Source organism: Borostomias antarcticus (assembly GCF_949987555.1).
Source record: "Borostomias antarcticus genome assembly, chromosome: 20".
Classification (NCBI taxonomy): Eukaryota; Metazoa; Chordata; class Actinopteri; order Stomiiformes; family Stomiidae; genus Borostomias; species Borostomias antarcticus.
The window spans coordinates 2,054,000-2,123,641 of record NC_140253.1 but is presented as its reverse complement, the minus strand read 5'-3'; the positions used below and the strand labels follow the sequence as shown (position 1 = coordinate 2,123,641).

The 69,642-nt window shown below is 43.7% G+C and overlaps 1 protein-coding gene and 1 pseudogene across 2 annotated transcripts; both read left to right on the top strand.

Moving 5' to 3' along the window:
- Positions 1 to 19,052: 19,052 nt before the first annotated feature.
- On the top strand, positions 19,053 to 24,680 carry LOC311322364 (annotated as a pseudogene). Its single transcript has 5 exons — positions 19,053 to 19,083; positions 19,344 to 19,430; positions 19,639 to 19,962; positions 20,060 to 20,196; positions 24,663 to 24,680. The product of its transcript is annotated as an uncharacterized misc_RNA (transcript).
- A 4,813-nt stretch (positions 24,681 to 29,493) lies between these two features.
- Positions 29,494 to 47,215, top strand: LOC311322363 (uncharacterized protein; the record flags this gene model as incomplete). Its single annotated transcript, XM_084454430.1, has 4 exons — positions 29,494 to 29,502; positions 30,155 to 30,881; positions 31,453 to 31,589; positions 47,111 to 47,215. 4 exons carry the CDS (start codon positions 29,494 to 29,496, stop codon positions 47,213 to 47,215), a joined length of 978 nt encoding a protein of 325 aa, XP_084310556.1.
- Between the last annotated feature and the right edge of the window lie 22,427 nt (positions 47,216 to 69,642).

Sequence of the window (69,642 nt, the reverse complement as noted above, 5' to 3'; positions counted from 1 at the left end):
TGGGATCATAGGCCTGGGACTCCACTGTGTGCATCCCTTCTAAAATATTTGTGTAATAATATATAGCCTTTTTTTATCAGATATATTTGTTGTAGATATATACGCTTTGTAGCAGGTAGTCGGTGAGACACGAGTCTCGTTCACCCGGTGCAGAAAACTGTTCCTGTTCGAGGGCCTCGTCGTGGAGAACCTAGACGTGGACGGACTCGCTGGCACACCCTTCATGGAGGCGAACGACGTCACTGCTCGTCCCGCTAAGCGAGAGGTGATCCTTGGGGACGGTAGGGCCTACGGGTACGGAAGGGACGTCCGGTTTGGACTGCGGTGTGTGGAGGGAGAGCCCAGAGTTCAACCCAACAGCCCTCCCTCGTCGGCTGCGACCCGAGGGGGGCGCCACAGAGCTGTCCAAACACGTCCGCCCATTCACCTCCATTCATTTTCTGGACGTAGGCTCAGGGCCGCGTATTTCTCCAGGGTCAAATTAAGCGGGGGAACACTGGCCGTTTATTTCCCCACAGGATTACCCGACCTGAGGGGGGCGCCACAGAGCTGCTCATTCACCTCCATTTCACAGTCTCTGGGAGTCGTCCAGAGCAGCTACAGTGTGTCTGTCTATTGTCAGATTAAAGAACGGGAATGGCTCAGTTTTTTATTTACAGTGTGTCTGCTTATGTGATTAACTAATATGATTATGGAATAGAAATGTTTAAGTTATTTATGCCACATATTAGAATCCTGTCATGTCACAGCTCAGATTAGTGAAATACAGTAAGACATAGCAGGCTGGGACTGAGGGAGGGTGTAAATACACTGAACATTTAAGACCCAGGTTATCAGATGCATGTCTAAATATGGAGATATACTGAGAGATCACGTTGGCTTGACTGTGGGTGTATCTATATCTATGTGGTTTCACACTGCTGACACGATTGGTGACGTTGAGGAAGACGGTGATAAAAAGAACAAGAGACAGAAAGAACTAAAGAAGAAAAGAAGGAGGTGTCACCGTTCCACACTGTCTTTAAGAGCTGGTATCTATTCTACAGTAACCAGTAGAGCTGGTATCTATTCTACAGTAGCCAGTAGTGCTGGTAGGGATGGCGGTGTTTAGAGGTCATGGAGAGATGGAGGTGGAGGATATAAACCTCTCTGATGATCCAACCAAGGATGTTCAAACCAGGACCCCAGAGGAGACCCCACAGTCAGGTAGGACAGATCATACAAGCTGCTTTGGCCACCTCCAATCATTACGCCAAGAGAAAAAAGTAATTCAAATAAAATAATGTGTGTATGTGTGTGTGTGTGTGTGTTTGTCCTACAGGATTTAGACTCTTCAGGCTGGTTGTTTTGAGCTTTGGGCTGCTGTGTGTCCTACAAGCCACTCTGAACATCTCCCTCCGTCTCGTCCTCAGTGAGTCTAGTGATTTCTAATCATTATGATCCCAGACAGAAGGATGATGTGTAACAGCCAGGGTTGGGCTCAACAGAGTTTCAATTCAGGAAGGAAGTTCAAATCAAACTATGGAAAATGCAAAAACGTTTTGTGGCTGTGTGCATGGCCAAATTGAATGGGTTCTAAATTGTCCCATTCTTCACCCCTCCACTTAGTTTCATGAAAAGCAGTCTGGTAGTTTTTGTGTGATCCTAGTCCAAAAAATGAGTTGAATGGCGGCCGGGCCGTGGATGGGCGGCTTGTGGACCTGCCCCGTGATTCGGATCCACCTCAGAGTTGAATGTGTTGTTAGTTGACCCACGCTACACCCTACATCAGTCTGGTAGATTAAGCGCAAACCTGTTCTAAATAATGAATGGAGGTGAATGGCAGGGCGTGTTTGGGCGGCTCATGGACCCGCCCCGTGATTCGGAACTGCTCCAAAATTGAATGGGTTCTAAGTTGAACCATGATACACCCGTCCACCCTTCAGTTTCGTGAAAATACATGTAGTAGTTTTTGCGTAATCCTGCTAACAGACACACACACACACACACCACAGAAAACATTAACTCTCGCCCTGCGAGAACAAACGAGAACAGCTCTGGTCGGCAGGGCACATCGGAAAACAAACGCAGCAAACAAACCACAGAGAAAAGTGGGGCAGTAGAACAAACTGGGAGGGGGGGGTGAGGACAGAGAAGCCATAGTAGCAAAGACATCAAATGAGCAGTAGAGAGAAGCAGGATGCGTCGACGCTCCAAAATACCACGAAAAGAGAGTTCACCAACTCACCAATCAGGTCAGGACGGCGAAATGTAGCAGCAGAACAAACTGGTCGGCAGAGTATATCGAAAAAGCAGCAAACAAATTTGAACTGAAAAACTGGAAATACGTACGTGTCGATACGTTATTCAAAAGCAGAGAGACCCAGTCCCAATGTCCCCCCTTCCAGTCTCACAGACATTGAGGAGTGTTCAAGCTAAGTGTGTGAGGGCTTAGCGCCGTCTCATTGTCAAAGTCAAGTGCATGAGGGCTCTCTGGCAGACATGTTGACCCCTTTATGCCCCCTCACCGTAAGTCTGCACTTCTGCAGACTTTGCCTAAGAGAACACCCATAGTTCATATCGTTGTGATGTGAAACACGGGGTTACCTGAAGAACGGCAAATAAACAACCACGGACAGATCAACCAACCCACTGTTCAAGTTACAAAAAACATGTTTTCAGTTAGACTTGCGTATCTGCACAAGTAGCCTCATAATTATTTTGGTTTTACATATTTATTTTTACGTATAGGTTATCAACCCTATGGGTTTGTATAATTTGATTTGTTTGAAAATGTGTAGATTATGATTATAAATTACATAGTTTTCTGTTGCCATAAATATGATTCCCCAGTTAAAAGCTGCATAACATTAATCATCCATCTCAGTGCGGTGTTCTTTGAATTGAGATTTCCAGCATGAATATGAAAGACTTGTGAGGTGCAGAAATGTGTGTTGTCGCAAGTGCTGTCCCATTCCATTTGATCAAATCAAACTTCATTTGTGTAGCACATTTCATACACAGAGGCAACACAATGTTGGGGCGAATTCACTAAAGGATTGCGCAGCTTTTCCTGACGCAAAGCCTGTGCAAATAAGTCAAAAATTATGTTTGCTATTCACAAAGCCCTCGCAAAGGGTGAAATACGGTGTTAACTGCGTTGCGTTCGTCATTGCGTTGCTCTGCGCCGGTGTTATTAGCTCATATTTAAATTAGGTAATATGGGCGGAGAATGTTCCCCTTTCTATGCAAATGAACATTATTGCAAAACCCGCCCAATTCACAAACATCGGCGCAAATTGCCTCACGCAGTTAAAGTGAAATTAATACCGTTTTCAGAAACGTGGTGGTATTGAAGCGCAAGGGGTGTGTCGCGGCCAGCCTGTCCGCTGATCATGGCAGCAGTGATTGTTGCGAGGCGAAGGCATCGCAATGCCAGGCATGTTGTTCGTGAGAGAATATTTAGAAGAAGGTCACTTTTTGATTTAACACTAGAACCACCGCGGTAGCTGTTTGGACACCAGAGCGCGCAGCTCTTCAGCCAACTGGAGGATGAAGTCGCGTCTGGGGAGGCTCAGTTGACTATGCGTCTCTCCACCCGTCCCCAGCGAGTCCAAGCTCCCCCAATGAATATAATAGCCTACATAGCACGAAACTGTGCGTATAATAGTCTATACGCGAAACTGCGCATTCCCTATAGCTGTTCATTGAACGGCTGGGGGCCGATATAGGTATAAATAAATAAATAAAAACATAGCCTACACAATATTTGTTTTATTTGAATGGTCTTGAAAATATTTTGCTTTTGTATCATAGGTGACGGCAGGTATCATCTTCAGCCATGGATGATGACTCCCGTGCGTAATCCTTCCAACGTTGGAGAGGCGGCGTACAACTGGGCTCACATCAGGACGCGCGGTGTGATTGAGTGCACATTTGGAATCCTGAAAAGCCGTTTAGATGCCTAGATCGTACCGGTGGGGCAATGTTATACACTCCCCCAAAAGTATGCCAGATCATCGTGCTGCAACTTGCATAACATAAAATGACAATTTTTCCTTTGTTCGTCTTTTTAAATCATTCCACCTCCGTTTGCAGTCTTCCGCGTTTACACACACAAATGGCACTGACTGATTGGGAAATTAAACCCCAAATATGATTTTTTGCTGCAGTCGTGATATTTTTTTGCCGAAAGCTGTGAGACATGTTTTTGAACCTCGTCCGTGAGGCCTTCAAGTTCGCTGTCTGAAAATCGTATCTTTCTTTTTCTGTCTGCCATCGTCCAATGATATGCATACGAGTTGTATGTGCTGTATGCGCAGTATTTATAGGCTAGTAATTTCCTATATCAGCAGCAAATTGCACTCAGCCGCAAACACCGAATGGGCGTGTTTGCGCTGGGATATTATTAGCGCAATGTCTTTAGTGAATAGGTTTTTAAAACGGAGCACATAGCGGGCGCAACTGACGCGCAATATTATGGTGCAATTAGCGGGCGCAATTTGCTTTAGTGAATTCGCCCCAATGTGCTTTACAGAGAGCAATGGGGGGATGGACATAGGTCCTACCACTACATATTCCAGAGGGAAGCAAAAAACAGTTCGTCCAAGGGCCGAAAAAGTGAACTGTAAAAATTCTTCCCTGACCTCTCTCAACAAGACGATCGAGGAAGTTCCTGGAAAATGGTTATAAACATGGGCCAAATACTTCATAGGAGAGACATGACGATAGATACCCCTGTGTCTGCTGTGGATGTCGTAGCATTTAGTTAACACACACACACACACACACACACACACACACACACACACACACACACACACACACACACACACACACGTACACACAGACATACACCAGCCCACTTCCGGCTTTAGGCCTGGGCCATAGCAAACACACACCAGTATCTGCCATGTATCTCCTATGATGCTTTTTTAGCCTCTCTTACTCTGAAATGTAATTTAATGTAATGTATTGCTTTATAATAATATATAACTATATGTTCTTAGCCGGTAGACAAACATACTCCTGGAGCTTGCTCGATCGCCTTGTTGAGAGGGGTCAGGGAAGAATTTTTACAGCTCACTTAAAAGTTGATAAGTAGAATGTTCTAATAAACTTTATTCACTCCTCAACAGACACCAGAGTAAATGAAGATAAAACCAGAATGACTGTGGAGAGAGACAGACTACTGACCCAGTATGATGACCTGACCAGAGAGAGAGACCAGCTAGAGCACCAGTAACCAGAACCTGGGGGTAGTGCAAGGGCAGTCACTGGGAGGGGAGGTGCTCAGGGTCCGGGAGCACAGGAGCTCAGGGTCAGGGATCCAGGCCGGGAGCAGGGGGTGAGCAGGGTGAACCAGGGGTCCGGGGCAGGGGCGAGGGTCTGGACTGGGAGCAGGGGGTGAGCAGGGTGAACCAGGGGTCCGGGGCAGGGGCGAGGGTCTGGACTGGGAGCAGGGGGTGAGCAGGGTGAACCAGGGGTCCGGGGCCGGGGCGAGGGTCTGGACTGGGAGCAGGGGGTGAGCAGGGTGAACCAGGGGTCCGGGGCAGGGGCGAGGGTCTGGACTGGGAGCAGGGGGTGAGCAGGGTGAACCAGGGGTCCGGGGCAGGGGCGAGGGTCTGGACTGGGAGCAGGGGGTGAGCAGGGTGAACCAGGGGTCCGGGGCAGGGGCGAGGGTCTGGACTGGGAGCAGGGGGTGAGCCGGGGCGGACCCGGCCCGAACCATAACAATAATATTAGGATTATGGAATATTATGATAATATAATATTATGACCTGATTATATATGATACTATACTATAATATCATGACCTGATTATGGATAATATGATTTAATATTATGACCTGATTATGGAATAGCTCAACAATGAATAAGGCGTTTTAATAACGGGAGATTGAGCGCCTTGGAGTTTTTGAGCATGTCTGCTCTTCTTGGGATCATAAGGACACGACCCCCGACCTCGCAATGAGCTCCTCTCCTTCTGAAACATTCCTGGAGCCAAGGCAGCGTTCTTTTTTCTCTTTACTTCATGTTGACGCATTTCTTCAAGTTCAATTTCATGACAATAATGTTTGATCAAATATAAATTAAATTACATTGTTTCATGTTGTCAGACTGAGAAGGTTTACTGTTACGGCGGCACCTCTGCGCGCATTCCCCTCCGCTCCTCCGAGCTTGCCGGTGGCCCGACGCAACGTGCGTCGGTCCGGCTCTACCCCGCGGCGTTCGGGGTCTCCCGAATTCCCGCCTCCTGACTCCGGAGACGGGGCGCATTCGCGCTCCTCATCCCCGGAGAGTAATCCTGAGACGCCCAGCACCTCAGCACGCGCACGGCGCGCGCTCCAACGCCACAGGTGAAGGCAATCGTGGTGATCAGTGAACGCGCTTACGGCTGAGTGCTGCGCACCGGGTCCCAATCATCATCATCGCCTGCCTACAAGAACCCTGGTTTTCTCCATGCTCATCGCCAGATCTTCCCATAGAATACCTGTGACCCAGTGTGCAGTGCTCGGCTTGCCTGCTATCACCACCCCTGGACTGAAACATGGATTCCCTGACCCCCCTTCTGGATATGGACTTTGATTACGGATTACGGATATTGGACATTGTTTGTTGATCGCCTGACCCCTGCCTGTTTATCGTTTTTGACCTTGCCTGCTGGACTTATTAATTTATTATTAAACCGCCCTTTGGGCTTTGCATTTTTTCTCTGCCTCCGGTGTCGTGTGTTTGGGTCCAAATCCAACCCAGTCATAACAGTTTACTTTCACATCCTGAGACCCTCCAACCACATCCTCTACTCTGCAAAAATAACCCCGACTTCCCTTTTGTTTCAGTTGAGGACCTGACCAGAGAGAGAGACCAGCTAGAGACCAGTAACAAGAACCTGACCAGAGAGAGAGACCAGCTAGAGACCAGTTACAACACCCTGATGAAAGAGAGAGATGCCCTTCAGAAGAGACGTTGTGGTAGGTTCAATCCTTCATTCTGATCTCCAGTCTCATTTCATGTGTGTATTTGGTGCTGTGAGGAAGATAGGTACGCAAGGCAGCCAGAGAAGAGGGACAGAAACCAAAAGGTCACTGGTTCATATCCCAGTGTGCTGAGGGACAGATGGTGGGTTGTGTTCTGGCTGCTACACAGTCAACCAGATGTGCCCTGCTGTGTATGTAAAATATATATTATACAACGGTTAGTTCTGGTTCTTGATTCTGATTGGCTGGAAGCCGTGTTAAAATACTTTGTAACACACACCTGGGACCGCATATCATTCCATTTTTAGTATTAATGCGCCTCCCATTTGATCCAATGCATTGTAGTTGTTGTTGTTGCTTGGCAACCCATTTGTTAGGGGAACAATTTTGCTCGGCGGAATTGAGGGAATGATGCTTCTTTTTGAATAAATGTTAATATTTTACATTGCTGTGTGTCTATTTTACACTAATAGCTGTAGTAACCGTTGTATAAAAGCAATAAACCACTCTAGGCCGTGTGTTAAAGTGATTTTGTTATAGTGACGCTTCGCGTCGTGCCTAACAATTCTGTGTGTGTGAGTGTGGGGAGGCGGGCGGGGGTGATCACATGCCTGTAGTTAATTATGAACACACAGGGGTATTATGATATGTTTGATTGTTGTTCCAAAATAAAAAAGGTTCTCAGTCAACTAGGCTCGTAACATATGAAGATTTCAGTTACGATTGGCTAAAGCTGTTACTACGTCACATATAATAACAACAGAGATGTAAAATGGAAAACTGTTCTGTAAAAAGTGAAAAGTGACCTATGTTGTAAAAAAAAAAGAAAGAAAAAAAAGGAAGCTCGCTGTAGAGACGGATGGAAGAGGTTTGGCTGCAGCTGTTACTACGTCTAATAATAACTACTCACCTGTGACTCTGTGATGTGTTGTTTCCTGTTGTAGAGAGTATCGAAGGATGGAAGAGGTTTGGCTGCAGTCATTATTACGTCTCTACTGAGATGAAAACCTGGGAGGAGAGCAGACAGGACTGTATAAGCAGAGGAGCTGACCTGGTGATCATAAACAGCAGAGAGGAACAGGTGAGAGATGGAGAGAGAGAGAGAGAGAGAGAGAGAGAGGACAAACCTGAGTCTATAACTATTCTCTATATAGCAAAACACAACTTTTTTTTCTTCCTCCTTGGCAGGTATTTCTCGTTACCTTCAACAAGGTAGTGTGGATCGGTCTGACTGACATAGATGTAGAGGGGATCTGGACCTGGGTGGACGGAACACCACTGACCACAGCGTAAGAGAAATCTACTCCTTCTTCAGGCCTAACTCTTCATATTCATGGCTACATAGGAACCACCTGTTGTTGTCATGATCCCACCTCCCTCAGTGTGTGACTGTCTGGTTGTGTGTTGTTGTTTAACCCTGTAGGTACTGGTACCTCCCTCAGTGTGTGACTGTCTGGTTGTGTGTTGTTGTTTAACCCTGTAGGTACTGGGGCAGCCGTGAGCCTAATGGTGGAACATCAGAGAACTGTGCTCAGATCTACTACTATACAAATCCTGTTAGTAGTTGGATAGACAGGAGTTGTGACACTTCTCTCTACTGGATCTGTGAGAGAGGGATCTGATGTTAATGGAGGCAGATGATACAGTTCTGTGATCTTTGTTTTAAGTACAGCGCTCTCTCTCTCTCTCTCTCTCTTTCTCTCTCTCTCTCTCTCTTTCTCTCTCCCTCTCTCTCTCTCTCAGGCAGTAGATGTATTGGTGTGACTTGCTGGGTGTGATGGGGTTGATTTCCATGTCTCTGCTTTTGATATCTCACCCCCTGATCATTATTATTATCACCAGGGTTAATGGTACTGAGAACTGTATGTGCACAGCCTGCACATGATTTTATGAGATATCTGTGTTTTATATACATTTGTAAGTCTGTATCATTTTTATGTTCCACTCACAATGTTTGTTATGAAGATATATGATGAAGACTATTCTGGTATGTTTGTAAATGGCCTGTACATGTTTTTTTTAATAGTTTTCTGTTGCTTTGTGTGAACTGTATTAACATATTTCAATAAAATATCAAGTTACAGTACCATAGCTTCATATCAAATATGGGAAATATAAGCTTAGTGGTGCGTCTCTGTCCTTCCATTCAAAGACACTTTTTGGGGGTGATTTAGGAGACCTGTTTTGACTGGAGAGCTTCCCCAGAGGCAAACTCTTCCACAGAGCTACAATCTTATTATCTATTGTGTATTCTCTCTCTCTCTCCCTGTCTGTCTCTCTCTCTCTCACACACACACACACACACACACACACACACACACACACACACACACACACACACACACACGTGTATCACCTGTCACTTTACAATGGAGTTTTATATAGTTATTTACAGTCTTGTAATTGTTATTTTTTAAAGCTTCAGCTATTTTACTATTTTTCCTGTTTTAGTATTTCACTATTATTGTTGTATTGTATGCACTACCTATTTATTATGTTGTTTTTTTATTCTTGTATAAAAACAAGTATATGTATTCTTGATCTATTAAAGGTTATCATCTATCACATGTTGAGAAATGACAAACGATGGTGAGAAAGAAAAAGACGTTCAGCTCAACCCCAAACTCTAGCACGGTGTTCTCAACCCCAAACTCTAGCACGGTGTTCTCAACCCCAAACTCTAGCACAGTGTTCTCAACCTCCATGTGGTTAAGAGCCTTAGAGATCACTGAGATGACCGGAAACAATACCAACACACACACACACACACACACACACACACACACACACACACACACACACACACACACACACACACAGGCACATACACAAACACACATTTTTGCACAGTCATGCACATTACACATGCGTACTACACATGCATATGCATGCAAAACAAGTGTAAATACACACACAAACACACATGACTCTTACATGCACAGTTATGCTATGTTATGTACAGCTTTACATGATACACATGCATATTTATGCAAAAACAAGAGTGCTCACCTAGGTCTAGCTACTGCAGCTGGACCAAGACCAGTCATCTGGTGCCATTTGATTAAACTCACTCGCAGTTGTCGGTGGCTAAAGCCGGTCACGTGTGTTTGAGAGGCGGTCACGTGTGTTTGAGAGGCGGTCACGTGTGTTTGAGAGGCGGTCACGTGTGTTTGAGAGGCGGTCACGTGTGTTTGAGAGGCGGTCACGTGTGTTTGAGAGGCGGTCACGTGTGTTTGAGAGGCGGTCACGTGTGTTTGAGAGGCGGTCACGTGTGTTTGAGAGGCGGTCACGTGTGTTTGAGAGGCGGTCACGTGTGTTTGAGAGACGGTCACGTGTGTTTGAGAGGCGGTCACGTGTGTTTGAGAGGCGGTCACGTGTGTTTGAGAGGCGGTCACGTGTGTTTGAGAGACGGTCACGTGTGTTTGAGAGGCGGTCACGTGTGTTTGAGAGGCGGTCACGTGTGTTTGAGAGACGGTCACGTGTGTTTGAAAGGCGGTCACGTGTGTTTGAGAGACGGTCACGTGTGTTTGAGAGGCGGTCACGTGTGTTTGAGAGGCGGTCACGTGTGTTTGAGAGGCGGTCACGTGTGTTTGAGAGGCGGTCACGTGTGTTTGAGAGGCGGTCACGTGTGTTTGAGAGGCGGTCACGTGTGTTTGAGAGGCGGTCACGTGTGTTTGAGAGGCGGTCACGTGTGTTTGAGAGGCGGTCACGTGTGTTTGAGAGGCGGTCACGTGTGTTTGAGAGGCGGTCACGTGTGTTTGAGAGTCAGAGGACCTGAGTTCGAACACAGAGTGAGAAAAGTGAGGGTGGAAGCTACGCTGCAACACTGTGACACCTGTTACACATGGGTGTGCACGTGGGTGTGCACGTGTGTGTGCATGTGTGTGTGCACGTGGGTGTGCCAGCATTCATTTCTGCATGTGTATACTGTACATCAGCGTACGGGGGCTTGAAGTGAGATTAGAGATTCCCCTAAGTGGTTTAGTACCAGGAATGAGAAGTTTGTTGAACCTGGGAGGTACAAAGTGCATTTATCCATGGATGGACAGACGGACCACCCTGGTCATGATGGACAGACGGATGGACATGGTCATGATGGACAGATGGACCACCCTGGTCATGATGGACAGATGGACCACCCTGGTCATGATGGACAGATGGACCACCCTGGTCATGATGGACAGATGGACCACCCTGGTCATGATGGACAGACGGACCACCCTCACAAAGACACTCTCACAGCTCAGGTTCAGAGTCACTTCCTGTTCTAGCTTCCTGTCCACAGGTTATATATATATATTAGTTCATAGGTGGAACCATGCCCTCCTCCACACAGCTGTTATCAGTCCTGTCATATCAGATCATGGTCATGATATGATGGTTTTAGACGGAAAGGAAGAAGAAAAGTTGGTGACTGTGAGAGGACATAGCCTTGGTCAGGAGGACAGGCCTGACCCCCCACTGTTTCCTGTGGTCTGGTGACAGGCAGCTACACACAGTGGTTGTGACATTCAGCCAGAGGGAAGATGGCGCATTGCAATGGAAAAACAACTATGATGTACACATACGGACGCACACACGCACGCACACACACTCATACACACAGTCTCTAGATTTTCTCAACCCGCCCACCAGACATGAGGACATTACACACTTCCTGCTCCACTGACAACATGTTGTCCACCATTCTGGGAAGCTTAAGAATATCCTCTCCGTTTTGAGTTTTCAACCTGATCCACTTTGCTTGCCTCTCTCTCATCTGGGCTGATTCTATCTCTCATTAGTGTTCCCATGGTTATCAGGCGCTAATATTTTCCTATTGAACAGATTATCAACCGTTTACATCACAGCTTTCAACCCATCCGATCAGGGCGGATCAGATCACTCTCTTCCCACTGAGGTGGTTACATGAGGCATTATTATTCAGATTATCAGTGGAATATTAGGGTCCATGTAAATGCAGCTAATGTGTCTGTTGTAATCCACAATGTCAGATTAATGTCTGATTTCACCTAGAGGGATATGCATTTCTAAAGAGCCAAATCACTCAGGGATTATGACATGTTGCTTATCCAGAATATTAGTCACGTCACTTCTGAGAAGACGTGACGAAAATAAACAGCTTTCTTCCTCTATTTGTGGTCGGTCTGTGGCTTCAGCTGTATGCTGGACATGACTAACTTAGCACCAATGAGAGGTTGAATGTCTTTTGATTGCCAGTCTAACAGGTGTTACTGCGTTGTTTGTCAGTATTGCTTCCAACATCACTTGACCCTCAGTTCAATCTAGGGTCCTCTGACTCAAGTGACCACATGTCCTACATGCCAGGAATGCCACGGAAAGCTGGCAATTTGATTTCAACCCAGTGCATCCGATTCACAAGCGGGAGAGAATGGGTTCAAATCCCACCCTGGGAGAGCCCTTAACATGGGTTACACTGGTACCTCCCTCAGTGTGTGACTGTCTGGTTGTGTGTTGTTGTTTAACCCTGTAGGTACTGGTACCTCCCTCAGTGTGTGACTGTCTGGTTGTGTGTTGTTTTTTCACCCTGTAGGTACTGGTACCTCCCTCAGTGTGTGACTGTCTGGTTGTGTGTTGTTGTTTAACCCTGTAGGTACTGGTACCTCCCTCAGTGTGTGACTGTCTGGTTGTGTGTTGTTTTTTAACCCTGTAGGTACTGGTACCTCCCTCAGTGTGTGACTGTCTGGTTGTGTGTTGTTGTTTAACCCTGTAGGTACTGGGCCAGTGGTGAGCCTAATGGTGGAACACCAGAGAGGGAGGACTGTGCTGAGATAATTGGTGTATATACAGATTCTGTGAATAACTGGAATGACAATAGCTGTAATAGCCATCAGTATTGGATCTGTGAGAGACAGGTCTGATGTGAATACAGTCAGATGATTCAGTACTCTGATCTGAGCCCAGGTTCAAAACCAACATGGCTAAGTGTTCTATTATGTTTTGTGGAGCTGTGAACTGGATGTTACCATGGCATTTCAGAAGCATAGATATAAAAAATAATAATAATTTAAACCTGGCTTATGGATATAGAGTAATATAGAAACATAGGAATGTCAGCCTATAAGTAACATAACGCCAGTCCCAGTAATGTTGTGGTTGTTGTTTAGATTTTTGCTCTGGCTGTGCTGTGTTATTGTTAAGGATGTCTTGTTTTATGATTTCTAGCTATAGTAGTTTGTTTCTTGTTGGATGCTGCCTAGCCATTTGTTCTTTCGCCATCTTTACTGTCGACACATGAAGATTCACAATGGAAATACTTCTGAGAATTCATTGAGTCATCTTTGACAATCACAAAGCTGTGATGTAATCATCTATTGTCTTAATTCTCTACTGTCAAATAAACTAAACTGTTTTAAGAACACCTCTGTCTCAGGCAGTAATGCTGAACCTATTTGATGTTTCCTGCTATTAATGATATATGTGATGGAGACTAATAATACAAAACAACAACGATCTTAGCTGGCAGTCCAACACTTGCACTATTGTTAAAAAGGCCCAGCAACGGCTTTACTTTCTCAGGAAACTGAGAGACTGTACCCATAACAGACAGGTCTTACTCCGGCTAACCAACCCCGGCCCTTTCCAAGATGGCAGCATCTCTATTGTCTCTGTTCAGTGTTTGTTCATGTTTCGTTTGTAACTTGTCTTTTTTATTCGTTTTTTAACCCTTTTTGCATTCTTTAGTAACAAGTAGTTCATTCATCTTGACATTCCTTCCGAATCCGGGTAAGGATTTTGTTTGGTGGATTTGTGGACTGTTTGGGGCATCTGCACTGCTATGGACTTCTTTCTTTGCTTCTGAGGAACTGCTACACAACGTGAGCCTCAGAGCTCCAGTGCTGCAGTGACTCGCTTTTAGCCCGGAACTGCAGCAGCAAAACCACAGTAGGCCTGTTGTGGTTTTTCATATGCCTCTGTAATATGATCTTTAGAAACTCTTTAGAAACGAAATAGCTTCCCCACTTGCTCCAGCACGCATGCGCACAGCGCGCAAGCGTTGCTCCAGCACGCTGTGCGCATGCGTGCTGGAGCAAGTGAGGAAGCTATTTCGTTTCTAAAGACGTTTTTAAAGATCATATTACAGAGGCATGTGAAAAACCACAACAGGCCTACGCTCTATGTAAGCACAACTAGCGATTCATAAAGACAGATTGATGAAAACAACCGTTTCGCGGCAGAAAATAGATTTTTTAGAAGCTGCATTCTCAGTGCCCCGTCCGCCGCCATAACATGGATATACTTGGCTCGTGCTGGATTTTAAATTTCTTCTACAGGCCTCCGAATTACACCAAAGTTATCTCGGTGAATCAAACGTCTTATAATATGCCGCAAATAAGGTCCAGGTTGTCAAAAACGAGCATTGTCCTTTAAGTACAATGACACATGTGACACATGGTCGGCGCCATGGGGTTCAGGCACCCAAGGATAGAAGGCAAATGGATACACAGTTTGACATTCAGTGATGCTGATGTCCATACAGCCACACAGCCATATAGCCTACAACACAACCAAGCCACATAATCTATCTACAACAACAAACTACAAGTGTCCAAGCAATGTGTAGTCATGACCTAAATACAACCAAGCAGACACGACGGTCTACAGCACAAGCAGCAACAAACAAAGCTGTTTTAGCCAGCAGCATCTAGGCGAAGACGAGCCTATGTCATCAGAAATAATAAATATGACACTACTTACCAGTGATGCTTCCATCCAGCGGCTGTCAGTTCGAATCCAATCCAGCAAAATGAGATGGAGTCCAATCCATTGTAGCCTACATGAAATGTACCATGTCCAAAAATACCAACGTTTGAACACAAACCCTCTAACTACAGCTGTCTACATTTATCTCATCCACCATCACCATCACCATCAGGATCTGTGTTTCATTCTGACCTGCACTCCCCATCATATCATCTATCTATTAGTGCTTATGTTGAAGAACAGTAGACCAACATAGCTATAGTACTGTATCAGCTGTACTCTCTATCATATCATCTATCTATTAGTGCTTATGTTGAAGAACAGTAGACCAACATAGCTATAGTACTGTATCAGCTGTACTCTCTATCATATCATCTATCTATTAGTGGTCACCTCGAAGAACAGTAGACCAACATAGCTACAACACTTGTAACAGCTGTACTCTCTATCATATCATCCCAACATAGCTACAGAACTGTAACAGCTGTCAAAGCTTTGTGCTGGAACAACCTTGTTATTGCAGCGGTAGAGATAAATGGTAAGTGGGAAATTTACCATTAGAGTTAAGGTTGTTATTGTAGTGGTAGAGTTAAGGTTGTTATTGTAGTGGTAGAGTTAAGGTTGTTATTGCAGTGGTAGAGTTAAGGTTGTTATTGTAGTGGTAGAGTTAAGGTTGTTATTGTAGTGGTAGAGTTAAGGTTGTTATTGCAGTGGTAGAGTTAAGGTTGTTATTGTAGTGGTAGAGTTGAGGTTGTTATTGTAGTGGTAGAGTTAAGGTTGTTATTGTAGTGGTAGAGTTAAGGTTGTTATTGTAGTGGTAGAGTTAAGGTTGTTATTGTAGTGGTAGAGTTAAGGTTGTTATTGTAGTGGTAAAGTTAAGGTTGTTATTGTAGTGGTAGAGTTAAGGTGGTTATTGTAGTGGTAGAGTTAAGGTTGTTTTTGTAGTGGTAGAGTTAAGGTTGTTATTGTAGTGGTAGAGTTAAGGTTGTTATTGTAGTGGTAGAGTTAAGGTTGTTATTGTAGTGGTAGAGTTAAGGTTGTTATTGTAGTGGTAGAGTTAAGGTTGTTATTGTAGTGGTAGAGTTAAGGTTGTTATTGCAGTGGTAGAGTTAAGGTTGTTATTGTAGTGGTAGAGTTAAGGTTGTTATTGTAGTGGTAGAGTTAAGGTGGTTATTGTAGTGGTAGAGTTAAGGTTGTTATTGTAGTGGTAGAGTTAAGGTTGTTATTGTAGTGGTAGAGTTAAGGTTGTTATTGTAGTGGTAGAGTTGAGGTTGTAATTGTAGTGGTAGAGTTAAGGTTGTTACTGTAGTGGTAGAGTTAAGGTTGTTACTGTAGTGGTAGAGTTAAGGTTGTTACTGTAGTGGTAGAGTTAAGGTTGTTATTGTAGTGGTAGAGTTGAGGTTGTTATTGTAGTGGTAGAGTTAAGGTTGTTATTGCAGTGGTAGAGTTAAGGTTGTTATTGTAGTGGTAGAGTTAAGGTTGTTATTGTAGTGGTAGAGTTAAGGTTGTTATTGTAGTGGTAGAGTTAAGGTTGTTATTGCAGTGGTAGAGTTAAGGTTGTTATTGTAGTGGTAGAGTTAAGGTTGTTATTGTAGTGGTAGAGTTAAGGTTGTTATTGTAGTGGTAGAGTTAAGGTTGTTATTGCAGTGGTAGAGTTAAGGTTGTTATTGCAGTGGTAGAGTTAAGGTTGTTATTGTAGTGGTAGAGTTAAGGTTGTTATTGTAGTGGTAGAGTTAAGGTTGTTATTGTAGTGGTAGAGTTAAGGTTGTTATTGTAGTGGTAGAGTTAAGGTTGTTATTGCAGTGGTAGAGTTAAGGTTGTTATTGTAGTGGTAGAGTTAAGGTTGTTATTGTAGTGGTAGAGTTAAGGTTGTTATTGTAGTGGTAGAGTTAAGGTTGTTATTGCAGTGGTAGAGTTAAGGTTGTTATTGCAGTGGTAGAGTTAAGGTTGTTATTGTAGTGGTAGAGTTAAGGTTGTTATTGTAGTGGTAGAGTTAAGGTTGTGGCGGTCATTTGAATTCCTTGTCATTTGGCGTTTTCACCAAACCCAGACTCATCACGAAAAACATCGTTTTTTTGTTTTCAATTAGAGTTGAAATCTGTGTGATCACCGTGTCACTGACCCTCACATTAAGATACTTGATCATTTCCATCTAAAGACAACAAGCAACTGAGCAGTTTCCCTCAAACATGTGACCGGGACTTAAATACTAAGAGCTCCACTGAACCCCAGGATTTGACCTCTGAACTACTTTGTCTCAACATGACTTCTGGCCGCACACAGAAACTCCAGATCCGGGTGCCGGTGAAGGTGTCATGGAATAGAACTGCTCAGCTCTGTACATGTTCTAGTGTGTAAAAACAGCACTGAAAAATGAACATAGTGTTCAGAGGAAACTAGGACTCAAGGGATCAGGAACCGAGGTGAGGACTGGAATAGGGACTGGGCTAGGACTAGAGTGGGAACAGAACTAAGGGCTGGGAACTAGAGCAGGGAACAGAATGGGACTCTAATCGGGGAGAGAGGGGCTAGAGAGGACCAGAGGAGCTACAGTAGAGGAGAATAGAGACTAGAAAGACTAGAGAGACTAGAGACTAGAGAGACTAGAGGGACTAGAGACTAGAGGGACTAGAGACTAGAGACTAAAAACACTTGAGAGACTTGAGACTAGAGAGACTAGAGGGACTAGAGACTGGAGAGACTAGAGGGACTAGAGAGGACCAGAGGATGAACAGTAGAGGAGACTAGAGACTAGAAAGACTAGAGACTAGAGGGACTAGAGAGACTAGAGAGACTAGAGAGACTAGAGACGAGAGTCTAGAGGGACTAGAGAGACTAGAGAGACTAGAGAGACTAGAGGGACTAGAGAGGACCAGAGGAGCTACAGTAGAGGATACTATAGACACTAGAGACTAGAGAGACTAGAGGGACTAGAGGGACTAGAGAGACTAGATGGACTAGAGAGACTAGAGGGACTAGAGAGACTAGAGGGACTAGAGACTAGAGGGACTAGAGAGACTAGATGGACTAGAGAGACTAGAGGGACTAGAGAGACTAGAGGGACTAGAGACTAGAGGGACTAGAGAGACTAGAGGGACTAGAGAGACTAGGGGACTAGAGGGACTAGAGTGACTAGAGAGACTAGAGGGACTAGAGAGACTAGATGGACTAGAGAGACTAGAGGGACTAGAGAGACTAGAGGGACTAGAGACTAGAGGGACTAGAGAGACTAGAGGGACTAGAGAGACTAGAGGGACTAGGAGTAGGGGCTCTAGAATTGGATCACAGGAGTAGGGGGTCTAGAGCTGGGAGCACCAGGACTAGGACAGGGACTAGAGTGGGACTAGGACAGGAACTAGGACAGGGACTGGAGTGGGACTAGGACAGGAACTAGGACAGGGACTGGAGTGGGACTAGGACAGGGACTAGAGTGGGACTAGGACAGGAACTAGGACAGGGACTAGAGTGGGACTAGGACAGGAACTAGGACAGGGACTAGAGTGGGACTAGGACAGTGACTAGAGTGGGACTAGGACAGGGACTGGAGTGGGACTAGGACATGGACTAGAGTGGGACTAGGACAGGAACTGGAGTGGGACTAGGACAGGAACTAGGACAGGGACTGGAGTGGGACTAGGACAGGGACTAGAGTGGGACTAGGACAGGGACTAGAGTGGGACTAGGGGGGAACTAGTGGCTACAGAGCTGGGGCTGGGAGACAAACTAAACACAGGGAAAACAGGACAACGAACACACGACCACACACACAAGGAGACAAAGCATTACATGACCACACACACAAGGAGACAAAGCATTACATGACCACACACACAGGGAGACAACGCATTACATGACCACACACACAAGGAGACAAAGCATTACATGACCACACACACAGGGAGACAAAGCATTACATGGCGCCAAGGTGCCCAAAAGCCTCAGGGGGAGTGACAGGAAGTGCAGGGTAGGAGGGCTGCAGCAGGCAGTCACGTCTCTGTGGGTTCAAAGGTCAGGTGTGTGGTGGAGCCGTGCTGGGAGCTCTTCACTGTAGCCTCTCGTGGTGCGGGGGCACACAGAGGTGCTGGAGCAGAGAGTCACTGGGAGGAGAGGCAGGGGTGAGAGGGGGGCAACAGGGCCAGAGAGTCCAGGCCGGGAGCAGGGGGCGAGCAGGGCGGAAAGGACCAGGACCAGAACCATTGTTTTATCATCTTCCTCTTGTGTAGCTTCCTGACATGATAACGTGAGGGGTGACTTCTTTCACATTATTAAAGATCCAGAGAGAGAGAGAGAGAGAGAGAGAGAGAGAAAGAGAGAGAGAGAGAGAGAGAGAGAGAGAGAGAGGTCCGACTCAGAGCCGACTCAGTCAACATGGAGATGTCTGGATACAACCAGATCAGCAGTGAGGGAAGAATGGATCAGGAGGAGGGTATCAATAGTTATGATGAAGTTGATTATTCTCCTGAACAAGGAAACAATGAAGAAGACATGACCTCAAATAGCAGACCAGGAGGTGGACCAGGTAACTCACACACACACACACACACACACACACACACACACACACACACACACACACACACACACACACACACACACACACACACACACACACACACACACAGTAAGAGTGATCTCTGTGGTCAGGTGCTGGGAGTCCAGAGTGGAGCCTCTCCAGTGTTGCTGCAGTGTGTCTGGGGCTGCTGTGTGTTCTCCTACTGGCTGGGATCATAGGCCTGGGAGTCAGCTGTGAGTATCTCTCATATAATACGATATATACTTTCAGATCTAATGTTTTCTGTAAATGAAGAACTTAATGACCTGTTAATGACCTTGTTTTACATTGTATGTAGAAATAATGTTCTAGTACCTGTTTCCTCAACAGATACCAGAATTAAAACAGATGAAGGTGTGGTGAGAAATGGACCACTGACCCAGTATGATTACTTGGTCAGAGAGAGAGACCAGCTACAGTCCAGTAACCAGAACTTGACCAGAGAGAGAGACCAGCTACAGACCAGTTACAACAACCTGACCAGAGAGAGAGACCAGCTACAGTCCAGTAACCAGAACTTGACCAGAGAGAGAGACCAGCTACAGACCAGTTACAACAACCTGACCAGAGAGAGAGACCAGCTACAGTCCAGTTACAACAACCTGACCAGAGAGAGAGACCAGCTACAGTCCAGTTACAACAACCTGACCATAGAGAGAGACCAGCTACAGTCCAGTTACAACAACCTGACCAGAGAGAGAGATAACCTTCAGAGGAGACTTTGTGGTACGTTATCTGAAGAAAGAAAACCCACTGTGAAGACTGGAAGAAGTTTGTCATTATAAATTAATCACAGGTGTGTCTGTGTCCTGTTGTATTGTAGAGAGCATCGCTGGATGGAAGAGGTTTGGCTGCAGCTGGTACTACGTCTCTACTGAGGGGAAAACCTGGGAGGAGAGCAGACAGGACTGTATAAGCAGAGGAGCACACCTGGTGATCATAAACAGCAGAGAGGAACAGGTGAGAGATGGAGAGAGAGAGAGAGAGAGAGAGAGAAAGAGAGAGAGACAGGAACAGAGGGATGTAGAGATGTCGAGAATGGAACAGAGGAAGAGAGAGAGAGGGAGAGAGCGAGAGAGAGAAAGGGAGGGGCCAAACCTTGAAGCTATAACCATGCATTGTATTACAAACAATAATCTTTTTTTTCTTTAAAAAAAAATCTTTGTCTGTGACACAGAGAGAGAAATTACTGTATTGATCTGAAATTACTGTATTGACCTGAATATAAGAGCAGCGGCTCTACTCAGAGTCTCTCCCGGATGACTGAACTTCTCACCCGATCTCTCAGGGAGACCCCAGCCACCCTCCGGAGAAAACTCATTTTGGCCGCTTGTATCCGTGATCTTGTTCTTTCGGTCATGACCTATCCTTCATGACCATAGGTGAGGGTGGGAACGAAGTAGTAGATCGAGAGCTTTGCCTTTTAGCTCAGCTCTCTTTTCGTCACAACAGAGCGGTAAAGCGACTGCAGAACCGCACCAGGTGCTCCGATTCTCCGGCCAAGCTCCCTCTCCATGGTTCCCTCACTTGTGAACAAGACCCCCAGATACCTGAACTCCTTCACTTGGGTAAGGACTAATTTCCTACTCGGAGCGGACAGGCCACCGGTTTCCTGCTGAGAACCATGGCCTCAGACTTAGAAGTGCTGATTCTCATCCCAGCCGCTTCACACTCAGTTGCGAACCTATCCAGAGAGAGCTGGAGGTCGCAGGCAGATAATGCCATCAGGACCACATCATCTGCAAATAGCAGCGACGTGATCCCCAGCTCACCGAACTGCAAACCCACCTCCGCACGACTACGCCTCGATATCCTGTCCATGAAAATCACAAACAGGATTGGTGACAAAGCGCAGCCCTGGCGGAGACCAACCCCCACCGGAAAGGAAGACGACTTACTGCCGAGGACACGGACACAGCTCTCGCTCTGGGTATACAGGGATTGGATGGCCCTAAGTAGGGATCCCCTCACCCCATACTCCCGCATAACCCTTCACAAGACCTCTCGAGGGACCCGGTCGTAAGCCTTCTCCAAGTCCACAAAACACATGTAGACAGGTTGGGCAAACTCCCAAGCCCCCTCCAAGATCCTTGCGAGAGTGAAGAGCTGGTCAGTGGTTCCACGACCAGGACGAAATCCGCATTGTTCCTCTTCGATCTGAGGTTCAACTATCGGCCGGACCCTCCTTTCCAGCATCTTGGAGTACACTTTCCCTGGGAGGCTGAGTAATGTGATGCCTCTAATTGGCACACACTCTCTGGTCCCCTTTTTTAATATTGGGACCACCACCCCAGTCTGCCACTCCTTTGTCACTGACCCAGACTTCCACGCAATGTTACAGAGGCGTGTCAACAAAGACAGCCCCTCAACGCCCAGCGCCTTCAGCATTTCTGGACGGATCTCATCAGTCCCTGGGGCTTTGCCACTGTGGAGTTGTTTGACTACCTCAGTGACCTCCTCCAGGAAAATTGACGATGACCCCCCATCATCTTCCGGTTCTGCCTCGATCGTAGAGAGTGGATTAGTCGGGTTCAGGAGTTCCTCAAAGTGCTCCTTCCAACGCTCAACAACCTCCTCAGTTGAGGTCAGTAGTGTCCCTTCCTTGCTGTATACAGCTTGGATGGTCCCCCGCTTTCCCTTCCTGAGGTGTCGGATGGTTAGATAACGGTTTTCTTGTGTCATACAAACTGTGAATCCCTATTAATATCTTTGCAACTCAGCGCTCAGTTAGAGCAGACCGTTAAGTGGTTTTAATAACCGCTCAGCGCTCACAGTGAGCATTCTAAGAGTGAGCGCTCAGCTACTTAACGCACCCATTACTGAAAGAAAAGGTAACGGACACTTTCCATTTCACTAACGGTTTAAAACCCATGTTACCTATTGGATGTCATCGCTGTTCCTCCAGGAAATATGATATACAATTTGTAATTCTATAACAACGTGATTTAGTACTATGGGACTATAATCGAAGTCAGCAGTAAGCAGAGCAGAAGTTATATATTTCTTTATATTTTAATGTAGAAAATATGAGTAAATGGCACATCATTTTTGTCTTTGGCAAGTGGCCATGGTATAAGCGGGATAATACACTTCGAGGTGTGCAGTTATCGAAAAATAATGCACGACGTGGAGGCTAATTACTCCACGAGGCGAAGCAAACTTTTCCCAGCCTCAGTCCACACAGCAGGTACCTGGGACCGTATCCAGGCACTGGATCTGAGGTTGTAAGAGTCACAAACTGGTACAAAACTGGAACATATATACAGAGGTAACTTGCCTAAAATGGCCTTATACAATAATATTATATAATACAATAATATAAACCAGTGCTGCACAGTAAGTGAGGGCCACCCAGTTAGGCTATACAGTGTGCAATGATGAGTCCTATAAGGTGCGTTTGATATATATATCTCAGTGCAGCATGGTAGAGTGGTCTCAAGTTTGGCCAAAACAGTGGGACAGGCAAATCTATAGATAGTATCGCCGTAGTTAAGCTGGGACAGGAATAAGCCAGAGACCAACCTTTTACGCGAAGAGGTTGAAAAACAAGCTTTAAGTCTGTAAAGGAAGCCAAGAGTAAATGTCAGGTTCTTAGTTAGGGATCAATATGATGTTTAAAGTTTAGATTTCTGTCCAGCCAAAAGCCCAGATATTTGTATGTGTCAACAAACTCAACAGAGACACCGTCAAGGGTGTCAATGGAGAGGCAGGAGGACACAGACTTAGGAGAAAAGAGCATCGCTTTGGTTTTCATACCGTTCAGAAGCAGCTTGGAATCAAGAAGCAAGTCGTGAGTGTTTGCCTCCTCGTCGTGTATTATCCCTTACAAATTTTTTAATCTTTCTCCATGACAGGAATTTCTCGTTACCTTCAACAAGGTAGTGTGGATCGGTCTGACTGACAGAGATGTAGAGGGGACCTGGACCTGGGTGGACGGAACACCACTGACCACAGAGTAAGAGAAAACTACTCCTTCTTCAGGCTCTATAACAAAACTAGAAATGGTGCTTGGAGAGCACAGACCTCTGCCCATGAATGCATTTCATGGCTCTGTGCACGTGCGTGCGAGAAGGAGATGATGTTTGGTATTGCTGTATTCATTAGGTCAAGAGCTTTATGCAAGTCCAAACCCTGTGTCTCTGTGACCTTCCCATGTTGAGATATTGACATTTCTATTACCCACATTGACAATGAACGTGGGGACATTTTTTACTCCTGAGTCCAATAAATGAATGGAGGTGAATGGCTAGCCATGTTTGGGCGGCTTGTGGACCCGCCCCGTGATTTAGATCTGTTCCAAAATTTAATGAGTTACAAGTTGGCCCATGCTATACCCTTCCACCAAGTTTCATGAAAAGCGGTCTGGTAGTTTTTGCGTAATCTTGGTCCAAAAAATAAATGTCAAATGTCAAAAAGGTGAATGGACAAATCAAGAAACGGCTCGTGGACCAGCACTGTGATTCAGATCCTCTCCAAAATTTAACGGGTTCTCAGTTGGCCTATGCTACACCTCTACACTGAGTTTCACTCTAAACAGTCTGGTAATATTTGGCCGTGTTTGGGCGGCTCATCAACTGTGTTTCGGATCCGCTCTGAGTTCTAAGTTGACCGATGTTACACGTCTCCCACAAGTTACGTGAAAATCGATCTGGTAGTTTTTATGTAATTGTGCTAAATACACAGTAAATGAATACACCAACACACGCTACCGAAAACATAACCTCTCGCCCTGTGCTTTCGCTGGGGTGGGGGTAACAACAGGCTGTAGAAACCAGAGCTGTATGGCTTCCAGTGCTTTCATTGACAGAACTCTTCATGTTCATGGCTATGCTAGGAACCACCTGCAGTTGTCATGATCCAACCTCCCTCAGTGTGTGACTGTCTGGTTGTGTGTTGTTGTTTAACCCTGTAGGTACTGGTACCTCCCTCAGTGTGTGACTGTCTGGTTGTGTGTTGTTGTTTAACCCTGTAGGTACTGGTACCTCCCTCAGTGTGTGACTGTCTGGTTGTGTGTTGTTGTTTAACCCTGTAGGTACTGGTACCTCCCTCAGTGTGTGACTGTCTGGTTGTGTGTTGTTGTTTAACCCTGTAGGTACTGGTACCTCCCTCAGTGTGTGACTGTCTGGTTGTGTGTTGTTGTTTAACCCTGTAGGTACTGGTACCTCCCTCAGTGTGTGACTGTCTGGTTGTGTGTTGTTGTTTAACCCCGTAGGTACTGGTACCTCCCTCAGTGTGTGACTGTCTGGTTGTGTGTTGTTATTTAACCCTGTAGGTACTGGTACCTCCCTCAGTGTGTGACTGTCTGGTTGTGTGTTGTTGTTTAACTCTGTAGGTACTGGTACCTCCCTCAGTGTGTGACTGACTGGTTGTGTATTACAATCTCTTGTTGTTGATCTCTTACGATCTCTTGTTGTTTAACTTTGTAGGTACTGGGCAAGTGGTGAGCCTAATAATGGTGGTTCGACAAGAGAAGAGGACTGTGTTCGGACGGTGAATAGTTGGAATGACTATTATTGTGATCAACGTTCCAACTGGATCTGTGAGAGAGGGGTCTGATGGAGGTGGAAGCAGATGATAAAGTACTGTGATCTTTGTGTTAAGTACAGTACACCTCTCTCTCAGGCATACTAAATGTATTTGATGTTTTTATTCCTTTAACGATATAAAGATTTATGATGTAGTATGATGAAGACTTTGGGGAATTTTGTTTATGAAGATATATAATGAGGACTATGTTGGGAATGTTTGTGAAATAACGTACAGTTTGTAGTTCCATGGGGAGACTGACTGATTTAATAGATTATAGGTTAGAGAGAGAGAGAGGGATCAGATTCAGATATCCTTTATTCGCCATTATGTTACAGTAACATAAGAATTTATATTCACATTTAAAGTGCATACAGTAATTCCTTTTTCACAAATAGAGACAAGTGCAAAACAGGACAGAACAGTGAAACAACGGGACAACAAAGTGCAATGGCTGGTGGTCAGGGTGGTGTAGGTAGTGCAAGTTCGGGGGGGGGGGGGGGGGGGACACCTGACTCATTTATGAGGCGTGCTGCTGAGGGGAAAAAGAGACGAGATGATAGATAGAGAGATAGATGATAGATAGAGAGATAGATGATAGATAGAGAGATAGATGATAGACAGAGAGACGTATGATAGATAGAGGAACACTGTACCAGACATTACTGTATGTAAGGGATAATAGAGGTGTGCTGTTATCGAACAATAATGCACGTGGGGACTTATCACATAGAGTTAAGTGCATTATTTTTCGATAGCAGCACACCTCTGAATGCATTATCCCGCGTATACCATGGCCACTTGCCAAAGACAAAAATATGCGCCATTTACTCATATTTTCTGCATTAAAATATATATTTAAAAATGTTATTTATGCTTTTCTCACTGCTGACTTTCATGATAGCAATGTTTCCTACAATGCATACAGTAGCCTACATTATAGCAATGTTTCCTACCCCTGGATATGACCTACAGTAGCAGACCACACAACGAGTCGTAGCAACCCAAACCAAAGCCATAAAATAGGCCTACCTGATATCGCTAGCTAGCCATGAATGAAGTGTAGGCTACTGCTATAGTAGACTACTTGTGCAGCATATCAATTGCCCAGTTGCCAAAACTATGCATGGTATCTATATTATTGTCAGTCGTAGCCTTAAGTACATTCATTGTGATTTGAGGACAGGATGTGCCATGGTAAGTGAAGGGAAACAAGGGATGTAGCCTACATGTTAATTTAATTGACGTTACCGGTAGCTAACACTAGCTAGCTACAGGTAACCACAAAGCAAAAAGAGAGGCCAGGCTGAGAGTTTGTTAACTCAAATGAAATTATCTAACAGTATTCATAATAGCATCAATATTGATACACAGTACAATGCAGCATTTCACTTATTTGAAGAGTGCAGGACTCAAGTCTAGCTGGCTTGAGATAGCCAATGTTTTATCTAGTGTATGTAAACAGCTAGCTACAGTAGCTAACCCCAAAGCAAAAGAGAGGTCAGGCTGATTGGGCTGCAGATGTGCCTATCCTTTTCTCAAATGCACAGATTTAACCAGACTAGTTGCAAACCTAGTAGGCTACATGCTGAACTGGACCAATAATGTGTAGACTAGTAGGTAATATGATTGCTAGTTTGATGGGCAATGGATGTGTTCTAAAATATGACTTTAAATTGGAAAGATGCGAAAATTACCAAATTACATGTTAATTAGTATTTTCTCACTATAGTAGCACAACCATTTTCCATGACCTGCTTTCATAATAACTGCATACTTGAATTCAATTAATTTGAAATTATCTTCAAGCAACATAGTGGGATGTAATGATGAATAAGGTATGATCGGTCTCCCTTATTTCTCCTCCCACAGACTAGTCAGACAGTAGAGAAGAAGTTGCCCAAAATATTGTGGCAGAATACACTAGACTTGTTTTGTTTTTATTTTAAAAAGTGACCATGAGGACACAGAGGAGAACATGGAGCAAGACAGACTGAAGAGCAGAGGAGAACAGACATGACAGAGAGGAGAACAGACAGAAGAACAGAGAGGAGAACAGACAGAAGAACAGAGAGGAGAACAGACATGACAGAGAGGAGAACAGACATGACAGAGAGGAGAACAGACAGAAGAACAGAGAGGAGAACAGACAGAAGAACAGAGAGGAGAACAGACATGACAGAGAGGAGAACAGACAGAAGAACAGAGAGGAGAACAGACAGAAGAACAGAGAGGAGAACAGACAGAAGGACAGAGAGGAGAACAGACAGAAGAACAGAGAGGAGAACATGGAGCAAGACAGACTGAAGAGCAGAGGAGAACAGACAGAAGAACAGAGAGGAGAACAGACATGACAGAGAGGAGAACAGACATGACAGAGAGGAGAACAGACAGAAGAACAGAGAGGAGAACAGACAGAAGAACAGAGAGGAGAACAGACAGAAGAACAGAGAGGAGAACAGACAGAAGAACAGAGAGGAGAACAGACATGACAGAGAGGAGAACAGACAGAAGAACAGAGAGGAGAACAGACAGAAGAACAGAGAGGAGAACAGACAGAAGAACAGAGAGGGGAGAACAGACAGAAGAACAGAGAGGAGAACAGACATGACAGAGAGGAGAACAGACATGACAGAGAGGAGAACAACGAGCAGGACAGACTGAAGAGCAGAGAGGAGAACAGGTTTGACAGAGGAGAACAGACATGACAGAGAGGTAAGAGTATTTTTATCAACAGGTGCCTCTGGATTTAATTATAGATATTCAATTTTTAATGAATAGCTTGGGCTACTAGGCGTCATTTTTTTGGTATGAATTTTGCTCATTCAAAAATCATGTGGTAGCCAAATTATACGGAAAAAAATCTGGACCTCACTAATTTCTAAACCCTTGTCACTACGTCTCTACTGAGAAGAAAACCTGGGAGGAGAGCAGACAGGACTGTATAAGGAGAGGAGCACACCTGGTGATCATAAACAGCAGAGAGGAACAGGTGAGAGATGGAGAGAGAGAGAGAGGGAGGGAGGAAGAGGGAGGAAGAGGTTACGCTTATATTGCTTATAGCAGCGGCCGGCCCTGGAAAGATATGACCTTGGTCGACAGGATTTTTATAGATATCTCCAACTCCAACATTATTTTGATAAGAATGTGAAAGGATCTTTGCCAAAATTATCAAGAAAGAGTACGGTGAATTCTACAGGTATATACTGTAGTTGAGCTACGAGGCCACACAACAGATTATTTTTAAATTCTACTGGTATATAGTTGAGCTACACAACATATTGTCAAGGTAAAATGGGAAACAGAAGATTCATATGTTCCAACACACAACTTACCACTACGGCCTCACAACAGCGGAGAGATTTCTCTTGGAAAAACTGTATTAGGATCTTAAAAACGCCAAAATAAACTTCCAAACAGACGGGGCTACTGTCCTTAAACCCTTTTGGGACAATCTTCACAGCATCATCAGACAAGTCCTGGGTTATGATATTGAATTCACTTGTGTATCCTTTTACCTGGGAAACATACACACAGATACCTTTTGAAAGCCGTCATGGCGTCGGGTAAAAAGGCCATGACAAGACGAATGTTGCGTGAGCAACCTCGAACTATCAGGGAATGGTATCCATAGTTAACCACCTCCGAAAGGACAAAGGGAATGACTTCTGGGGAAAGTGGGAGTCAGACCTTACACAGAGAGGTGACAGGCTATCTGAAAATATCTAGATGAATGAAAGGTTAATACTGTAAGTCTTTAACAACTTACTACTGTACTCATGTCCCCTGTTTCTTTGTTCATCAATGTTTATTATATTGTGTGTTTTGAGTCGGTTTTGTTAGGGGCGGCTGTAGCTCAGTTGGTAGAGCGGGTCGTTCAATGATCGAAGGGTCAGTGGTTCGAATCCCAGCTCCGACTGTCCACATGTCGAAGTAGTCCTTGAGCTAGACGCCTAACTCCAAATTGCTCCCAATGAGCAGGTTAGCACCTTGCATGGCAGCTACCGCCATTGGTGTGTGAATGTGTATGTGAATGGGTGAATGAGAGGCCATTGTAAAGTGCTTTGAGTGCCGCTAAGGTGGAAAAGCGCTATATAAGTGCAGTCCATTTACCATTTGATTCAGTTGTTTCACTGCTCACTACAATGTCTGTTAAAATTTGAAAAAAAAAGTACAAAGAAAAGCTACCGATTACTAAACACTGGAAGTCAAGGAGCATTAACTTTGTTGTAAACTGTATGCGTCTTGCACAAGCTTAACAGCTGTCTTTAGCCTCAATCACACAGCTCAATACACTCTGCTGACTTGCCCTGAATGGATCAGCTAGGGTTGCATACTCCTGACTTTTTCAAGTTTTTGATTGATTTTGGTAGGCTACTATCAGCCCTCTTGCTGGATCATAACAAATATACCACTCAAGATACACACACGAGAGATCTGTAGCCAGTCACAGACTGACACATCACTGACCACTCAGTTGGGTCAGAGGAACTTCAACCTCTGACCCTGATAACCAAGGAAGAGACGGGGACTCTTACATCAGATCAAGCACCAGACAGCAGTCACCAGACTCAGTCACCATGGAGATGGAAGAAGACAGGGTCGAACTCAATGAAATAGTTCCATTAGAGACCAGCAGACTTGGAGGAATGGACCAGAAGAAATATATCAATGTTCAAAATAATTTAGTTTATAATTATGCAGGAGAAGACATAAAAAACAGACCAGGAGATGGACAAGGTAACACACACACACACACACACACACACACACACACACAAACACACACAAACAGTAAGAGTGAATGATGAATGATCTCTGTGGTCAGCTTCTCAGAGTCCAGAGTGGAGCCTCTCCAGAGTTGCTGCAGTGTGTCTGGGGCTGCTGTGTGTTCTCCTACTGGCTGGGATCATAGGTCTGGGAGTCCAATGTGAGTATCTCTCAGAAAACACGTTTGTAATAATGTATAGACTTTTTATGAGATATATTTATTGTAGATATATATGTTAATATAGTATGTAGAATGTTGTAGTGACTTCTGTCACCTCTCAACAAACACTATGAACAGAGACTACAGACCCAGAATCATAATCTGACCAGAGAGAGAGACCAGTTTACACGCTCTAAAGGATTTGGGCATGTATTTCACAATGTAACCTCATGTCATTTGTATGCAGCTTGGATGAGAGTGGGCAGCCTGACCAGAGAGAGAGATCAGCTAGAGACCAGTCACAACAGCCTGACCAGAGAGAGAGACCAGCTACAGAACAGCAAAGAGGACCTGACCAGAGAGAGAGACCAGCTACAGATAAGTAACAAGGACCTGACCAGAGAGAGAGACCAGCTACAGAACAGTAAAGATGACCTGACCAGAGAGAGTGACCAGCTACAGACAAGTTACAAGGACTTGACCAGAGAGAGAGACCAGCTAGAGAACAGCAAAGAGGACCTGACCAGAGAGAGAGACCAGCTTCAGAACAGCAAAGAGGACCTGACCAGAGAGAGAGACCAGCTACAGACAAGTTACAAGGACCTGACCAGAGAGAGAGACCAGCTACAGAACAGCAAAGAGGACCTGACCAGAGCGAGAGACCAGCTAGAGAACAGTAAAGAGGTCCTCACCAGAGAGAGAGACCAGCTACAGAACAGCAAAGAGGACCTGACCAGAGCGAGAGACCAGCTACAGACCGGTAACAAGGACCTGACCAGAGAGAGAGACCAGCTAGAGAACAGTAACAAGGATCTGACCAGAGAGAAAGACCAGCTAGAGAACAGTAAAGAGGTCCTGACCAGAGAGAGAGACCAGCTACAGACCGGTAACAAGGACCTGACCAGAGAGAGAGACCAGCTAGAGAACAGTAAAGAGGTCCTGACCAGAGAGAGAGACCAGCTGAAGACCAGTAACGAGGACCTGACCAGAGAGAGAGACCAGCTACAAAACAGTTACAAGGACTTGGCCAGAGAGAGAGACCAGCTACAGAACAGTTACAAGGACTTGGCCAGAGAGAGAGACCAGCTACAGACCAGTTACAACAACCTGACCAGAGAGAGAGACCAGCTAGAGACCAGTAACAACACCCTGATGAAAGAGAGAGATGCCCTTCAGAAGAGACTTTGTGGTAGGTTCAATTCTTCATTCTGATCTCCAGTCTCATGTCATGTGTGTATTTGGTGCTGTGAGGAAGATAGGTACGCAAGGCAGCCAGAGAAGAGGGACAGAAACCAAAAGGTCACTGGTTCATATCCCAGTTTGCTGAGGGACAGATGGTGGGTTGTGTTCTGGCTGCTTCACAGTCAACCAGCTGTGCCCAGCTGGGTATGTATGTACAGCATATATTCTGTGTGTGTGTGTGTGTGCCTGGGGGGGGGTCATTTAAAAAGGGAAAGTGCACATACACTCTAGGTGAATGTGCCAGATTTAGCCATAAAAAGCTCATTTTCATCTGCAGTCGCTGGGCACGTTGATGGTAATGGGGCATGAGGTTGTAGCAGGTGTGGAGGGTATGTGTGGTGTCTATTTGTGAGGCCTTCTTTACTGTCTGTTTCTTATGGATGCTGCTGAGTGGCTCCTGTTCCCGAGCGATGATCTAACTGTTGATAGATGGATGGAAGAGGTTTGGCTCCAGGTATTACTACCTCTAATAATAACTAATAAGCTGTATCTCTGTGTTGTGTTGTTTCCTGTTGTAGAGAGTATCGATGGATGGAAGAGGTTTGGCTCCAGCTGTTACTACGTCTCTACTGAGGAGAAAACCTGGAATGAGAGCAGACAGGACTGTATAAAGAGAGGAGCAGACCTAGTGATCATAAACAGCAGAGAGGAACAGGTGAGAGATGGAGAGAGAGAGAGAGAGAGCGAGAGAGAGAGAGAGAGAGAGAGAGAGATTCTCTGTAATGCAAAAAAAAAAAAGAAGGTATACATTGTTTTAATCGCTTTCCATTACAGGTACTGATCATTACCTTAAACAAACAAGTGTGGATCGGTCTGACTGACAGAGATGTAGAGGGGAACTGGACCTGGGTGGACGGAACACCACTGACCACAGCGTAAGAGAAAACTACTCCTTCTTCAGGCTCTAGATTCATAACAAAACAACAAGCTGTAGAAACCAGAGCTGTATGCTGGACATGACAAACTTAGCAACAATGAGAAGTTACAGTAAATGTTTTTTAATTGTCCAGCAATGTTACCTTTTGGGACATGCTATTATAAATATTTACATTAAATTATAGTCATTTAGCTGACACTTTTATCCAAAAGCAAATTAAAATAACTGCATTTAGTGTAGAATACGCCAATGTATTACTACTGCCCAGAACTCACAAGTGACCTTATAAATATGTTACCTTTTGGGACATGCTATTATAATTATGTGATTGTCAAGTGCTTTCATTGACACAACTCTTCATGTTCATGGCAATACTAAGAGCCACCTCTTGTTGTCTTGACCTCCCTCAGTGTGCGACTGTCTGGTTGTGTGTTGTTGTTTAACCCTGTAGGTACTGGTACCTCCCTCAGTGTGTGACTGTCTGGTTGTGTGTTGTTGTTTAACCCTGTAGGTACTGGTACCTCCCTCAGTGTGTGACTGTCTGGTTGTGTGTTGTTGTTTAACCCTGTAGGTACTGGTACCTCCCTCAGTGTGTGACTGTCTGGTTGTGTGTTGTTGTTTAACCCTGTAGGTACTGGTACCTCCCTCAGTGTGTGACTGTCTGGTTGTGTGTTGTTATTCAACCCTGTAGGTACTGGTACCTCCCTCAGTGTGTGACTGTCTGGTTGTGTGTTGTTGTTTAACCCTGTAGGTACTGGTACCTCCCTCAGTGTGTGACTTGTCTGGTTGTGTTGTTATTCAACCCTGTAGGTACTGGTACAGCGGTACAGTCTGGTCCGGGTCTCAGCCTGATAATGGCCATGGTGGGAATGAGGACTGTGTTTTGATCTCCACTCAGTATCCAGTTCCTGTGAATAGATGGCATGACTGGGGATGTGATGACCGTCGCTACTGGATTTGTGAGAGAGAGATCTGATATTAATGGAGGCAGATGATACAGTTCTGTGATCTTTGTTTTAAGTATACCTTTCTCTCAGGCAGTCATACTAGATGTATTTGACATTTTTACCCCCTTAATGATATGAAGATGTATGTTGTAGTTTGATGAAGATGAAGATGATGTTGGAGATGTTTGTGTATGAAGATAATATAATGACTATGTTGGTATATGACAATGTATAATGGAGACTATGTTGGCAATATTTGTAAAAGTTTGAGGTTCCATGGTGACCCACTGTTTTTGTGTTTGGCTGTAAGCCAGCGCACCATAGATAGCATTTGTCGGGTTGTCTATCCCTCCGTCCTGTTGTTGACCTGCATTTCTATGTTGCCACCACAAGAGGCAGTGGTCCCAGCACACCAAAATAAAAACACTATGACATCCTGCACTTTCAAGTCTCTCAGTAGTGTAGTGGATAAAGTGCCCGACTCCCACGCGGAAGATCATGGGTTCGATTCCCAGTTGAGCAAGAGCCTGTTTGTTTTTTAACTTAATCCACAACCTTTTTCCTCTTCTCCCTGCCCCCTTTTTTCAGACGGACGGGAGAGATCCCATGAGAACAAAATGTTTTTATTTTATTTTTAAGGAAATGTACAGACTGTTTTGCATATTAACTGTGTCAAACTGAGCGTGCCACCACAAGAGGCAGTAGTCCCAGCACACCAAAATAAAAACACTATAACATCCCCACTTTCAAGTCTCTCAGTAGTGTAGTGGATAAAGTGCCTGACTCCCATGTGGAAGATCATGGGTTTGATTCCCAGTTGAGCACAACCCTGTTTGATTTTTAGCTTTCGCCACGACCCTCCTCTCTGCGCCCTTTTTTCAGACGGACGGGAGAGATCCCATGGGAACAAAACATTATTTTTTATTTTTAAGGAAATGTACAGTCTGTTTTGCAGATTAATTAACGGTGTCAAACTGATTGCAGAAACTGGGTGACTTGTGACCAATTACAAGTCCCATTGATATACTAGACTTGTGCTTACTGTTATGTTTCTCTGTGAATGCAACTCTATGTTTTGTTTTCTCCTCCTGTTCTCGGTCCCACTCCCAGATTCCAGATTGGATCCAGTTATAATTAATATAATTCAAAGCATTTTAATAAATATGAGCATAGTGATTTGTCATTTGTGTTTGTCACTTAATGTTATAGAAGCTATGTAAACATGTGGTTACCTGGTGGTGTCAGTTATTGAATTTATGTGCAGAAATAAATCCACACTTTATCAGAAGTTTTATACTCGTGAACCACATCACAACATGGTGTCCGAGAAGGTCAAATAGTGTAGAGGCCAAAGTACAGTTCATAGTGATTTACAGTTAACATGATTGGAATGTGTTAAAAAGATAAATAATTTGATTTAAAACGTTCATATGATAGTTAAAAAGCATACTAGAATGTATGTGTTTATTTTATTTGGTACATAATGGTAAAATAGTTTACTGTGTCTTTAAGAACAAGCCAACGCATTCTATACTCTGTTTGATGTTGATAATGTGTGGGCAGATCTTGAGAACTATGGAAGCAAACGTCTGTCGTCAATAGTAGTTAGTTACAAGTGTATTATTAGCCAGCCCACATTCATTTTGTAAGTCAGTGGATTTATTTACCTTGAAACTGCGTAATAAAATGAAGAATTTTTATTTTTTACAACGTTTCTGAAGTGGACTTTTGTTGAACTGCGTTGCTGGGCTAGGTATAGGTATAGGTATAGGCAGGGCCGTTGCTAGGAATTTTGGGCCCCCTTAAAGAATATTAGTGTGGGTCCCTACCCCTCCGACTTTTCGTCACCACTTTTTAAGACCCCCCTTTTTTTCTTTCTTTTTTTTTTTAATTATGTAACATTTTGTATTTATTTTTCTGTTTCTCTATGTTCTTTTTCCAATTAACCTCTCCATTGACATTTACTTGTGTACTTCCTGTGCTTGGACTGTCTCTGTCTGTAGCAGTTTCATGACTGGAACTACTATGAGCCTCTTCACTCCCTTCACTCTCTGTTTCTAACTGGCTAGGACCTGGCTCTGTAGATAGTAAGAACAGAACAGTGTCTTCTTAAGACTTGGGAATAAATCTATGTAGCACTGTAGAGTTTACAGGAAGCTGGCTAGGCGGCTGTTGATTGCCTAATAAACGCCTCTCTTATTTCAAGAGCATTCATATGTAGGCTATCTTAACCTGGATCTACATGTTGCTATTCAGTACAGTAGTTCAGTAATAAGTTTAACTAGCCAACCAATGTCTACCTCACTCACTCACCATCTAAAGCATCTTCTGGGGGCTGGGGGTGGGTGTCTAGGTCAGACGAGGCCACAGCTGATTCTGTGAGTAGCAGGACATAAATGTTTTAAAAAGAAATCAACTCTATATGGATTTCTATTAATGAACTTAACACTATGTATTTATTCATTAACCATGAATTTCATGTAATGTAACTGTTTCATATGTAGGATATCTTAACCTGGGTTAACTTACATCTAGCCTACATTTTGCTATTCATAGCAGTACAGTAGTTTAGTAATAAGTTTAATAGACAACCAGTGTCTACCAGTCACTCACTCACCGTCTAAAGCATCTTCTGGGGGCTGGGAGTGGGTGTCTAGATCAGAGGGGCCACAGCTGATTCTGTGAGTAGCAGCACATGAAGGTTTTAAAAAGACATGTCAACAGGACCGGCTAGCTAGCATAGTACATTATAATTTAAGCATTCATGAGAATGGAAACATGTGTCCTGGCTGCTGCTACTGGATTTGTATGTATTTATTTGGACAGGAAGTATTTGCAAGTGTGCCAGCTGGCAAGCTAGCTAACAGTAGCCACCTCACTAGAACAGTGCAGTGGTTGAGGCTGGCTAGCGAAAGCTAGCTTACTAGAACTGTAGTAGCTGTCTAACTAGATGGTAGCTAGCGTTATATATCAGCTAGCTAACCAGATCGAGTTGTTACCAGAGCATAAGCTTACTAGCTAACGTTAGCTACCTAGCTTAGCACTTTCTAACACACTAGGCTAACGGCTCTCGTTGTCATGGTTAATGCGAGACCGCGGGCAACTGACCGACCGTCTTAACACAGCTACTCTCAGCTTTCTAACATATATATATATATATATATATATAATATAATACCGTCTGAACACAGCTACTCTCAGCTTTCTAACATATATATATATATATATAATATAATACCGTCTGAACACAGCTACTCTCAGCTTTCTAACATATATATATATATATATAATATAATACCGTCTGAACACAGCTACTCTCACCTTTCTAACATATATATATATATAATAATATAATACCGTCTGAACACAGCTACTCTCAGCTTTCTAACATATATATATATATAATAATATAATACCGTCTTAACACAGCTACTCTCACCTTTCTAACATATATATATATATATAATAATATAATACCGTCTTAACACAGCTACTCTCACCTTTCTAACATATATATATATATATATAATAATATAATACCGTCTTAACATAGCTACTCTCAGCTTTCTGGTGGGAAAAAAAAATGCTTATTGGCTCCCAGTCTGCTGCCCTTTCTCCTGGCCTCTCTCTCCACTCTTTTCTCCTGGCCTCTCTCTCCACTCTTTTCTCCTGGCCTCTCTCTCCACTCTTTTCTCCTGGCCTCTCTCTCCACTCTTTTCTCCTGGCCTCTCTCTCCACTCTTTTCTCCTGGCCTCTCTCTCCACTCTTTTCTCCTGGCCTCTCTCTCCACTCTTTTCTGGTGTGTATTTATGTTTGGGCTTGATGTTTATGATTGAACGTTAGGCTATTAGTGCTAGTATTTGACAGCCAGAAGGTATAGTGACGTTAATGTCAAAAGAGGTGAGACTTGCCAGCGTGAATCATGGCATGGACCAAACCATTTAAGAAGGGGGGTATTGCTCAGGAAATTAAAACTTTTTTCATCTGTATTGCATTATTTGTGGCTTAATTTGAATTCTAACGCAGCATTAGTGTGACTGATCTACATGCAGAATAAGTTCGTCATAGAAAGAGGGACCTCTTGTTTTTTTTGTGGGCCCTGCTTGCTTGTGGGCCCTTATAATCATCATCCCCTTTCACCGCTAAACAACGGCGCTGGGTGGAAGAGAGAGATGGCAATACAATGTCAGTTGAATGCATTTTGCATCCCTCCCTTCCTCTCTCTCTCTCTCTCTCTCTCTCTCTCTCTCTCTCTCTCTCTCTCTCTCTCATCACTCCAGTTACCTTGGTGACATACTCATGCTTAAATACAGTAAAAAGGAACGAGCTCTGGTTTCACCCTACGGCTATAGGAATCAGAGTGATGACAGAGGAACTAAACAGAGACATTGAGAACTTCCTCAAACTACAAACTCAGACTAGCGCTGCTTAAACACCAAGTCAGACAGAGTGGTAGAACAACAGATACATTGAGAGAGAGAATATCAGCCAGGATGAGAAGGAGGCAAGCACAGAGGAACAAGATGAAAATATCAACGGGAACTTCAGCATTCTCTCTTTCGACATATTCCAACTCTTTCCCCTATCCAGGTAGCTATGCTATTGTGGGACACATACTGTATATATTGTCTGGTGTTCTCCTTTAATGACATTTAAGATGTCAGTTCAGCTAAGATAGGTAGGATGTCAGATATGCATGTACCATGACAACAGATCAATAACAGCATGACTTCCTCTATTGTCTGTCTCCTTCCTGTTGTATAGTTAACTGATATGATAGTTCCCTTTGGTTCTGATTCCACCAGCCAGCACCTCCCCAATACAGGCGTGTGTTTCCTGATCTTTACACACCTTAAAGCTCCAGACACACGAGGACTCATCAGATCAAGGACCAGAGGTCACCAGAGTAGACTCAGTCACCATGGAGATGGTTGGAGACAGGATCTATCTTAATGAAGGAGTTCCATCAGAGAACAAGACAAGCAGAGTTGGGGTTTATAATGACTTGATCAAGGAGGAGATCGATGTTTATGATGATGTCGATTGTCCTGAAAGGGCAGACAATGCAGAGGACATGACCTCACATGTTTACGAGGACATCAAGGAGGAGATCGATGTTCGTGATGATGTCTATTACTCTCCCGAAATGGTCAACAATGCAGAAGACATGTCAAATCGCACACCAGGAGATGGACCAGGTAACACACAGAAACACACACACACACACACACACACACACACACACACACACACACACACACACACACACACACACACACACAGAAACACACACACAACCCCCCCCCCACACACACACAGTAAGAGTGATCTCTGTGGTCAGGTGCTGGGAGTCCAGAGTGGAGCCTCTCCAGAGTTGCTGCAGTGTGTCTGGGGCTGCTGTGTGTTCTCCTACTGGCTGGGATCATAGGCCTGGGAGTCAGCTGTGAGTACAGAATCTTATATAAAGTCATTTTTGAATAATTTTTATTGTAGATATACATTTTGTACAAAAAAAAACTATTTATGTTGATAATCTTTGTTGATGACCGTATGTAGAAGGTTGTAGTGACTTCTCCACAGACATGGTGGAGAGTGACAGAGAGAGAGACTACAGACCCAGAATAATAATCTGACCAGAGAGAGAGACCAGCTTACACGCTCTAAAGGATTTGGCCATATGTATTTCACAATGTAACCTCATGTCATTTGTATGCAGATTTGATGAGAGTGGGCAGCCTGAAAAGAGGGAAGTTTTATCTTCACGTTGCGAGAATCACATCCTCTTCTCTGCTAAAGTAAACCCCAACTTCTCTTTCAGTCAACGCTGACCACCAGCCAGACCAGCTAGAGACCAGTTGCAACTTGACCAGAGAGAGAGACCAGCTAGAGACCAGTTACAACAACCTGACCAGAGAGAGAGACCAGCTACAGACCAGTTACAACACCCTGATGAAAGAGAGAGATGCCCTTCAGAAGAGACTTTGTGGTAGGTTCAATTCTTCATTCTGATCTCCAGTCTCATGTCATGTGTGTATTTGGTGCTGTGAGGAAGATAGGTACACAAGGCAGCCAGAGAAGAGGGACAGAAACCAAAAGGTCACTGGTTCATATCCCAGTTCGCTGAGGGACAGATGGTGGGTTGTGTTCTGGCTGCTACACAGTTAACCAGCTGTATGTACAGTATATATTCTGTGTGTGTGTGTGTGTGTGTGTGTGTGTGTGTGTGTGTGTGTGTGTGTGTGTGTGTGTGTGTAAAAAGAAAAAAGCTTCTCAGTCAACTAGCCTCGTAATATAAGGGTCATAAAAACAAATCTGAAGATTTAAATTTGGATATAAAATCAAATGTAGTGATTTTTAACAAAAATGACCGAGCCACTCAAGGGGTGAACAGGGTCAACTTGTTTGGACGTCCATACTGTGAACCAATGTTCAATGCGTTTGGATGCGGCGATCCACTTTTACAGTTTGCTCACGTTAGGAGAGGTAGGTTAGATAACAGCATTGTCCCATATTCAATCACCATGAAGTTTCCATTCAGCAGCTCAAAACTCCAGCGTGCCGGTTACCCTACTACTGTAGACCACTGACACGGTCACCCTACTACTGTAGACCACTGACACGGTCACTCTACTACTGTAGACCACTGACACGGTCACTCTACTACTGTAGACCACTGACACGGTCACTCTACTACTGTAGACCACTGACACGGTCAAAAACTGTTTGATCTTCCAGTGCACACCTGTCTCTCATTACCTGCAGCTGGCTGCATACATTAAGGCTGTTCAATGTTTGAGCTGCATGTACACAGATCAAACTTTAAATAAGGATCAAATATAACAAACAAAAATGACATCATGGCTCCAACAATATTCTCATCAGTGTTTTGTGTAATGTTGTCAAACAGAGAGTATCGATGGATGGAACAGGTTTGGCTGCAGCTGTTACTACGTCTCTACTGAGAAGAAAACCTGGGAGGAGAGCAGACTGGACTGTATAAGCAGAGGAGCACACCTGGTGATCATAAACAGCAGAGAGGAACAGGTGAGAGATGGAGAGAGAGAGAGAGAGAGAGAGAGAGACTTTGATCATCTAGTCAACAGGAATGAAAAGGAGCTATGGCAACTCTGCAGAAGTCTCAATCTGTACATGGTCAACGGCCGGGTAAGAGAGACTCGTTAGGAAGGTTTACTTATTGTTCAACTCTTGGAAACAGCACTATAGACTACATGATAACAGACAGGGACCCCTTCTCCCTTAGAGCATTCATAGTCAAGCCCCAAACCCCCTTATCAGACCACAACCAAATCACTCTCTTCATCAAACAGACCAATATGGGACAGCCAAAACCAAGCAAGCTATTGAGTAATACCCAAGGCATTTAGATGGGGCCCAGACGGCAATGAGCAATACCATGAGGCAAGCAATAGCCAAGAGATCCTCCTGCTTTTACAGATGTTCATTCAATACCCCTATTCTCATAATACTGAAGGCATATGTAAAGCAGTCCAAGATATAAATCATATATTCAAAATGACAGCAAACAAAGCTAAATTAAAAATACAAAAATGCAAAAGGAATTCAACAAAAAAAATATTATTATCATTAAATAAATGGTTTGACAAAGACTAATCTAATCTGAAACACAACGACCCTGCAAACAACCACATACTCCTTCAATATTATGAAACACTTAAGATGTATAAAAATAAAATTAGACACGAAAAATTGAACCCCACACAGAAACACTTAAATCTACTTGAAGAAAGCATAGAAACCAATGCCTTCTGGGAACAGTGGAACTCTGTCTGTCAGTCTGAACATGAAGAGCTGGCCATCCAGGATGGAGATGTATGGACTGATCATTTTTAGACTTTATTTGGGCCAACACCAGTAAGAACTCATTCAGAGACCAAAGACATTTTAGAAAAACAACATAATATTGAATTGATCATCAAACATTACCAAACCCCCTTAGATTTCCCCATTACCATGGATGATCTGAAAACTAAATTGAACATCCTCAAAAACAAAAAGGCATGTGGGCCTGATGGAATCTTAAACGAAATGCTAAAATACAGCACTGAACAATTCCAATTGGCTGTTCTAAAGTTATTCAATTTAATTCTAAATGTGGGATGTTTTCCAGAGAGTTGGAGCAACGGCCTCATCACTCCGATATTTAAAAGCGGAGACAAATATAACCCTCAAAATTATAGAGGGATGTGTGTCACAAGCTGCATGGGCAAACAGTTCTGCAGCATTATCAACGCCTGTATAGTTCAATTCTTAAGTGACCACAATGTCCTGCACAAAAGCCAGATTGGATTTATGCCAAACAACCGCACATCCGACCACATCTTTACCCTCACTACTCTCATAGAAACACATCTTTACCCTCATTACTCTCATAAACACATCTTTACCCTCACTACTCTCATAGAAACACATCTTTACCCTCATTACTCTCATAAACACATCTTTACCCTCACTACTCTCATAGAAACACATCTTTACCCTCATTACTCTAATAAACACATCTTTACCCTCATTACTCTCATAAACACATCTTTACCCTCACTACTCTCATAGAAACACATCTTTACCCTCACTACTCTCATAGAAACACATCTTTACCCTCACTACTCATAGAAACACATCTTTACCCTCATTACTCTCATAGAAACACATCTTTACCCTCATTACTCTCATAAACACATCTTTACCCTCACTACTCATAGAAACACATCTTTACCCTCATTACTCATAGAAACACATCTTTACCCTCATTACTCTCATAGAAACACATGTTTACGCTCATAGAAACACATCTTTACCCTCATTACACTCATAAACACATCTTTACCCTCATTACTCTCATAGAAACACATATTTACCCTCATTACTCTCATAGAAACACATCTTTACCCTCATTACTCTCATAAACACATCTTTACCCTCATTACTCTCATATAAACACATCTTTACCCTCACTACTCTCATAAACACATCTTTACCCTCACTACTCTCATTAACACATCTTTACCCTCATTACTCTCATAAACACATCTTTACCCTCATTACTCTCATATAAACACATCTTTACCCTCACTACTCTCATAGAAACACATCTTTACCCTCACTACTCTCATAGAAACACATCTTTACCCTCATTACTCTCATAGAAACACATCTTTACCCTCATTACTCTCATAAACACATCTTTACCCTCATTACTCTCATAGAAACACATCTTTACCCTCATTACTCATAGAAACACATCTTTACCCTCATTACTCTCATAGAAACACATCTTTACCCTCATTACTCTCATATAAACACATCTTTACCCTCACTACTCATAGAAACACATCTTTACCCTCATTACTCTCATTAACACATCTTTCCCCTCATTACTCTCATAAACACATCTTTACCCTCATTACTCTCATTAACACATCTTTACCCTCACTACTCATAGAAACACATCTTTACCCTCATTACTCATAGAAACACATCTTTACCCTCATTACTCATAGAAACACATCTTTACCCTCACTACTCATAGAAACACATCTTTACCCTCATTACTCTCATAAACACATCTTTACCCTCATTACGCTCATAGAAACACATCTTTACCCTCATTACTCTCATAGAAACACATCTTTACCCTCATTACTCTCATAGAAACACATCTTTACCCTCACTACTCTCATAGACACATCTTTACCCTCATTACTCTCATAGAAACACATCTTTACCCTCATTACTCATAGAAACACATCTTTACCCTCACTACTCATAGAAACACATCTTTACCCTCATTACTCTCATAAACACATCTTTACCCTCACTACTCATAGAAACACATCTTTACCCTCATTACTCATAGAAACACATCTTTACCCTCACTACTCATAGAAACACATGTTTACGCTCATAGAAACACATCTTTACCCTCATTACTCTCATAAACACATCTTTACCCTCACTACTCATAGAAACACATCTTTACCCTCATTACTCATAGAAACACATCTTTACCCTCATTACTCTCATAGAAACACATATTTACCCTCATTACTCTCATAGAAACACATCTTTACCCTCATTACTCTCATAAACACATCTTTACCCTCATTACTCTCATATAAACACATCTTTACCCTCACTACTCTCATAAACACATCTTTACCCTCACTACTATCATTAACACATCTTTACCCTCATTACTCTCATAAACACATCTTTACCCTCATTACTCTCATATAAACACATCTTTACCGTCACTACTCTCATAGAAACACATCTTTACCCTCACTACTCTCATAGAAACACATCTTTACCCTCATTACTCTCATAGAAACACATCTTTACCCTCATTACTCTCATAAACACATCTTTACCCTCATTACTCTCATAGAAACACATCTTTACCCTCATTACTCATAGAAACACATCTTTACCCTCATTACTCTCATAGAAACACATCTTTACCCTCATTACTCTCATATAAACACATCTTTACCCTCACTACTCATAGAAACACATCTTTACCCTCATTACTCTCATTAACACATCTTTACCCTCATTACTCTCATAAACACATCTTTACCCTCATTACTCTCATTAACACATCTTTACCCTCATTACTCTCATTAACACATCTTTACCCTCATTACTCTCATAAACACATCTTTACCCTCATTACTCTCATTAACACATCTTTACCCTCACTACTCATAGAAACACATCTTTACCCTCATTACTCATAGAAACACATCTTTACCCTCATTACTCATAGAAACACATCTTTACCCTCATTACTCTCATAGAAACACATCTTTACCCTCACTACTCTCATAGACACATCTTTACCCTCATTACTCTCATAGAAACACATCTTTACCCTCATTACTCTCATAGAAACACATCTTTACCCTCATTACTCTCATAGAAACACATCTTTACCCTCATTACTCTCATAGACACATATTTACCCTCATTACTCTCATAGAAACACATCTTTACCCTCACTACTCTCATAAACACATCTTTACCCTCACTACTCATAGAAACACATCTTTACCCTCATTACTCTCATAAACACATCTTTACCCTCACTACTCATAGAAACACATCTTTACCCTCATTACTCTCATAAACACATCTTTACCCTCATTACTCTCATTAACACATCTTTACCCTCACTACTCATAGAAACACATCTTTACCCTCATTACTCATAGAAACACATCTTTACCCTCATTACTCTCATAGAAACACATCTTTACCCTCATTACTCTCATAAACACATCTTTACCCTCATTACGCTCATAGAAACACATCTTTACCCTCATTACTCTCATAGAAACACATCTTTACCCTCATTACTCTCATAGAAACACATCTTTACCCTCACTACTCTCATAGACACATCTTTACCCTCATTACTCTCATAGAAACACATCTTTACCCTCATTACTCATAGAAACACATCTTTACCCTCACTACTCATAGAAACACATCTTTACCCTCATTACTCTCATAAACACATCTTTACCCTCATTACGCTCATAGAAACACATCTTTACCCTCATTACTCTCATAGAAACACATCTTTACCCTCATTACTCTCATAGAAACACATCTTTACCCTCACTACTCTCATAGACACATCTTTACCCTCATTACTCTCATAGAAACACATCTTTACCCTCATTACTCTCATAGAAACACATCTTTACCCTCATTACTCTCATAGAAACACATCTTTACCCTCATTACTCTCATAGACACATCTTTACCCTCATTACTCTCATAGAAACACATCTTTACCCTCACTACTCTCATAAACACATCTTTACCCTCACTACTCATAGAAACACATCTTTACCCTCATTACTCTCATAAACACATCTTTACCCTCATTACTCTCATAGAAACACATCTTTACCCTCATTACTCTCATAAACACATCTTTACCCTCACTACTCTCATAGAAACACATCTTTACCCTCATTACTGTCATAAACACATCTTTACCCTCATTACTCTCATAAACACATCTTTACCCTCATTACTCTCATAAACACATCTTTACCCTCATTACTCTCATAAACACATCTTTACCCTCACTACTCTCATAGAAACACATCTTTACCCTCATTACTCATAGAAACACATCTTTACCCTCATTACTCTCATAAACACATCTTTACCCTCACTACTCTCATAGAAACACATGTTCATCAAAATAAAAATAAAACCTATTCATGCTTTGTAGATTTCAAAAAAGCGTTTGATAGCATTTGGCATGTAGGACTCTTTTGTCAGCTATTGGAGAGTGGTATTGGGGGTAAAACATACGATCTAATTAAGACAATATATTTGAACAACAAGTGTGCTACAGTATTCAAATTGGTAATAAGAGAACAAATTATTTCAAACAGTACCATTGGGGTGAAACAGGGGTCCAATTTGAGCTCCACCCTATTCAACATTTATATTAAAGGAGTAGTTAGGGGAAAATCATGTTTAGCCCTGTTAGTAGGTTACTTATGATCATATACAATGGTTCAGATCAAAACGTTGACAAAACAAGCACTTTTGAGAAAGTCTGATAATTGCTCTACCACCGTTTTGGTCATACAATGGATGTGGTGGGCACCGTGAAAAATCTTTCAAAAAACATGTTAAACTCTCGATTTCAAAGACAAGAAGCTCACTGAGGGGGAAATTGGTGTCCGTTGGTGTTCTGACATCAAATTCGCCGCAAAGTATGAATCCTGCATCTGGTAGGGTAGGTATGTGTGTTAGAGCTCAACATTAGTTGGCTGTACAAACATTGAGGAGTCTTTGACATAATTATGTTTCTTACAAAAACAAGTAATTTAATTTAGCCTATTCAGCCATAAAAGGCTCAGCTTTTTTTATTTTATTTTTTAAAATTATTTTAAAATTATATAGGCCTACTACAAAGAACGAAAAAATAAAGTTATTTCAGTCGAGATCACTTTTGTCAAAATTGACCCATTATTAGCATGCATCTATAAATACATAGCATATGAATTTTGGCGGTGTGCTCTGTTCGGGGGGCCCCCTGCTTTCCACCGATGTGGAAAGCGCGTTAGCAGGGGGAGGCAATCTAGGTGTCCCCCCCCCTCTGGGCCGCTTGGCCCAGAGAGCCAGAAGGGGGAACGGCATCTAGCCCCCTGCCTCTATGACGATCAGAGTGGGCCGCGATCGGGAAGACGCTCGGAGGTAACTCAGCCCACTAAGACCGTCAAAGAGAGCCACAGGGGGACTGCAGTACATTATAGTCCCCGGCCTCCACGGGCCGACGCTTCGTGGAGTCCGAAGGAGATACAGCCTAGTGTCTCTGCCTCCATGGTAACCGGAGGGACCGCTGGACGGCCACCCGGAGATGTTTCGGCCCACGGTCACCACGGAGAGCCACAGAGACCGTGACCATAGTGGAATACCGGAGGAATGCAGCAATACCCCGGACAGAGAGCAACGATGACAACAGAGATGACATCGACATACGCAGGCGGAGCAGGGGAGGAGGTGGGGCGAGCATGCAAATGCACAACCAGCAGTAATGGCAGAGCGGACGCCAGAGCAGAGAACGCGGAAGCGGCGAGCACGCAGATACGAGCGATCAGCAGTAATGGCAGAGCAGACGCCAGAGCAGAGAACGCTGAAGCAAGACCAGCAGTAATGGCAACGCGAACAATGACATGTTTTGACAGCTTAAATACAGGCGCTCTAGCGAGCTGAACCAATGCTATGACAGCTGACAGTCAGCTGGTGGTTAGCGTCATACGGGGTTTGACTGATTAACCTCTGCCGATTACCCCGGCCGTGACGTTCGTGCCTCGCCTGAAGTTACGTCGGAGACTTCATTAACCGGTTTAAAAGATTTCAAAATAACGTTTCTGTTCTGGAACAATTAAAGACCATTTCGTTTTCGTTCCTGTTTCTGTTCCTCGTAAAATACCGTTCGTTTTCGGTTTTCGTTTCCATTCCTTGAACTGGTTCGGAGCCTTGATAGTGACACATCTGACCAAATTCCAGGACAAAACAAAACAGATTAATCACTTGTACAGCCAGGAAGCATGTTTACCAAGCTCAATTGTTGCCAAATGGTTTTGAATTGTATTGTCAATACAATATTTTTGTTTAATGAACTAATCATTTTGTGTAATGCTTTGGCAAAATAGATGTTTATCTGTCATGCTAATAAAGCTTATTAGAATTTGAGAGAGAGAAAGAGAGAGGACAAACCTCAGTCTATAACTATTCTCTATATTGCAAAACACTTTTTTTTTTCTTTGTCCTTGGCAGGTATTTCTCTCTACCTTCAACAAGAGAGTGTGGATCGGTCTGACTGACAGAGATGTAGAGGGGACCTGGACCTGGGTGGACGGAACACCACTGACCACAGCGTAAGAGAAAACTACTCCTTCTTCAGTCCTAACTCTTCATATTCATGGCTACATAGGAACCACCTGTTGTTGTCATGATCCCACCTCCCTCAGTGTGTGACTGTCTGGTTGTGTGTTGTTGTTTAACCCTGTAGGTACTGGTACCTCCCTCAGTGTGTGACTGTCTGGTTGTGTGTTGTTGTTTAACCCTGTAGGTACTGGTACCTCCCTCAGTGTGTGACTGTCTGGTTGTGTGTTGTTGTTTAACCCTGTAGGTACTGGTACCTCCCTCAGTGTGTGACTGTCTGGTTGTGTGTTGTTGTTTAACCCTGTAGGTACTGGTACCTCCCTCAGTGTGTGACTGTCTGGTTGTGTGTTGTTGTTTAACCCTGTAGGTACTGGGCCCGCGGTCAGCCTAATGGTGTGTATTTACTTCCGACTGAGTTAGGCCATCAGTCTATAGTTGTCGACACAGAGGACTGTGTTGACATCCTCGACAAACCTGGACTACCATATCCTGAGAATAGATGGAATGACCAGAGATGTAGTAACACTGACTACTATATCTGTGAGAGAGGGATCTGATGTTAATGGAGGCAGGTGATACAGTTCTGTGATCTTTGTTTTAAGTACAGCTCTCTCTCTTTCTCTCTCTCTCTCTCTCTCTCTCTCTCTCTCTCTCTCTCACTATATAATTTAATGGAGGCAGGTGATACAGTTCTGTGATCTTTGTTTTAAGAACACTTCTCTCTCAGGCCACGTCCACACAAACATGGAGATTTATTTTACTCCCTTCCGGTAAAAAAAAAAAAAAAAAAAAACTTTATCCACACAAACAGTTTTTTTTTTAATAGAAAATATCACTGTCCACAACAAGGAAAAGGAGGGAGATAAAAGTCTTCAGAGTGATGCTCTGGACATCCCAAAATGTTCCTGCCATTCTTCAGCAATTACAGAGCCACTCTGGAAATGGTCCCACCATCCGCTAGTTCTGCCGGGCCTGGTCCAGAAGCGCTCTTTCTGCCGGGCCTGGTCCAGAAGCGCTAGTTCTGCCGGTCCTGGTCCAGAAGCGCTAGTTCTGCCGGGCCTGGTCCAGAAGCACTAGTTCTGCCGGGCCTGGTCCAGAAGCCCTAGTTCTGCCGGGCCTGGTCCAGAAGCACTAGTTCTGCCGGTCCAGAAGCGCTAGTTCTGCCGGGCCTGGTCCAGAAGCCCTAGTTCTGCCGGGCCTGGTCCAGAAGCACTAGTTCTGCCGGTCCAGAAGCGCTAGTTCTGCCGGCCTGGTCCAGAAGCCCTAGTTCTGCCGGGCCTGGTCCAGAAGCACTAGTTCTGCCGGGCCAGGTCCAGAAGCACTAGTTCTGCCGGGCCTGGTCCAGAAGCGCTAGTTCTGCCGGGCCTGGTCCAGAACACACGTTTGCGGCGTAGTTCTACTTTGGACCTCGCAACATTACGGAGAGGTGGAATTCAAACTATTTGCCGCAGTATATTTATTCTCCCCCTAAAAAGATCCGTTTTCAGTGATCAAACACTGTGTACGTGTGGACGGGAGAACAAAGTGTGTTTTCATGAACATCCGTGTTCCTGTGGACGGGGTCTCAGTCATGCTGGATGGATTTGATGTTTTTACTCCTTTAATGATATGAACATCTATGATGTAGTTTGATGAAGATGAAGATAATGTTGGGAATGTTTGTGTATGAAGATAATACAATGACTATGTTGGTGTATGAAGGTATATAATAGATAATATACAGTAATGACTATGTTGGTGTTTGAAGATATATAATGAATAATATAATGACTATTTTGGTGTATGAAGATATATAATGGATAATATAATGACTACGTTCGTGTATGAAGATATATATAAAATGGATAGTATAATGACTATGTTGGTGTATGAAGATATATAATGAATAATATAATGTCTTTATTGTGTATGACAATACATAACAGACAATATAATGACAATGTTGGTGTATGAAGATATATAATGAATAACAGAGAGATAGAGACACAGAGAGAGAGAGAGGGAGAGAGAGAGGGAGAGAGAGAGAGGGAGAGAGAGAAAGAGAGAGGGAGAGAGACAGAGAGAGAGAGAGAGAGAGAACACAACCACCACTGTCAATCTGTATCTCTGCACTGTATCTGAACCACACTGATCACTGAACACAAACACACTTTACATGCAAACTGAAAAGTTAACATTTAAAAACGTGTAAATATTACAAAGGGAGGGGAGAGAGGGAGGGATAGAGTCAGACTATGACATATTTCTGCAAGTGCCAGACATTAGAAGAAGCAGGAGACAAAAACCAATTGAGACTTCTCTGTACACCCCCCCCCCCCCCCCCCTCCCTCCCAGAACGGGGAAACTGTTCTGGCTGTTTAACTATCCACACTTTATCAGAAGTGTTATACTAGTGAACCACATCACAACATATCTGAGAAGGTCAAACAGAACGGTGTATGAAACCCTGTAGCTTTTATGATGCCATGTTTTCATCACCTCAACTTTACATCTCTATTTCATTTTTTATGTGCATTTGGTTAGCTCTTAATTGGTTAGCTCTTAATTGGTTAGATCTTATTTTGTTAGCTCTTAATTGGTTAGATCTTATTCTGTTAGCTCTTATTTTGTTAAGATCTTATTTTGTTAGCTCTTAATTGGTTAGATCTTATTTTGTTATCTCTTATTTGGTTAGCTCTTATTTTGTTAGCTCTTAATTGGTTAGCTCTTATTTGGTTAGCTCTTAATTGGTTAGATCTTATTTTGTTAGCTCTTAATTGGTAAGCTCTTATTTTGTTAGCTCTTAATTGGTTAGCTCTTATTTTGTTAGCTCTTAATTGGTTAGCTCTTATTTTGTTAGCTCTTATTTGGTTAGCCCTTATGGACTGGATGCTGTAAACTAGTGAAAGCTGGTGCAATGCTTTTGACTCTTGTCAAACTTGTTTTAATTGTGTCTGTCCCTATCAAATAAATATTACGACATTCAAATAAAATACTGTTTGCAGCACAAAGCAACTACATGACCAATATCCCACCCCTAGACCAGCACTGATGTAAAGACTGTAGGATGAGATCATACCCACTTCTTCAGTCACCGCTCCACCACTGGGTGTGGTCTCTCCTCCCAGCCCTCTCTTCACAGGGGAGGTCTCTCCAAAGAACAAGTAGTGATGAGGTTCTTCATCTTCCTCTCTAGAGCAGGACGAGTCACATGGCCTCCTGGAAGGAATGGGAGGGGGAATGATGGATCTTGGCACCATCTAGTGGAGAATATGATGTACTGACATGTGTAATACATCAGTATGTGACTTGTACAGGAGTTCAACATGAACTATGATACAAATCCCCTCACATAAAAACAGCAGCTCATCTCTAGAACAGAGAGCAGTCAGGTCAGGTGACTCAGACTCAGGGACCAGGTCATTATTCTCTACAGAAAAACAACCTCAGGCTCATAATGATGTTAAACTGTGTTCTCAACCCTGCTTGACCCAGTAGGTTATAGGTTCATAACCCCCTCCTCCTCTCTCTCCCCTATGATGGAGGGCAGCAATGACAACCAGAGGTCAGAGGTCTCTGTGGTCAGCTTCTCAGAGGCCAGAGATGAGCCTCTCCAGAGCTGCTGCACTGGGTTTAGTTTAGTTTAGTAGACAGCAGTGAAAACACATCATAGTCATCATAGTTAATAATACCAGTTGGTATTATATTTTATATCATTGGAAAGTGTGATTAGTCACCTTCACAACGAGGTACAACTTGTAAGGATCGTGCATTTGTGGAATGAGCAACACAGCTAAAAGTGCGGGTAAGAATATTGCAGGGGATTTTGGCACATTTTGGGGGGGCTACCCACACGTTTAGCTGTGTTGCTCATTCCATAGATGCACGATCCTTACAAGTTAGACCTCGTTGTAAAGGTGACTAATCACGCTTCCCAACAATATAAAATACAACACCAACTGGTATTATTAAAGGGGAGAAATAATCCACCGAAATTACGTTCCTGAACGTTTTTGAGGAGTTTATTTCCTGTACTTTGACTTTCATAGATGTCCACCAGGTGGAGTCATTGTTCATTTAACTATTTACTAATTTAACTAATTTATTTATTTCTAACCAAAAATGGCTCCAACAGGACAGATGCTTTAACAACTGGGCTAACTACCACCCTAACAATTAGTTAATAATTCCTTCATGTTAATTAACCACTGTTGCCTTGGCTACAGACGTCATGACAGTTAGCTGCTGCTATGGAAACAACCTGACACTGGGAGGCACTGGGAGGGGAGGGAGAGAGAGAGAGAGAGAGAGAGAGAGAGAGAGAGAGAGAGGAGAGAGAGAGAGAGAGAGAGAGAGAGGAGGAGAGAGAGAGAGAGAGAGAGAGAGAGAGAGAGGAGGAGAGAGAGAGAGAGAGAGAGAGGAGGAGAGAGAGAGAGAGAGAGAGAGAGAGAGGAGGAGAGGGAGAGAGAGAGAGAGAGAGAGAGAGAGAGGAGAGAGAGAGAGAGAGAGAGAGAGAGAGAGGAGGAGAGGGAGAGAGAGAGAGAGAGAGGAGGAGAGAGAGAGGAGAGAGAGGAGGAGAGAGAGAGCAGACAGGAGGGAGAGAGAGTAGGAGAGAGAGGAGGGACAGAAGAAAGGAGAGGAGAGGAGGGAGAGATAGAGCAGGAGAGGGAGAAAGAGAGAGAGGAGGAGAGAGAGGAGGAGGGACAGAGGAAAGGAGAGGAGAGAGAGGAGGGAGGGATAGAGGAGGAGAGAGAGGAGGAGAGAGAGGAGGAGAGAGGGAGGTAGATGGGTGGAAGAGAGAGAGGTCAATACATACAATGTCAGTTGAATGCATTTTGCATCCCTCCCTTCCTCTCTCTCTCTCTCTCTCTCTCTCTCTCTCTCTCTCATCACTCCAGTTACCTTGGTGACATACTCATGCTTACATTAAATACAGTAAAAAGGAACGAGCTCTGGTTTCACCCTACGGCTATAGGAATCAGAGTGATGACAGAGGAACTAAACAGAGACATTGAGAACTTCCTCAAACTACAAACTCAGACTAGCGCTGCTTAAACACCAAATCAGACAGAGTGGTAGAACAACAGATACATTGAGAGAGAGAATATCAGCCAGGATGAGAAGGAGGCAAGCACAGAGGAACAAGATGAAAATATCAACGGGAACTTCAGCATTCTCTCTTTCGACATATTCCAACTCTTTCCCCTATCCAGGTAGCTATGCTATTGTGGGACACATACTGTATATATTGTCTGGTGTTCTCCTTTAATGACATTTAAGATGTCAGTTCAGCTAAGATAGGTAGGATGTCAGATATGCATGTACCATGACAACAGATCAATAACAGCATGGCTTCCTCTATTGTCTGTCTCCTTCCTGTTGTATAGTTAACTGATATGATAGTTCCCTTTGGTTCTGATTCCACCAGCCAGCACCTCCCCAATACAGGCGTGTATTTCCTGATCTTTACACACCTTAAAAGTCCAGACACACGAGGACTCATCAGATCAAGGACCAGAGGTCACCAGAGTAGACTCAGTCACCATGGAGTTGGTTGTGAAGGAAGGAGGAGGAGTTCCATCAGAGAACAAGACCAGCAGAGTTGGAGGAATGGACCAGGAGAACTATATCCATGTTTATAATGACTTGATCAAGGGGGAGATCGATGTTTATGATGATGTCGATTGTCCTGAAAGGGCAGACAATGCAGAGGACATGACCTCACATGTTTACGAGGACATCAAGGAGGAGATCGATGTTCGTGATGATGTCTTTTACTCACCCGAAATGGTCAACAATGCAGAAGACATGTCAAATCGCACACCAGGAGATGGACCAGGTAACACACAGAAACACACACACACACACACACACACACACACACACACACACACACCACACACACACACACACACACACAGAAACACACACACAACCCCCCCCCCACACACACACAGTAAGAGTGATCTCTGTGGTCAGGTGCTGGGAGTCCAGAGTGGAGCCTCTCCAGAGTTGCTGCAGTGTGTCTGGGGCTGCTGTGTGTTCTCCTACTGGCTGGGATCATAGGTCTGGGAGTCAGCTGTGAGTATCCATTAGTAAATAATGATTAATAAATCACACAATATTTATTGTACAGCACAATACATTCTTTGTGATAATATATCATGTTTGTTGTATGAACTGTATAGTTCTTGTTCATGATCTATGTTGATGAAAGTAACATTATGTAGAATGTTCTAATAAGCTTTTTCACTCCTCAACAGACACCAGAGTAAATGAAGATGAAACCAGAGTGACTGTGGAGAGAGACAGACTACTGACCCAGTATGATGACCTGACCAGAGAGAGAGACCAGCTAGAGACCAGTAACAACAACCTGACCAGAGAGAGAGACCGGCTAGAGACCAGTAACAACAACCTGACCAGAGAGAGAGACCAGCTAGAGACCAGTAACAACAACCTGACCAGAGAGAGAGACCAGCTAGAGACCAGTAACAACAACCTGACCATAGAGAGAGACCGGCTAGAGACCAGTTACAACAACCTGACCAGAGAGAGAGACCAGCTACAGACCAGTTACAACAACCTGACCAGAGAGAGAGACCAGCTAGAGACCAGTTACAACACCCTGATGAAAGAGAGAGATGCCCTTCAGAAGATACTTTGTGGTAGGTTCAATCCTTCATTCTGATCACCAGTCTCATGTTATGTGTGTATTTGGTGCTGTGAGGAAGATAGGTACGCAAGGCAGCCAGAGAAGAGGGACAGAAACCAAAAGGTCACTGGTTCATATCCCAGTTTGCTGAGGGACAGATGGTGGGTTGTGTTCTGGCTGCTTCACAGTCAACCAGCTGTGCCCAGCTGGGTATGTATGTACAGCATATATTCTGTGTGTGTGTGTGTGTGTTTGTATGTGCGCACGTGTGTATGCGTGTGTGTGGAAAGAAAAAAGCTCAGCCTCGTAATATAAAAGTCATATAATCAGATATGAAGCTTTAGATTTGGATATAAAATTAAAATGTAGTAAAATTCAGCAGTTCAAAACTCCAGCGTGCCGGTCGCCCAACTACTGTAGACCACTGACACGGTCACTCTACTACTGTAGACCACTGACACGGTCACTCTACTACTGTAGACCACTGACACGGTCACCCTACTACTGTAGACCACTGACACGGTCACTCTACTACTGTAGACCACTGACACGGTCACCCTACTACTGTAGACCACTGACACGGTCCAAAACGGTTTGATCTTCCAGGGCACACCTGTCTCTCATTACCTGCAGCTGGCTGCATACATTAAGGCTGTTCAATGTTTGAGCTGCATGTATACAGATCAAACTTTAAATGAGGATCAAATATAACAAACAAAAATGACATCATTGCTCCAACAATATTCTCATCAGTGTTTTGTGTAATGTTGTCATATAGATGGATGGAAGTGGTTTGGTTCCAGCTGTTACTACGTCTCTACTGAGGAGAAAACCTGGGAGGAGAGCAGAGAGGACTGTATAAGCAGAGGAGCACACCTGGTGATCATAAACAGCAGAGAGGAACAGGTGAGAGATGGAGAGAGAGAGAGAGAGAGAGAGAGAGAGAGAGAGAGAAAGAAAGAAAGAGAGAAAAAGAGAGAGAGAGGACAAACCTGAGTCTATAACTTTTCTCCATATAGCAAAACACAAGTTTTTTTTCTTCCTCCTTGGCAGGTATTTCTCGTTACCTTCAACAAGTTTCTGTGGATCGGTCTGACTGACAGAGATGTAGAGGGGAACTGGACCTGGGTGGACGGAACACCACTGACCACAGCGTAAGAGAAAACTACTCCTTCTTCAGGACTAACTCTTCATATTCATGGCTACATAGGAACCACCTGTTGTTGTCATGATCCCACCTCCCTCAGTGTGTGACTGTCTGGTTGTGTGTTGTTGTTTAACCCTGTAGGTACTGGTACCTCCCTCAGTGTGTGACTGTCTGGTTGTGTGTTGTTGTTTAACCCTGTAGGTACTGGTACCTCCCTCAGTGTGTGACTGTCTGGTTGTGTGTTGTTGTTTAACCCTGTAGGTACTGGTACCTCCCTCAGTGTGTGACTGTCTGGTTGTGTGTTGTTGTTTAACCCTGTAGGTACTGGTACAGCCGTGAGCCTAATGGTAGAACATCAGAGAACTGTGCTGCGATCATCTATACAAATCCTGTTAGTAGTTGGATGGACGGTGGTTGTTACAGTCCTATCTACTATATCTGTGAGAGAGGGATCTGATGTTAATGGAGGCAGATGATAAAGTTCTGTGATCTTTGTTTTAAGTACAGCTCTCTCTCTCTCTCTCTATCTCTCTCTCTCTCTCCCTCTCTCTCTCTCTTTCTTTTTCTCTCTCTCTCTCTCTCTCTCTCTCTCTCAGGCAGTAGATGTATTGGTGTGACTTTGACTCTACTTTTGATATCTCACCCCCTGATCATTATTATTATCACCAGGGTTAATGGTACTGAGAACTGTATTTGCACAGCCTGCACATGATTTTATGAAATATCTGTGTTTTATATACATTTGTAAGTCTGTATCTTTTTTATGTTACACTCTTTTCCACTTTTTTTTGGACAAATGACACCCTGGATGTGAGGATGATGAAAACTTAATTAACAATGTTTGTTTATGAAGATATATGATGAAGACTATTCTGGTATGTTTGTAAATGGCCTGTAATTTTTTAAAATAATTTTCTTTTGCCTTGTGTGAACTGTATTAACATATTTCAATAAAATATCAAGTTGCAGTACCATAGCTTCATATCAAATATGTGAAATATAAGCTCAGTGGTGCGTCTCTGTCCTTCCATTCAAAGACACTTTTTGGGGGTGATTTAGGAGGCCTGTTTTGACTGGAGAGCTTCCCCAGAGGCAAACTCTTCCACAGAGCATCTTTGATCTTTATTAGACCGGTTCTGTTCCCAGCTGAGCAGGAGGAAGGCCGCCACACAGTGGGGTTAAACACGTGAGCGAGCACAGAGACACAACATGCATTCATGGGTGGAGGCCTGTGCTCTGCCAGCTCCATTTATAGTTAATTATAGCTTTTTTCTGTTAAATGATAAACACACACTTTATATATTTATTATAAATGCAGACATTCAAATAGAGAAACAGTGGTGGTTTATGTTAGATGGGGTTCTGCTATGTGAACAACAGCCTGTCTCTGTCCTGAGGAGACCTCAGCCTGTCTCTGTCCTGAGGAGACCTCAGCCTGTCTCTGTCCTGAGGAGACCTCAGCCTGTCTCTGTCCTGAGGAGACCTCAGCCTGTCTCTGTCCTGAGGAGACCTTAGCCTGTCTCTGTCCTGAGGAGACCTCAGCCTGTCTCTGTCCTGAGGAGACCTCAGCCTGTCTCTGTCCTGAGGAGACCTCAGCCTGTCTCTGTCCTGAGGAGACCTCAGCCTGTCTCTGTCCTGAGGAGACCTCAGCCTGTCTCTGTCCTGAGGAGACCTCAGCCTGTCTCTGTCCTGAGGAGACCTCAGCCTGTCTCTGTCCTGAGGACACCTCAGCCTGTCTCTGTCCTGAGGAGACCTCTGTAGTGAAAAAGGAGGTTAGGCCAACGTAGCCGTTACCACACGTGTGATTTGAGCTGGGAGTCGAGCTGAGCTGTGAACTCCAGGCCATGCTGACTGTCATCACAGCTTGCCCTCACTTTGGGGACATCTACCAAACGGGTTCAAACTCCCTTTCCGTTTCTGTAGCAAGAATATATTTTTTATTCTTGACCTATTAAAGTTTATTATCTATCACATGTTGAGAAATGACAAACGATGGTGAGAAAGAGACGTTCAGCTCAACCCCAAACTCTAGCACGGTGTTCTCAACCCCAAACTCTAGCACGGTGTTCTCAACCCCAAACTCTAGCACGGTGTTCTCAACCCCAAACTCTAGCACGGTGTTCTCAACCCCAAACTCTAGCACGGTGTTCTCAACCCCAAACTCTAGCACGGTGTTCTCAACCCCAAACTCTAGCACGGTGTTCTCAACCCCAAACTCTAGCACGGTGTTCTCAACCCCAAACTCTAGCACGGTGTTCTCAACCCCAAACTCTAGCACGCTGTTCTCAACCCCAAACTCTAGCACGGTGTTCTCAACCCCAAACTCTAGCACGCTGTTCTCAACCCCAAACTCTAGCACGGTGTTCTCAACCCCAAACTCTAGCACGGTGTTCTCAACCCCAAACTCTAGCACGCTGTTCTCAACCTCCCTGTGGTTAAGAGCCTTAGAGATCACTGAGACCTGCCAGGAAACAATAACAACACACACACACACACACACACACACACAAACATACAAACACACACACACACACACACAAACATACAAACACACACACACACACAAACACACACACACAAACACACACACACACACATGCATACCTGTACACACATACACATACACAAATGCACACACAAACACACACAGGCCCACGTATACATGCACAACTGTACATTAAGTGTATACACACACACAACTAGTGTGTCTGTTTATTGTCAGATTAAAGGATGGGAATGGCTCAGTTTTTTATTTACAGTGTGTCTGCTTATGTGATTAACTAATATGATTATGGAATAGAAATGTTTAAGTTATTTATGCCACATATTAGAATCCTGTCATGTCACAGGTCAGATTAGTGAAATACAGTAAGACATAGCAGGCTGGGACTGAGGGAGGGTGTAAATACACTGAACATTTAAGACCCAGGTTATCAGATGCATGTCTAAATATGGAGACATACTGAGAGATCACGTTGGCTTGACTGTGGGTGTATCTATATCTATGTGGTTTCACACTGCTGACACGATTGGTGACGTTGAGGAAGACGGTGATAAAATGAACAAGAGACACAGAAAGAAGAAAAGAAGGAGTCACCGTTCCACACTGTCTTTAAGAGCTGATATTTATTCTACAGTAACCAGTAGAGCTGATATCTATTCTACAGTAACCAGTAGCTGATATCTATTCTACAGTAACCAGTAGAGCTGATATCTATTCTACAGTAACCAGTAGAGCTGGTATCTATTCTACAGTAACCAGTAGAGCTGGTATCTATTCTACAGTAGCCAGTAGAGCTGGTAGGGATGGCGGTGTTTAGAGGTCATGGAGAGATGGAGGTGGAGGATATAAACCTCTCTGATGATCCAACCAAGGATGTTCAAACCAGGACCCCAGAGGAGACCCCACAGTCAGGTAGGACAGATCAAACAAGCTGATTTGGCCACCTTCCAATCATTATGCCAAGAAAAACAAAACATTTCAGACAACTCTGTGTGTGTGTGTGTGTGTTCGTGTGTGTTTGTATGTGTGCCTGTATATGTGGGTGTGTGTGTGTGTTTGTCCCACAGGATTTAGACTCTTCAGGCTGGTTGTTTTGAGCTTTGGGCTGCTGTGTGTCCTACAAGCCACTCTGAACATCTCCCTCCGTCTCGTCCTCTGTGAGTCTAGTGATTTCTAATCATTATGATCCCAGACAGAAGGATGATGTGATCCCACCTCCCTCAGTGTGTGACTGTCTGGTTGTGTGTTGTTGTTTAACCCTGTAGGTACTGGTACCTCCCTCAGTGTGTGACTGTCTGGTTGTGTGTTGTTGTTTAACCCTGTAGGTACTGGTACCTCCCTCAGTGTGTGACTGTCTGGTTGTGTGTTGTTGTTTAACCCTGTAGGTACTGGTACCTCCCTCAGTGTGTGACTGTCTGGTTGTGTGTTGTTGTTTAACCCTGTAGGTACTGGTACCTCCCTCAGTGTGTGACTGTCTGGTTGTGTGTTGTTGTTTAACCCTGTAGGTACTGGTACCTCCCTCAGTGTGTGACTGTCTGGTTGTGTATTGTTGTTTAACCCTGTAGGTACTGGTACTGGCACGATGGTGGAGGTAGGTACGACCGTCAGCCTGATAATAGTGGTAGTAAACATGGGGAACAGGACTGTGCTTGTATCCACCCAGCATATCCAGATCCTGTGAATAAATGGGCTGACTTTCAATGTGATCACGGTCTCTACTGGATCTGTGAGAGAGATCTGATGTTAATGGAGGCAGGTGAAACAGTTCTGTGATCTTTGTTTTAAGAACACCTCTCTCTCTCTCTCTCTCTCTCTCTCTCTCTCTCTCACTATATCATTTAATGGAGGCAGGTGATACAGTTCTGTGATCTTTGTTTTAAGAACACTTCTCTCTCAGGCCACGTCCACACAAACATGGAGATTTATTTTACTCCCTTCTGGTAAAAAAAACAAACTTTATCCACACCAACAGTTTTTTAGAAAATATCAGCGTCCACAACAAGGAAAAGGAGGGAGATAAAAGTCTTCAGAGTGATGCTCTGGACATCCCAAGATGTTCCTGCCATTCTTCAGCAATTACAGAGCCACTCTGGAAATGGTCCCACCATCCGCTAGTTCTGCCGGTCCAGAAGCGCTAGTTCTGCCGGGCCTGGTCCAGAAGCACTAGTTCTGCCGGGCCTGGTCCAGAAGCGCTAGTTCTGCCGGGCCTGGTCCAGAAGTGCTAGTTCTGCCGGGCCTGGTCCAGAAGCCCTAGTTCTGCCGGGCCAGGTCCAGAAGCGCTAGTTCTGCCGGACCTGGTCCAGAAGCACTAGTTCTGCCGGACCTGGTCCAGAAGCGCTAGTTCTGCCGGGCCTGGTCCAGAAGCCCTAGTTCTGCCGGTCCAGAAGCACTAGTTCTGCCGGGCCTGGTCCAGAAGCACTAGTTCTGCCGGGCCTGGTCCAGAAGCGCTAGTTCTACCGGGCCTGGTCCAGAACACACGTTTGCGGCGTAGTTCTACTTTGGACCTCTCAACATTACGGAGAGGTGGAATTCAAACTATTTGCTGCAGTATATTTATTCTCCCCCTAAAAAGATCAGTTTTCAGTGATCCAACACTGTGTACGTGTGGACGGGAGAACAAAGTGTGTTTTCATGAACATCCGTGTTCCTGTGGACGGGGTCTCAGTCATGCTGGATGGATTTGAGGTTTTTACTCCTTTAATGATATGAACATCTATGATGTAGTTTGATGAAGATGAAGATGATGTTGGGAATGTTTGTGTATGAAGATAATACTAATATAATGACTATGTTGGTGTATGAAGGTTTATAATGGATAATATACAGTAATGACTATGTTGGTGTTTGAAGATATATAATGAATAATATAATGACTATTTTGGTGTATTAAGATATATAATGGATAATATAATGACTACGTTCGTGTATGAAGATATATATAAAATGGATAGTATAATGACTATGTTGGTGTATGAAGATATATAATGAATAATATAATGTCTTTATTGTGTATGACAATAGGCTACATAACAGACAATATAATGACTATGTTGGTGTATGAAGATATATAATGGATAACAGAGAGATAGAGACACAGAGAGAGAGAGAAAGGGAGAGAGAGAGAGGGAGAGAGAGAAAGAGAGAGACAGAGGGAGAGAGAGAGAGAACACAACCACCACTGTCAATCTGTATCTCTGCACTGTATCTGAACCACACTGATCACTGAACACAGACACACTTTACATGCAAACTGAAAAGTTAACGTTTAAAAACGTGTAAATATTACAAAGGGAGGGGAGAGAGGGAGGGATAGAGTCAGAATATGACATATTTCTGCAAGTGCCAGACAGAAGAAGCAGGAGACAAAAACCAATTGAGACTTCTTTGTACACCCCCCCCCCCCCCCCCCCTCCCTCCCAGAACAGGGAAACTGTTCTGGCTGTTTAACTATCCACACTTTATCAGAAGTGTTATACTAGTGAACCACATCACAACATATCTGAGAAGGTCAAACAGAACGGTGTATGAAACCCTGTAGCTTTTATGATGCCATGTTTTCATCACCTCAACTTTACATCTCTATTTCATTTTCATGTGCATTTGGTTAGCTCTTAATTGGTTAGATCTTATTTTGTTTGCTCTTAATTGCTTATGGACTGGATGCTGTAAACTAGTGAAAGCTGGTGCAATGCTTTTGACTCTTGTCAAACTTGTTTTAATTGTGTCCGTCCCTATCAAATAGATATTACTACATTCAAATAAAATACTGTTTGCAGCACAAAGCAACTACATGACCAATATCCCACCCCTAGACCAGCACTGATGTAAAAACTGTAGGATGAGATCATACCCACTTCTTCAGGCAACGCTCCACCACTGGGTGTGGTCTCTCCTCCCAGCCCTCTCTTCACAGGGGAGGTCTCTCCAAAGAACAAGTAGTGATGAGGTTCTTCATCTTCCTCTCTAGAGCAGGACGAGTCACATGGCCTCCTGGAAGGAATGGGAGGGGAATGATGGATCTTGGCACCATCTAGTGGAGAATATGATGTACTGACATGTGTAATACATCAGTATGTGACTTGTACAGGAGTTCAACATGAACTATGATACAAATCCCCCCACATAAAAACAGCAGCTCATCTCTAGAACAGAGAGCAGTCAGGTCAGGTGACTCAGACTCAGGGACCAGGTCATTATTCTCTACAGAAAACAACCTCAGGCTCATAATGATGTTAAACTGTGTTCTCAACCCTGCTTGACCCAGTAGGTTATAGGTTCATAACCCCCTCCTCCTCTCTCTCCCCTATGATGGAGGGCAGCAATGACAACCAGAGGTCAGAGGTCTCTGTGGTCAGCTTCTCGGAGGCCAGAGATGAGCCTCTCCAGAGCTGCTGCACTGGGTTTAGTTTAGTTTAGTAGACAGCAGTGAAAACACATCATAGTCATCATAGTTAATAATACCAGTTGGTATTATATTTTATATCATTGGAAAGTGTGATTAGTCACCTTCACAACAAGGTACAACTTGTAAGGACCGTGCATTTGTGGAATGAGCAACACAGCTAAAAGTGCGGGTAAGAATATTGCAGGGGATTTTGGCACATTTTGGGGGGGCTACCCACACGTTTAGCTGTGTTGCTCATTCCATAGATGCACGATCCTTACAAGTTGGACCTCGTTGTAAAGGTGACTAATCACGCTTCCCAACAATATAAAATACAATACAACTGGTATTATTAAAGGGGAGAAATAATCCACCGAAATTACGTTCCTGAACGTTTTTGAGGAGTTTATTTCTTGTACTTTGACTTTCATAGATGTCCACCAGGTGGAATCATTGTTCATTTAACTATTTACTAATTTAACTAATTTATTTATTTCTAACCAAAAATTTCTCCAACAGGACAGATGCTTTAACAACTGGGCTAACTACCACCCTAACAATTAGTTAATAATTCATTCATGTTAATTAACCACTGTTGCCTTGGCTACAGACGTCATGACAGTAAGCTGCTGCTATGGAAACGACCTGACACTGGGAGGCACTGGGAGGGGAGGGGGAGAGAGAGAGAGAGAGAGGAGAGAGAGAGAGAGAGAGAGAGAGAGAGGGAGAGAGAGAGCAGACAGGAGGGAGAGAGAGAGAGAGAGAGAGAGAGAGGAGAGAGAGAGAGAGAGAGAGAGGAGAGAGAGAGAGAGAGAGAGGAGGAGAGAGAGAGCAGACAGGAGGGAGAGAGGAGGAGAGAGAGGAGGGACAGAAGAAAGGAGAGGAGAGGAGGGAGAGATAGAGCAGGAGAGGGAGAAAGAGAGAGAGGAGGAGAGAGAGGAGGAGGGACAGAGGAAAGGAGAGGAGAGAGAGGAGGGAGGGATAGAAGAGGAGAGAGAGGAGGAGAGAGAGGAGAGAGGAGGAGAGAGGGATAGAGGAGGAGAGAGAGGAGGAGAGAGGGAGGTAGATGGGTGGAAGAGAGAGAATTCAATACATACAATGTCAGTTGAATGCATTTTGCATCCCTCCCTTCCTCTCTCTCTCTCTCTCTCTCTCTCTCTCTCTCTCTCTCTCTCTCTCTCATCACTCCAGTTACCTTGGTGACATACTCATGCTTACATTAAATACAGTAAAAAGGAACGAGCTCTGGTTTCACCCTACGACTATAGGAATCAGAGTGACGACAGAGGAACTAAACAGAGACATTGAGAACTTCCTCAAACTACAAACTCAGACTAGCGCTGCTTAAACACCAAGTCAGACAGAGTGGTAGAACAACAGATACATTGAGAGAGAGAATATCAGCCAGGATGAGAAGGAGGCAAGCACAGAGGAACAAGATGAAAATATCAACGGGAACTTCAGCATTCTCTCTTTCGACATATTCCAACTCTTTCCCCTATCCAGGTAGCTATGCTATTGTGGGACACATACTGTATATATTGTCTGGTGTTCTCCTTTAATGACATTTAAGATTTCAGTTCAGCTAAGATAGGTAGGATGTCAGATATGCATGTACCATGACAACAGATCAATAACAGCATGGCTTCCTCTATTGTCTGTCTCCTTCCTGTTGTATAGTTAACTGATATGATAGTTCCCTTTGGTTCTGATTCCACCAGCCAGCACCTCCCCAATACAGGCGTGTGTTTCCTGATCTTTACACACCTTAAAGCTCCAGACACACGAGGACTCATCAGATCAAGGACCAGAGGTCACCAGAGTAGACTCAGTCACCATGGAGATGGTTGGAGACAGGATCTATCTCAATGAAGGAGTTCCATCAGAGAACAAGACCAGCAGAGTTGGAGGAATGGACCAGGAGAACTATATCCATGTTTATAATGACTTGATCAAGGGGGAGATCGATGTTTATGATGACTTGATCAAGGAGGAGATCGATGTTTATGATGATGTCGATTGTCCTGAAAGGGCAGACAATGCAGAGGACATGACCTCACATACTTATGATGATGTCTATTGTCCTGAAAGGGCAGACAATGCAGAGGACATGACCTCACATACTTATGATGATGTCTATTGTCCTGAAAGGGCAGACAATGCAGAGGACATGACCTCACATGTTTACGAGGACATCAAGGAGGAGATCGATGTTCGTGATGATGTCTATTACTCTCCCGAAATGGTCAACAATGCAGAAGACATGTCAAATCGCACACCAGGAGATGGACCAGGTAACACACAGAAACACACACACACACACACACACACACACACACACACACACACACACACACACACACACACACACACACACACACACACACACACAGAAACACACACACAACCCCCCCCCCACACACACACAGTAAGAGTGATCTCTGTGGTCAGGTGCTGGGAGTCCAGAGTGGAGCCTCTCCAGAGTTGCTGCAGTGTGTCTGGGGCTGCTGTGTGTTCTCCTACTGGCTGGGATCATAGGCCTGGGAGTCAGCTGTGAGTATCCATTAGTAAATAATGATTAATAAATCACACAATATTTATTGTACAGCACAATACATTCTTTGTGATAATATATCATGTTTGTTGTATGAACTGTATAGTTCTAGTTCATGATTTTTGTTGATGAAAGTAACATTATGTAGAATGTTCTAATAAACTTTATTCACTCCTCAACAGACACCAGAGTAAATGAAGATGAAACCAGAGTGACTGTGGAGAGAGACAGACTACTGACCCAGTATGATGACCTGACCAGAGAGAGAGACCAGCTAGAGACCAGTAACAACAACCTGACCAGAGAGAGAGACCAGCTACAGACCAGCTACAACAACCTGACCAGAGAGAGAGACCAGCTAGAGACCAGTAACAACAACCTGACCAGAGAGAGAGACCAGCTAGAGACCAGCTACAACAACCTGACCAGAGAGAAAGACCAGCAACAGACCAGTTACAACAACCTGACCAGAGAGAGAGACCAGCTAGAGACCAGTTACAACAACCTGACCAGGGAGAGAGACCAGCTAGAGACCAGTAACAACAACCTGACCAGAGAGAGAGACCAGCTAGAGTCCAGTAACAACAACCTGACCAGAGAGAGAGACCAGCTACAGACCAGCTACAACAACCTGACCAGAGAGAGAGACCGGCTAGAGACCAGCTACAACAACCTGACCAGAGAGAGAGACCAGCTAGAGACCAGCTACAACAACCTGACCAGAGAGAGAGACCAGCTAGAGACCAGCTACAACAACCTGACCAGAGAGAGAGACCAGCTAGAGACCAGTAACAACAACCTGACCAGAGAGAGAGACCAGCTAGAGACCAGTTACAACAACCTGACCAGAGAGAGAGACCGGCTAGAGACCAGTAACAAGAACCTGACCAGAGAGAGAGACCGGCTAGAGACCAGTAACAAGAACCTGACCAGAGAGAGAGACCAGCTACAGACCAGCTACAACAACCTGACCATAGAGAGAGACCAGCAACAGACCAGTTACAACAACCTGACCAGAGAGAGAGACCAGCCACAGACCAGTAACCAGAACCTGACCAGAGAGAGAGATCCCGTGGACCTGAGATTTTGTCGTACGTCATCTGTTGATTTACAATATATAAGTCAATAATAAATGTAAAATGAGGTGAGAAACTGTTCTTTCTGTAAGTGACCTGTGTTGTGTTATCAAACAAAGAAAACTCTCTGTGAAGACTGGAGGTTTGTCATTAATCTTAGGTGTGTCTGTGTCATGTTGTGTTGTGTCCTGTTCTATGGTGCTGTGTTGTGTTTTGTTGTGTTGTAGAGATGAACCTCAGAGTGATTGAAAATGTACGGACCAGTAACAACAAACTGACCAGAGAGAAAGATGACCTTCAGAGGAGACTTTGTGGTACGTTATCTCCTGTCTGTTGGTTTAGATGTAGGTCAATAGTATGGCTATCCTAGATGTTCTTGAAAAGATAAATGATGCCATAGACAGAGGTGACTATGGTATAGGTGTATTCTTAGACCTGTCCAAGGCATTCGATACCATCGATTCAAGTACAGTATATTATTGGAAAAGTGAAACAATTATGGAATCAGAGGAGTAGCCCTGAACTGGTTTTCCAGCTACCTGCACCAGAGACAACAATATACAAATATGTACGCAAAAAACTCACAATGTAAAGACATTAAATATGGGGTCCCCCAAGGTTCCATTTTGGGGCCTCTCCTCTTCATCATCTAATGATATGGGCAACTCTTCAAAGGTCCTCCATAAAGTAATTTTTGTTGACGACACTAACCTATTCATATCTCACAGCAATATCCATGAACTTCTAAACTTGCTAAATAAAGAATTACTGGATGTGGATTTGTGGTTCAGAGTAAATATGCATCTAAACTGTATGTAATGTCTGTGTTGAATGTCAAATGGCTCCCTACTATAAGCTTTTGATAGCTTCTCAGGGAGACCATGTTCACATGCCACATGATGACATGTGAAAAAAGCATCATTCATTCATTCAATAACGGATGTAAAATGTTGTGTCCTGTTGGGTTGTGTTGTAGAGAGCATCGATGGATGGAAGTGGTCTAGTTCCAGATGTTACTACGTCTCCACTGAGGTGAAAACCTGGGAGGAGAGCAGACTGGACTGTATAAAGAGAGAAGCACACCTGGTGATCATAAACAGCAGAGAGGAACAGGTGAGAGATGGAGAGAGAGAGAGAGAGAGAGACAAGGAGGCGGGATAGAGAGAGGGGGGGAGAGGTAGATGAAGAGAGGGATGTAGAGAGTGGGAGAGAGAGTAAGAGAGAGACTCCATGAGCACAGCCTCATCATGGAGAGAGGCCGTCTCAGGCCGACCTGACTGCGCAAATAAACATAGTCAAATGTATTTCCGCCCACGTTGTTGATGTGTGGATTAAAAACGCATTCTCATTTACACTTTTATTAAATGTGGTCGAAATGTGTCCCTGACCACCTCCGGAGGTGGTTTGGCCGATCGGATCGCAATCCGTCCACAAAAAGCTTTAGGCGCCTTTACACCTGTACATTCATGTGGTTTAGCACGATCAGATTGCAATCTAATCACCAAAAACACATTTTAATGCAAAGTGTAAACGGGGTCAAAGTCCTGTGTACAGCGATTTGAAAAATTATATATTTGAAAATAAAATGAAATCTGTCTTCATGACAGGAATTTCTCTTAACCTTCAACAAGAGAGTGTGGATCGGTCTGACTGACATAGATGTAGAGGGGAACTGGACCTGGGTGGACGGAACACCACTGACCACAGCGTAAGAGAAAACTACTCCTTCTTCAGGCTCTAGATTCATAACAAAATGTGTGTGTTGTTTTTTACTGGTACCTCCCTCAGTGTGTGAGTGTCTGGTTGTGTGTTGTTGTTTAACCCTGTAGGTACTGGTACACCAATCAGCCTAATGATGGTGGTGGATCATCAGAGGACTGTGCTGAGATCTACATCTTCATCATTTACTATGACGATCCTGTGAATAGATGGAATGACTATCAATGCGGTCACCTTAACTACTATATCTGTGAGAAAGAGATCTGATGTTAATGGAGGCAGGTGATACAGTTCTGTGATGTTTGTTTTAAGTACACCTCTCTCTCAGTCAGCCATACTGGATGTGTTTGATGTTTTTATTCCCTTAATGATGTGAAGACGTATGATGTAGTATGACGAAGTACTCGGTAACACTTTAAAATAACTATCCCTTATAAATGGTTAATTGATCATTCTCAAACTGTTAATGACCTGTTAAATGTTTGTTAATAATTGGTTAATGATTTAAAACTACACCTTATAAGGTATGTAGTTAAAGGTGCTCAGTTCGATATCTTTCGGCCACTAGAGGGGGCAGTGGTGCAGCGTATCAGATATAAACCAGTGGGCGTTTTCCCTCCATACGGAGCCGTTCAGGGGGTGGGGCTCAGCGCCGGACCGGCTTCGCTCATAATAAAAAGAAATTCTGCATTTGCTCCACAGGCACGACACCGTTGGCTATATTTTCTGTACAGATAGTAACGACTCCCCTGGACCTATTTATTGCAGATATTGGATTTTTTTTTTTTTACAAAAAGTGCAGTAAATCGAATAGAGCACCTTTAATAGATCATGAATACAAGCGATTAGTAAAGTACTTACTAATGACTTGAGTATTTGTTAACTGTTGATCCACCTACAGTCCTACATCTGGCCTTCCATCAAAGGCCTACTAAAACACAAGTAAATCAATGTTTAGAAGTGACTAACAAATCATTATGTAAAGGTTAGTAAATACACTATATTGCCAAAGGTATTCACTCACTCATCCAAATAATTGAATTCAGGTGTTCCAATCACTTCCATGGCAATAGGTGTATAAAATCAAGCACCTAGGCATGCAGACTGCTTCTACAAACATTTGTGAAAGAATGGGTCGCTCTCAGGAGCTCAGTGAATTCCAGCGTGGTATTGTGATAGGATGCCACCTGTGCAACAAGTCCAGTCGTGAAATTTTCTCACTACTAAATATTCCACAGTCAACTGTCAGTGGTATTATAACAAAGTGGAAGCGATTGGGAACGACAGCAACTCAGCCACGAAGTGGTAGGCCGCGTAAAATGACAAGAGCATGAGAGAGAATGGATGGATCCAGAGAATGGATGCTGAGGCGCATAGTGCGCAGAGGTCGTCAACTTTCTGCAGAGTCAATCGCTACAATCCTCCAAACTGAATATGGCCTTATAACGTTTTATACTAGTGAACCACATCACAACATGGTATCTGAGAAGGTAAAACAGAACGGTGTATGAAACCCTGTAGCTTTTATGATGCCATGTTTTCATCACCTCAACTTTACATCTCTATTTTATTTTCATGTGCATTTTGTTTGCTCTTAATTGGTTAGATCTTATTTTGTTAGCTCTTATTTGGTTACCTCTTATTTTGTTAGCTCTTATTTGGTTAGCTCTTAATTGGTTAGCTCTTAATTGGTTAGCTCTTAATTGGTTAGCCCTTATGGACTGGATGCTGTAAACTAGTGAAAGCTGGTGCAATGCTTTTGACTCGTAAACCCAATGTGTCAATATTGTCTCTGTCCCTATCAAATAAATATTGCTGTATTCAAATGAAATACTGTGTGCTGTAGTGTTTTGCAAATGCTAAATGAAAAGCTGGTTAATCGTTATGAAAGAGGATAGACGGAAGTGCCAACAGGGCCATGTGCCGCTCACTGAGGTCAGCCGTTTAAAGGTTAAAACACTATCTGATTTCGAGAAGGGTTCCCAAAGTTGCATTTTACTTGATTTCTTCACTTTTATAACTTTATTCTTTATCTTCTTTTAATTGTGTTTCATCTTCCATCTTATTTCCCCTGCTGTTATGTTCAACAGGATGAGTGATATAAAATCCACGACAAAAAGTGTAGGCTATCAAAAGCACTGACCTGGGGTCAGCTCTACCCTTTCACAGGTGAAGGTTATGGCAAGATCTGATGATGAGTGGAGGGCAGACCAGGTTCTTGTAGGGGCTGGTGGTGAGTGATGAGTGGAGGGCAGACCAGGTTCTTGTAGGGGCTGGTGGTGAGTGATGAGTGGAGGGCAGACCAGGTGCTTGTAGGGGCTGGTGGTGAGTGATGAGTGGAGGGCAGACCAGGTTCTTGTAGGGGCTGGTGGTGAGTGATGATGAGTGGAGGGCAGACCAGGTTCTT